This window comes from Coregonus clupeaformis, chromosome 39 (assembly GCF_020615455.1).
Source record: "Coregonus clupeaformis isolate EN_2021a chromosome 39, ASM2061545v1, whole genome shotgun sequence".
NCBI classification, from domain to species: domain Eukaryota; kingdom Metazoa; phylum Chordata; class Actinopteri; order Salmoniformes; family Salmonidae; genus Coregonus; species Coregonus clupeaformis.
Genome location: NC_059230.1, coordinates 2,768,936 through 2,841,024, shown reverse-complemented (window position 1 = coordinate 2,841,024; position 72,089 = coordinate 2,768,936). Strand labels below are relative to the sequence as shown.

Genomic DNA, 72,089 nt, shown 5'->3' with positions numbered 1-72,089 from the left:
AGTTTTTGGGGTTTGCGAATTACTACCGGAGGTTTATCCGGGGGTTTTGGGCAGGTGGCAGCTCCCATCACGTCTCTCTTGAAGGGGGCCCGGTGCGTCTGCAGTGGTCAGTCGAGGCGGACAGGGCGTTTGGGAGGCTGAAGGACCTGTTTACCTCGGCTCCGGTGCTGGCGCATCCGGATCCCTCTTTACCATTTCAGGTAGAGGTGGACGCGTCTGAGGCCGGTATTGGCGCCGTGCTTTCACAACGGTCAGGCGCGCCACCTAAACTCCGCCCCTGTGCCTTCTATTCCAAGAAGCTCAGTCCGGCGGGAGCGAAATTATGACGTCGGGGGACAGGGAGCTGTTAGCTGTGGTACAGGCCCTTAAGGTGTGGAGGCACTGGCTTGAGGGGGCTCAACACCCTTTCCTCATTTTGACGGACCACCGTAACCTGGAGTACATCCGGGCAGCGAGGGAGGCTGAACCCTCGGCAGGCTAGATGGAGTATGTTTTTGACCCGTTTCTCTTTTAAGATCACCTACATCCCTGGGTCACAAAACGGTAAGGCAGATGCGCTGTCTCGGCGGTATGACGGGGAGGAGAGGTCCGTGGAGCCCACTCCCATACTGCCGGAGTCGTGTCTAGTGGCACCGGTGGTGTGGGAGCTCGATTCTGAGCTCGAGCGGGCATTACGCACCCGACCCTAGTCCACCACAATGCCCGGAGGGCCGGAGGTATGTTCCGCTCGAGTGTCGGGATCGATTGATCTATTGGGCTCACACGTCACCCTCCTCTGGACACCCGGGTATCGGCCGGACAGTGCACTGTCTTAGTGCCAAATATTGGTGGCCCACGTTGGCCAGGGATGTGAGGGTTTATGTTTCCTCCTGCTCGGTGTGCGCCCAGTGTAAGGCGCCTAGACATCTGCCTAGGGGTAAGTTACTGCCCCTGCCCGTTCCACAACGACCATGGTCCCACCTCTCGGTGGATTTTATAACTGACCTTCCCCTCTCTCAAGGGAATACTACCATCCTGGTCGTTGTGGACCGGTTCTCTAAGGCCTGTCGTTTGCTCCCCATGCCGGGTCTTCCTACTGCCCTGCAGACCGCCGAAGCTATATTCACCCATGTGTTCCGGCACTACGGGGTGCCCGAGGACATTGTGGCTGACCGAGGTCCCCAATTCACCTCCAGAGTCTGGAGAGCTTTTATGGAGCGGTTGGGGGTCTCGGTGAGCCTCACCTCGGGTTACCACCCGGAGAGTAATGGGCAGGTGGGCAACGTTAACCAGGATGTGGGTAGGTTTCTCAGAACGTACTGCCGGGATCGGCCGGAGGAGTGGGCGAGATATGTGCCCTGGGCCGAGATGGCACAGAACTCTCTCCGCCACTCCTCCACCCAACTAACCCCTTTTCAGTGTGTTTTGGGGTACCAGCCGGTTCTGGCACCATGGCATGAGAGCCAGATCGAGGCCCCGCTGTGGATGAGTGGGTGCGGCGCTCGGAGGAGACGTGGGGACGCTGCACACGTCCATCTGCAGCGTGCCATACGTCGACAGAAGACGAGCGCCGACCTACACCGCAGTGAGGGGCCAGTGTACGCACCTGGAGATCGAGTCTGGCTCTCTGCCAGAAACCTGCCCCTCCGCCTGCCCTGTCGGAAGCTGGGTCGGCGGTTTGTAGGGCCATTTAAAGTCCTGAGAAGGTTGAACGAGGTATGTTATAGATTACAGTTACCAGTTGAGTATAAGTGTATTAACCCCTCGTTCCATGTGTCCCTTCTCAGGCCGGTGGTAGCAGGCCCACTCCAAGAACATGAGATCTTGGAGACCCCCCCGCCCCCGTTGGACATCGAGGGGGCACCGGCGTACACCGTGAGATCCATCTTGGATTCTAGACGTCGGAGAGGGGGTCTTCAGTATCTAGTGGAGTGGGAGGGGTACGGTCCGGAGGAGCGGTGCTGGGTGCCGAGGAGAGACATCTTGGACCCGTCGCTCCTGACGGAATTCCATCGGGGGTATCCGACGCGCCCTGCGCCGCGGCCTCCGGGTCGTCCCCAAGGCCGGAGTCGGCGCGCGTCTGGAGCCGCGCGTCAAGGGGGGGGTACTGTCACGGTTTCGGCCGAGGCTGCCTCTCTCCCTTGTTCGGGCAGGCTTCGGCGTTCGTCGTCTCCGAATTCTAGCTGCCACCGATTGATGTTTCATGTTCGTTTGCTTTTGTCTGTTTGTTTCTACACCTGTTTCTGTTTTGTAGTAATTAGTGTCCTATAAGTTTCTCGTTGTGTTTGTCTTGTGTTGTGTGTGATTGTTACCGTCAGTTTGTGTATTGCTCGGTTGAGCGTTATCTTCTCCACTGTTTGCTGGAACGTTCGTTGCACTTGTGTGTGCACTTATTCATTTTGACGCACCTGTTTGTGCGCATTGTCTTTTCGCCTTCGTGCGTATTTTGCTGTCAGGCTTATTTTGTCCTGTTGCCTGTGTTTAGGCAGTAATACAGCTTTTTGGAATTCAGTCTGCTTCCTGCGTGTGATTCCTACACAACACCTACAACACGACCTGACAATGACACAAGTAATTTTTCCAACAATTGTTTACAGACAGATTATTTCCCTTATAATTCACTGTATCACAATTCCAGTGGGTCAGAAGTTTACATACACTAAGTTGACTGTGCCTTTAAACAGCTTGGGAAACTCCAGAAAATGATGTCATGGCTTTAGAAACTTCTGATAGGCTAATTGACATCATTTGAGTCAATTGGAGGTGTACCTGTGGATGTATTTCAAGGCCTACCTTCAAACTCAGTGCCTCTTTGCTTGACATCATAGGAAGATCAAAAGAAATCAGCCAAGACCTCAGAAAAACAATTGTAGATCTCCTCAAGTCTGGTACATCCTTGGGAGCAGTTTCCAAACGCTTGAAGGTACCACGTTCATCTGTACAAACAATAGTACGCAAGTATAAACACCATTCCTTGACTTTGTTGTCCTTAAGCCATTTTGCCACAACTTTGGAAGTATGCTTGGGGTCATTGTCCATTTGGAAGACCCATTTGAGACCAAGCTTTCCTGACTGATGTCTTGAGATGTTGCTTCAATATATCCACATACTTTTCCTTCCTCATGATGCCATCTATTTTGTGAAGTGCACCAGTCCCTCCTGCAGCAAAGCACCCCCACAGCAGGTTTCTGCCACCCCTGTGCTTCACAGTTGGGATGGTGTTCTTCGGCTTGCAAGCCTTCCCCTTTTTCTTCCAAACATAACGATGGTCATTATGGCCAAACAGTTCTATTTTTGTTTCATCAGACTAGAGGACATTTCTCCAAAAAGTACGATCTTTGTCCCCATGTGCAGATGCAAACCGTAGTCTGGCTTTTTTATGGTGGTTTTGGAGCAGTGGCTTCTTCCTTGCTGAGCAGCCTTTCAGGTTATGTCTATATGGGACTCGTTTTACTGTGGATATAGATACTTTTGTACCTGTTTCCTCCAGCTTCATCACAAGGTCCTTTGCTGTTGTTCTGGGATTGATTTGCACTTTTCGCACCAAAGTACGTTCATCTCTAGGAGACAGAACGTGTCTCCTTCCTGAGCGGTATGACGGCTGCGTGGTCCCATGTTGTTTATACTTGCGTACTATTGTTTGTACAGGTCAACATGGTACCTTCAGGCGTTTGGAAATTGCTCCCAAGGATGAACCAGACTTGTGGAGGTCTACACATTTATTTCTGAGGTCTTGGCTGATTTCTTTTGATTTTCCCATGATGTCAAGCAAAGAGGCACTGAGTTTGAAGGTAGGCCTTGAAATACATCCACCGGTACACCTCCAATTGACTCAAATGATGTCAATTAGCCTATCAGAAGCTTCTAAAGCCATGACATCATTTTCTGGAATTTTCCAAGCTGTTTAAAGGCACAGTCACCTTAGTGTATGTAAACTTCTGACCCACTGGAATTGTGATACAGTGAATTATAAGTGAAATAATCTGTCTGTTAACAATTGTTGGAAAAAAATACTTATATCATGCACATAGTAGATGTCCTAACCGACTTGCCAAAACTATAGTTTGTTAACAAGAAATTTGTGGAGTTGTTGAAAAACAAGTTTTAATGACTACAACCTAAGTGTATGTAAACTTCCGACTTCAACTATAGACATTGACTTATGTCAATTACAAGCAATATAGACAGCATACATGGTTAATATTTGCCATTTACCTCTGCTAGATCACATTTATCAATAAAAGCGCTACTCTGTTTTTTAAATAACATTTATAATTATGAACAAGAGATTGGTGGGATAAATCATGTTTATCTTGAACAAATATAAATGAAACAAGGTTTTCATCACTATTGATGTTTATTGCTTTGAACTGAACAAATCGTAAGGACAAATTTTACATACAGTATTTAATGGAAATGATAAATGAGCTCCATTGAACACAAATTAATGCCGGTCTACACACCACATGAGGGACTGAGTTTTACTGTGTTTGTGTGTTGCAAATGTATTTCTTGCGCTTGATGCATGTGTACTGTGTCTTCCTGTCCTTCTTGGGTCCACACACATCGCAGCGTTTCTTCTTGTTGCTACCGGCTGCAATCTAGAATGATGAAACACTTAGTTCAGGAATCACTCACTCAATCACTCCTTCACTCACTCACTCACATATATAGTTACAGCAGGCCAAGGTAGGAGAGTCAGACACACACACACATGCAACAACATCACTTACACTTACTTCCGGTATTAGAGTTGTTGGTTCTGTGGGTCGGGCGGATGGGCGGATGAGGCACCAGCATCCTCGTCCTGAATCCTCCTCACGATGGCTGCAGAAGCTGGGGTCCTTGGGATATGTTGCCTCCTCTGGATTTGTGGTCTTACCAATGCCTTGCCCAGCTCCTCGGGAAAGAGCTGTCTTCTCTGGAGCTTCCCCCTGTTCCAATCTGGGTTCAACGCCATCCAGATGACAAACGCGTTGTACGCCGAGATGTTGAAGAATATCACAAGTGGCCAGCATAGGGTTCTTCTTTTGCAGCTGTAGCCAGTAACCAGCTTGTCTAAATTGTCCACCCCTCCTTTTGTGTCATTGTAATCCATTGTGATTTCTGGTTTTTGATGTTCCTGGCCACAGATTCTCCCATCCCTATATATCCAAATAAATCCCTGTAAAACGTATGTTAGCTACCCTATCCTTTTCCCATCTCCCTTATCTGATTTGTTTTTAAATCACTGGACACACTACACACAAACATGGTGAAGCAACATTTCCACGATGGAGCAAACTTCCACACTGAAATATTTGACTCATGCACCTACTTACTACGACACTGTCCACCTGTGCACTCTTAGAAAAACATGTTATACCTAGAACCTAGTACCCTTTGATGAATCCTTTTATGTTCTAGGTAGAACCTTTCATTCTTAGAGTGCACAGGAAGACAGTGTCGTAGTAAGTAGGTGCATGAGTCAAATATTTCCCAGTGTAAGGCAATTATTGAAAATGATTTCTAAGCCAGGAACAAGTTTCCCTTTATCCAATTATCTCTGCACGATCCATATATTAATTACAAAACTGCATATGTTCACAATGACCAGTGACTAATTATCTTTATCCTGCCTTGTGTAGGCATGGATTGAGGACCATGGCATTGAATGGGATGGACCAGTAAATGCACATGGTGAGATCGTCACAGAGCCTGTCCCTCCCACAGAAGCACTGCGGGGGTCAGTGACAACATGCCTGCAGGAGATTGATCCCTTAATGTACAGCAACTGTTTTGGCATTGACATTTACATGGATGCCCTGAGAATCCTGCAGGAAAGCTTATTTGCTTAGACGAAAGTTGTGATACTGATGTTATTGTAGTGGCCATATAACTGCAGTTTTATACTAATGGTGTAAGCAACCAATTAAAGGAATATAACGTAAGGTCTGGGATCATGTCATTCTGATATTCACCCAAACCATGACATCACAACAGATTACTCCAAACAAGTTGTTGTTGAGAAGCTAGTTGTTGTTGAGAAGCTAGTTGTTGTTGAGAAGCTAGGTGTAGTTGAGAAGCTAGCTGTTGATGAGAAGCTAGTTGTAGTTGAGAAGCTAGTTGTAGTTGAGAAGCTAGTTGTTGATGAGAAGCTAGGTGTAGTTGAGAAGCTAGGTGTTGTTGAGAAGCTAGTTGTTGTTGAGAAACTAGTTGTTGTTGAGAAGCTAGGTGTAGTTGAGAAGCTAGGTGTTGTTGAGAAGGTAGTTGTTGTTGAGAAGCTAGGTGTAGTTGAGAAGCTAGTTGTTGTTGAGAAGCTAGTTGTTGTTGAGAAGCTAGTTGTAGTTGAGAAGCTAGGTGTAGTTGTGTGTGTGTGCAGCATGTGACATACTTAACTCTTCCACCTTTCCCGTCACAGGATGAGATTATAGTTCTGTGTAGTAATGTCAGTGTTGGAGAAAGCTAGTGATGACAATGTAAATAAAACCACTCGTTTTTTGTACTTTATACCATCGATGACTACTCTGTCGTTGCTCTACACCTCCTATCTGATTATGGTTAGCCAACACCATCTTACTTTCACCATCTGTTTTTCCTCTCACTGGAACACGTTACAGCTTGAGCACATGTAAAACAATAACTTGAAAAGCTACTTACATGCCATGATTTAGACTTTCATTATAACCTTGTTTATGATCTGTTTATTATGTTATGTAAATAACTGACGAGTATTTATGAAGAATGACAACAACCTTTCATTGCAGTGTGGTTTATTTATTTACTTTCAACAACAAAAAACATTCACAAATATGTTAATCAGGAGTGTTTACTCATTAGAGAAATTGAAATAAGTTATAATCCCCAGTATCTTCACAAAGTCTATTTGGTAAAATTATGAAATAGACTTTGTGATGATACTGAAGGTTTTACCATGGGCCTGCATCTCAGAGGCCTAACACAGTAACTACTTTATAGTCTGCCCAGTAGATAATCATGGCATTCTGTAATGAATAGACGGCAGACAGGGTATAGGCCAGGATGGTCCACCATGCTAACAGACTGTTCTGGTCCTGCATCTTCTGGTGACCTATTGAAAACTACAACAATGATATAGCAAATGAAGATGCATTATGTGTTCCTTTTGTTTTGATGACAAGACAAAGTAGCCTACACACCTGTGGAAGTTTGCTGCTTTCAGTGTCCAACTCCAACTGACAGGTTGAATACCATGTGGCATTTTTTTGTATTATTAATTTTTATTGTTCCCCGTTCCTGAGCTTGAGGAAAACACTGTAGAAAAGAATAAGGCACAAGACTAATACCCCTTTTAACACAGCTGCGCTGGACTGCGTTGGCCCTGGTTGTGTCATTGCCATAGTTGCTGAAAAAAGGACAATGTGAAAAAGAGTATATCTGGACCAGCACAAGTCTGCAGGGTGAAAAAGGTTCAAACAGATACCAAACAACTGAATATGATACGATTATGGAGAGAAATTTAACTTTTCATTTTCTATGGTGTTTTTATCAACAGTTAAAAAGGCACAATATGGGATATAATACCCAGGTTAATGGTTATTGCAATAATATTTACCATTCTTGAAGAACAGAATGTATGTTAACTTATGGCCCTCATGTTGAACTCTAGGTTTCCATCCATCTTGAACCCACCTGGTCTTAGTGGGTCGTCATCACATCAGATCACAGCATACTAACCTGGTGCTACACAAAACAGACACAGACAATACAGTTAGATTTCAAGGTTTGTACTGAATAACATCAAATGTGATCAGTCGATGCAGGTACAACCACCATTCTGTAAAGTGGTAATGTCTGCTAACGATAATGTAATAACAATGTCCCAGTGATGTGTATACCTGTCTGTTTCGGCTAGCTGAGTCCAGAGGACGGTGGTCACTAGAATGGGCTGGGGAAGACACTGTAATTTATGATGCAGAGACATGTTGTGAGTTTGTGTGTGTTTAGCTTTTGTCAGGTCACACACAAGTTAAGATATACAGTGAGGGAAAAAAGTATTTGATCCCCTGCTGATTTTGTACGTTTGCCCACTGACAAAGAAATGATCAGTCTATAATTTTTAATGGTAGGTTTATTTGAACAGTGAGAGACAGAATAACAACAAAACAATCCAGAAAAAAGCATGTCAAAAATGTTATGAATTGATTTGCATTTTAATGCAATCAGAAAGATTTCTGGCTCCCAGGTGTATTTTATACAGGTAACGAGCTGAGATTAGGAACACACATCTCAGCTTGTTACCTGTATAAAAGACACCTGTCCACAGAAGCAATCAAAATCAATCAATCAGGTTCCAAACTCTCCACCATGGCCAAGACCAAAGAGCTCTCCAAGGATGTCAGGGACACGATTGTAGACCTACACAAGGCTGGAATGGGCTACAAGACCATCGCCAAGCAGCTTGGTGAGAAGGTGACAATAGTTGGTGTGATTATTCGCAAATGGAAGAAACACAAAATAACTGTCAATCTCCCTCGGCCTGGGGCTCCATGCAAGATCTCACCTCGAGGAGTTGCAATGATCATGAGAACGGTGAGGAATCAGCCCAGAACTACACGGGAGGATCTTGTCAATGATCACAAGGCAGCTGGGACCATAGTCACCAAGAAAACAATTGGTAACACACTACGCCGTGAAGGACTGAAATCCTGCAGCGCCTGCAAGGTCCCCATGCTCAAGAAAGCACACATACATGCCCGTCTGAATGATTCAGAGGAGAACTGGGTGAAAGTGTTGTGGTCAGATGAGACCAAAATGGAGCTCTTTGGCATCAACTCAACTCGCCGTGTTTGGAGGAGGAGGAATGCTACCTATGACCCCAAGAACACCATCCCCACCGTCAAACATGGAGGTGAAAACATTATGCTTTGGGGGTGTTTTTCTGCTAAGGGGACAGGACAACTTCACCGCATCAAAGGGACGATGGACGGGGCCATGTACCATCAAATCTTGGGTGAGAACCTCCTTCCCTCAGCCAGGGCATTGAAAATGGGTTGTGGATGGGTATTCCAGCATGACAATGACCCAAAACACACAGCCAAGGCAACAAAGGAGTGGCTCAAGAAGAAGCACATTAACATTTACATTTTAGTCATTTAGCAGACGCTCTTATCCAGAGCGACTTACAGTTAGTGAGTACATACATCATTTTTTTTATACTGGCCCCCCATGGGAATCGAACCCACAACCCTGGCATTGCAAACGCCATGCTCTACCAATTGAGCTACATCCCTGCCGGTCATTCCCTCCCCTACCCTGGACGACGCTAAGCCAATTGTGCGCCGCCCCATGAGTCTCCCGGTCGCGGCCGGCTACGACAGAGCCTGGATTCGAACCAGGATCTCTAGTGGCACAGCTAGCACTGCGATGCAGTGCCTTAGACCACTGCGCCACTCGGGAGACACGGTCCTGGAGTGGCCTAGCCAGTCTCCAGACCTTAATCCCATAGAAAATCTGTGGAGGGAGCTGAAGGTTCGAGTTGCTTAACGTCAGCCTCGAAACCTTAATGACTTGGAGAAGATCTGCAAAGAGGAGTGGGACAAAATCCCTCCTGAGATGTGTGCAAACCTGGTGGCCAACTACAAGAAACGTCTGACCCCTGTGATTGCCAACAAGGGTTTTGCCACCAAGTACTAAGTCATGTTTTGCAGAGGGGTCAAATACTCATTTCCCTCATTAAAATGCAAATCAATTTATAACATTTTTGACATGCGTTTTTCTGGATTTCTTTGTTGTTATTCTGTCTCTCACTGTTCAAATAAACCTACCATTAAAATTATAGACTGATCATGTCTTTGTCAGTGGGCAAACGTATAAAATCAGCAGGGGATCAAATACCTTTTTCCCCTTACTGTATTAAAACACAGGAAAAACACGTTTTTGATTGCACTAGGCCTTTAAGTAACCTTCTGTCTTATGTAACCATATCAAACATAACATATCATACTAATAGAGTACCACAGTATGAGTCACAATACCCAGAAAACCTAGCGGTCAAACAGGTTCATTTTTCCACCATTCATTTTTCCCATAAGGGATTTTAGAAACGCTTAAATAAGGGCTGTGTTTCGTGTAAGGTTACCCTGACGTAACATTTTGATAACCGTATAAATCTTTCTAGGGCAAGGTGACGTTTATCAAGTGCATTCAGAAAGTATTCAGACCCCTTGAAATTTTTTCACATTCTGTTATGTTACAGCCTTATTCTAAAATTGATACAATATTTTTTTTACTCATCTACACACATTACCCCATAATGACAAAGCGAAAACATTATTTATTTTTTTGCAAAATAACAAAAAAAGAACAAAGAAATAGCTTATTTACAGAAGTATTCAGACCCTTTGCTATGAGACTCAAAATTGAGCTCAGGTATGTCCTGTTTCCATTAATCATTCTAGAGATGTTTCTACAACTTGATTGGAGTCCACCTGTGGTAAATTCAATTGATTGGACCTGATTTGGAAAGGCACACACCTGTCTATATAAGGTCACACAGTTGACAGTGCATGTCAGAGCAAAAACCAAGCCATGAGGTCGAAGGAATTGTCCGTAGAGCTCCGAGACAGGATTGTGTCAAGGCACAGATCTGGGGAAGGGTACCAAAAAATGTCTGCAGCATTGAAGGTCCCCAAGAACACAGTGGCCTCCATCATTCTTAAATGGAAGAAGTTTGGAACCACCAAGACTCTTCCTAGAGCTGGCCGCCCGGCCAAACTGAAAAATCGGGGGAGAAGGGCCTTGGTTATGGAGGTGACCAAGAACCCGATGGTCACTCTGACAGAGCTCCCGAGTTCCTCTGTGGAGATGGGAGAACCTTCAAGTAGGACAATTATCTCTGCAGCACTCCACCAATCAGGCCTTTATGGTAGAGTTGCCAGACGGAAGCCACTCCTCAGTAAAAGGCACGACAGCCCGCTTGGAGTTTGCCAAAAGGCACCTAAAGGACTCTCAGACCATGACAAACAAGATTCCCTGGTCTGATGAAACCAAGACTGAACTCTTTGGCCTGAATGCCAAGCGTCACGTCTAGAGAAAACCTGGCACCATCCCTACGGTGAAGCATGGTGGTGGCAGCATTATGCTGTGGGGATGTTTTTCAGCGGCAGTGACTGGGAGACTAGTCAGGATAGAGGGAAAGATGAACAGAGCAAAGTACAGAGAGATCCTTGATGAAAACCTGCTACAGAGAGCTCAGGACCTCAGACTGGGGTGAAGGATAACCTTCCAACAGGATAACCACCCTAAGCACACAGCCAAGTCAGCGCAGGAATGGCTTCAGGACAAGTTTCTTGAGTGGCCCAGCCAGAGCCTGGACTTGAACCCGATCGAACATCTCTAGAGAGACCTGAAAATAGCTGTGCAGCGACGCTCTCCATCCAACATTTACATATACATCATTTAGCAGACGCTCTTATCCAGAGCGACTTACAAATTGGTGCAATCAAGTTATGATAGCCAGTGGGACAAGCACTTTTTTTTTTTTTATGGGGGGGGTAGAAGGATTACTTTTATACTATTCCAGGTATTCCTTAAAGAGGTAGGGTTTCAAGTGTCTCCGGAAGGTGGTCAGTGACTCTGGCGTCGTGGGGGAGCTTGTTGTTCCACCATTGGGGTGCCTGAGCAGCGAATAGCTTTGACTGGGCTGAGCGGGAACTGTGCTTCCGTAGAGGTAGGGGGGCTAGCAGGCCAGAGGTGGATGAACGTAGTGCCCTCGTTTGGGTGTAGGGTCTGATCAGAGCCTGAAGGTAAGGAAGTGCAGTTCCCCTCACAGCTCCGTAGGCAAGCACCATGGTCTTGTAGTAGATGCAAGCCTCAACTGGAAGCCAGTGGAGTGTGCGGAGGAGCGGGGTGACATGAGAGAACTTGGGAAGGTTGAACACCAGACAGGCTGCAGCGTTCTGGATAAGTTGTAGGGGTTTAATAGCACAGGCAGGGAGCCCAGCCAACAGCGAGTTCCAGTAATCCAGACGGGAGATGACAAGTGCCTGGATTAGGACCTGTGCCGCTTTCTGTGTAAGGTAGGGTCGTACTCTGTGAATGTTGTAGAGCATGAACCTGCAGGATCGGGTCACCGCTTTGATGTTAACGGAGAACGACAGGGTGTTGTCCAGGGTCACGCCAAGGTTCTTTGCACTCTGGGAGGAGGACACAATGGAGTTTTCAACCGTGATGGCGACATCTTGGAGCGGGTAGTCCTTCCCCGGGAGGAAGAGCAGCTCCGTCTTGCCGAGGTTCAGCTTGAGAGGATCTGCAGAGAAGAATGGGAGAAACTCCCCAAATTCAGGTGTGCCAAGCTTGTAGCGTCATACCCAAGAAGGCTCGAGGCTGTAATCGCTGCCAAAGGTGCTTCAACAAAGTACTGAGTAAAGGGTCTGAATACTTATGTAAATGTGATATTTCAGTTTTGTTTTTTTATACATTTGCAAAAATGTCTAAAAACCTGTTTTTACTTCGTCATTATGAGGTATTGTGTGTAGATTGATGAGGGGGAAAAAAACTATTTAATCAATTTTATAATAAGGCTGTAACCTAACAAAATGTGGAAGAAAATGCACTGTATTCTGTATTTACCCCCCAAAATGAAATGCTAATTAGCTGTTAATGTGGCTATAATAAAGAATTACAAATGCAATGATGATTAACTATGCATTTTTAAATGGACAATTCTGTGAACTGTCTTGTGCACGTTTTAAAATGACACAATAACTGTTAGCAAAGTTGTCAGATAGAGATGACGTGCAGGAGCTTGCAGGGATTTGTAGTTTTGGATGATGTCTACTTCGATGCTAATTAGCTTTTTCGAACCAGAGTAAATAGAGACGAATATATTGATAAAAGTAACTTTGTCTACGAGATTTACATGGTTATCAAAACGTTACACCAGGGTAAGCCAACCCGAAACACAGCCCTTATTTTAAATGTTTCTAAAATCCCCTATGGGAAAAATGAATGGTGGAAAAACAATTGGAACATTTCCTTGTTTGACCGCTAGGTTTTAATGGTATTATGACACTTCCACTGTGGGGCTCTATTTTAGTGTCACATATTTGCATTTGCTATGTTAGGTCTGACATGAGACATTTCTTTGAATTATAGTTTCAAGAATTCACAATCCAAATGCAGTTTGACTGTTTAATGTAAACATAATATGTGGTCGTCTGAAAGAAGTTAATGAAATGTAATAATAATAGCACATAGCATTTTTTTATATATGTATATTTTTTTATAACATTCATGCTGAGTTTATCGGCTGGATAGAATGACAATTTTACCACATTCAAAATCACCAGTATGAAAACACCCCCAAAATATTATATATATTTTTCAAATCACATTTTTTTAAATCCCTTGCAGGACAAAAAAGCCATTTATCACCATGTTCTTTTCAGAACTGTGCAAATGGATAATGATACAAAACATGTCTAAAGTAACAAGTTATCTATTGCTGCAACCATTAGAAGTAGGCCTACAAATGTTTCTCCGAACTACAAGTCATGAGACATGGGTCATGTTCATTAGTGCACACCATTTCAAAACGCAAAAGGAGAACAAGGGCTACTTATTGGACCAGTTCTGGTAGATCTCTCCCTGTTTCAGTCCGTTCCCCCCCCCTCCCCCCGTTTGGTGCCTAATGAATACGACCCAGATGTGCAACTGATTAAAAACATAATACTGTAAGAACAATTAATTATTAAACAACAGACTGATAAACATATAGCTCACCATCTTTTACATAACTTTCAAAACACCCACGCTTCACATACTCATCCACCCGTTTCTTAAGTATTCTTTGGTTTCATTCTATCACCTAACTTTCTTTGGTATAAATTCACATCAAGCAGAATAGTCAGGACACACACTCACATTTGTCTGGTTACACATATACACCTAAATGCTAGCCCAGATCTATTTCTGCTGTCTGGCCAACTCCGATGGTCATTAATATTGGAGCTGGCAAGACCGCACAAACAGATCTGATCTGGGACCATGCTACCTAAATGCACTAATGGTGAATAATTAGTCCTGAGCCCATTGTTGTTTATGAAGAAATTCATTTCTGCCAGTGGTCAGTGCAACACTTAAATTATTTATATTATGTATAATTATTTATCAAAATGCCATCAAATAATAAACACCTTATAATACATAGTAGAAAAAAAGAAGGGAAGCGCTGCTAAGGTACACAATAGTAGATTCTGGTAGACAGAAGGTGCTCTTTGGTAAAAGGTGTAAATTGGTCATCATAAAGAAAGGAGGACCAAGGCTCTCTTTATATAATTAATTTAAATGCCTTTATTTGTATAATACATGTCTTCCAGAGAAGACATAATACAGCCCTAACCTGGGTTCAAATACTAGGTGAAATTATTACAAATACTTCCATCTGCGCTTGATCGAGCTTGCCTGGTTTAACGGAAGCAATAGAATAGATACAAAACTACACTACAAAGCAAACGCAGAAAAGAATTTCAAAAATGTCAAATACTACTTGGACCCAGGTCTGCAACAGAGCGGTTGGGCACATCAAAAGTGCTTTAGTTAAAAACAAAACCGTATGAGGTTAGAATGAGAAGCCCAGTTTCAAGTGTTTGTTATTCCAGTATCAACCTGAACTTTAGAAAAATTGTCTACGTCCCAAATGGCACCCTTTTGCCTATGTAGGGCCCTGGTCAAAAGTAGTGCACTATATAACAAATAGGGTGCCATTTGGGATAATACACAAACATCTCCCCTTCTAAACATTGATGTATAATATTGAAAAGGTTTCCCAAAATGGTTATTTTGGTAATATATGGAAAAATCCAAAGTAATATTTTCACACATTATTCTCCCACTGACATCAATGCATGACTTTTTGACTGAAAATCTGACTTAAATGGAAGTCATTTCATCAGTCTGAATGACTCTCCTCTTCCTCTTCTTCTTCATCCTCCTCGTCTTCCTGACCGTCGGGACTGTAAAGTTCGTCTGCTGACTCACTCTGGTCGTGTACACCCTCCTCTTCCTCACTCCTCATCTCCTCAGCTTCTTCTTGCTCATCTCCATCACTGCTGTCGTCATCATCTTCGTCCTCCTCCTCCTCCTCTCCTCCGCTGTCCTCCTCTACCCTGACTACAGGACCTGGTAGAAGACAAAACCGTTTAAGATGGAATCCACATTTGGTGAAACCGTGCCACTGTTCGCCCCCCAGTCTCTTTGTTATTGTTTTTGTTGATGAAACTGAGGAGAGGAGCGTCCGACAGCGTTGTTAAAGACATATGCTGTTCTAAAGACATGTTGCAGTACATATTCTGCTGTTCTAAAGAAATGTTGCAGTACATATTCTGCTGTTCTAAAGACATGTTGCAGTACATATTCTGCTGTTCTAAATACATGTTGCAGTATATATTCTGCTGTTCTATCGCGCGTGCAATGAAGTCTGAGGAGAAAAATGTGTTTTGTGTTTTCAAGTAACTTCTTCAGGTTTGTTTATTTGTCGAACACACACACACAAAAGACAAGTAAAAGAAACCGTGCAGATAGAAAAAAAACTATGTAAAAAGAAATGTACATGTGAAGCTGCAAACCCAAAGGGCTTATTTAAAAACCCACCAAAAATATATACATATGTGAACATGATACATTATACTTTTTGTGTGCTCTTGTGCCCACAAATTCAAAATGTATTCAAAACACCCTGGTTCCCTCTCTCCTTTATCACACACACCAGTCTGTTACTCACAGAGCTCGTTGATGAAGTGAGAGACGTGAGAGTGTACTTCAGTGAGGAAGTCTTCCTGTTTAGCCTCCATTGACTCGGCCAGGCCGTCTGAGTCCACGCAAGCACACTCTGGGTGGAACAGGGGTTTCTTCAACTGCCTGCAGAAACTGGGACACACAAACACACTCGCATTAGCAATGGACCATAGATATCAGTGGTTAGTAGGTGGTCAGGTTGAGAGAGAGAAAGACACACACACTGCAAATGGCTAAACACCCATAGACATTTGGAGAGACACACACACTGCAAATGGCACAACACCCATAGACATTTGGAGAGACACACACACACACTACAAATGGCGCAACACCCATAGACATTTGGAGAGACACACATACACTGCAAATGGCACAACACCCATAGACATTTGGAGAGACACACACACTGCAAATGGTGCAACACCCATAGACAGTTGGAGAGACACACGCATGCACACACACACACACACACACACACACACACACACACAACCAAACAAGCAAACAAACACTTACTTTTTGCTTGTTGACTTGTACGCCTAAACAGCAAATCAGCAAAGAATACCATTACTTAGTTCACGAAAATAAAAAAATTAAGCTATTTAGATAACAGCAGGAGGTTTTAAAAATAATAATGTTACATGCATATCCATTTGTCCATGTATATCAATTTATCCACTTGTGGCTGAATTACTACCAGAAGAATGTGTCAAAAACCAAGCACTGACCTCCAGGAAGCAGAAGGGGTCGTTCTCCTGGGCGAGGGTCTGGATGCCACTGTGGACATCCTGCAGCCGGGACTGGTCCTGGACCGCCTTGGCTATGTTTCGCTGGATGCTGGAGCTACACTCGACCCCGTGGGAGCAGGAACAGTCCCTGAGGGAGGTGAGGAATCCCTCCAGATGGACCTGTAACACCTCCCCCAAGGCTGTGACCCGCTGGTCTGAGCCCTCCAGGAACCTCTGCACAGAGAGAGATAGGGAGAGGGTTGAGAGTTGTGTGTCTAACCAAAGAAAACTAACTAATCAGTATCCAAAGTTTCTCTTCATCTTCACATATGAAAACAGAGAAAACCAAATACAAAAAAATTAAAAACTAAAACAAAAAATATCAAAATATACGGCTCTGTAAACAATCCAAATACATGACACCTTACATTATGGAAAGGAGTGCTGATCTAGGATCAGGTCCGACCGTCCGCCCCTTTGTCCATAATCATGTTCATTACAATCTTAAAATGCAAAAATGATCCTAGATAGGACTGTTACGGTGACCATATTACCGAATCACGAATCATGACGGCAGTCAAATTCCAAGTGAAAGTTTAGTCACGGTAATTAGGCTTCTCCAAGCTCTGATGCTGCTGATGGTCATTAGTAGCCTACCAAACTTGCTAACTGCCTGGTACTCCGCACTCTATTGTTCCTCTAATCCAGGGGTGTCAAACTCATTTTAGCTCAGGGGCCACATGGAGGAAAATCTATTCCCAAGTGGGCCGGACCGGAAAAATCATGGTATATACAGTGGGGAAAAAAAGTATTTAGTCAGCCACCAATTGTGCAAGTTCTCCCACTTAAAAAGATGAGAGAGGCCTGTAATTTTCATCATAGGTACACGTCAACCATGACAGACAAATTGAGAAAAGAAAATCCAGAAAATCACATTGTAGGATTTTTTATGAATTTATTTGCAAATTATGGTGGAAAATAAGTATTTGGTCACCTACAAACAAGCAAGATTTCTGGCTCTCACAGACCTGTAACTTCTTCTTTAAGAGGCTCCTCTGTCCTCCACTCGTTACCTGTATTAATGGCACCTGTTTGAACTTGTTATCAGTATAAAAGACACCTGTCCACAACCTCAAACAGTCACACTCCAAACTCCACTATGGCCAAGACCAAAGAGCTGTCAAAGGACACCAGAAACAAAATTGTAGACCTGCACCAGGCTGGGAAGACTGAATCTGCAATAGGTAAGCAGCTTGGTTTGAAGAAATCAACTGTGGGAGCAATTATTAGGAAATGGAAGACATACAAGACCACTGATAATCTCCCTCGATCTGGGGCTCCACGCAGATCTCACCCCGTGGGGTCAAAATGATCACAAGAACGGTGAGCAAAAATCCCAGAACCACACGGGGGGACCTAGTGAATGACATGCAGAGAGCTGGGACCAAAGTAACAAAGCCTACCATCAGTAACACACTACGCCGCCAGGGACTCAAATCCTGCAGTGCTAGACGTGTCCCCCTGCTTAAGCCAGTACATGTCCAGGCCCGTCTGAAGTTTGCTAGAGTGCATCCAGAAGAGGATTGGGAGAATGTCATATGGTCAGATGAAACCAAAATAGAACTTTTTTGGTAAAAACTCAACTCGACGTGTTTGGAGGACAAAGAATGCTGAGTTGCATCCAAAGAACACCATACCTACTGTGAAGCATGGGAGTGAAAACATCATACTTTGGGGCTGTTTTTCTGCAAAGGGACCAGGACAACTGATCCATGTAAAGGAAAGAATGAATGGGGCCATGTATCGTGAGATTTTGAGTGAAAACCTCCTTCCATCAGCAAGGGCATTGAAGATGAAACGTGGCTGGGTCTTTCAGCATGACAATGATCCCAAACACACCGCCCGGGCACCGAGGAGTGGCTTCGTAAGAAGCATTTTAAGGTCCTGGAGTCTCCAGATCTCAACCCCATAGAAAATCTTTGGAGGGAGTTGAAAGTCCGTGTTGCCCAGCGACAGCCCCAAAACATCACTGCTCTAGAGGAGATCTGCATGGAGGAATGGGCCAAAATACCAGCAACAGTGTGTGAAAACCTTGTGAAGACTTACAGAAAACATTTGACCTGTGTCATTGCCAACAAAAGGGTATATAACAAAGTATTGAGAAACTTTTGTTATTGACCAAATACTTATTTTCCACCATAATCTGCAAATAAATTCATTAAAAATCCTACAATGTGATTTTCTGGATTTTCTTTTATCATTTTGTCTGTCATAGTTGACGTGTACCTATGATGAAAATTACAGGCCTCTCTCATCTTTTTAAGTGGGAGAACTTGCACAATTGGTGGCTGACTAAATACTTTTTTTCCCCACTGTATAACTTAAAAACAACAACTTCAGATTGTTTTCTTTGTTTTAATACGATCAACATACAACATAAAGCTGGAGCCTGAGAACAGTGTGTCCAAAATAGTACAAGCACAACATCACTATTAATCATAAAACACGTCAAGTTTATTTGAAAATTCGAAAGAAAAAGAACACACAAACACACAATGCCTCAGTGATTAACAGAACTGTTTCACAGATCACAGAACTATATCAGGGTGTCATTTCTCAGGCAGAAATGTAGATAAAAATAATGAAATCCTGTTCCCCAAACAAGTGCAAGAACCACAGAGTCAAGAATAGGTTAAATATACAAATAAAATAAAATCAATTAAAAACAATAGCACATCAACATAAAAACATATAAACATAAATCTGAAAGCGTTACTCAAACTCCCGTAACAGTCCAGTTATTTTATCTTTGAACCGCTTCATGTCTGCCACATGTTGGGTCGCGCCACATTTTTCAGACAGGGAAGTGAGCTGCATCACCACCGGCAAGTTGCATCTCCCACAATGACAGCTTCAACTTGAAAGAACGTATGCTGTCATAATACTGCGTGACAACTTTGTTGCGCCCTTGCAGCTGTTTGTTCAATTTATTCAGGTGCTCAGCTGTTTGTTCAATTTATTCAGGTGCTCTGTAACATCCACCATAAATGCAAGGTCCGGCATCCATTCTGCGGAATGAAATTCTAACACTGGTTTGCCCTTTTCTTCCATGAACTGTTCAATTTCTTCTCGTAAATCAAAGAAACGCCTCAGCACAGCACCTCGGCTTAACCATCTTACCTCAGTGTGGTATGGCAGGCCATAGATGTGGTCTTTCTCTCTGAGAAGGCTGTCAAACTGACGGTGATTCAGGCTTCTGGATCGGATGAAATTAACAGTTTGGATGACCACCTTCATGACGTTATCCATCTTTAATGACTTGCAACACAAAGCCTCCTGGTGCAAAATACAGTGAAAAGTCAAAAAATCACGTCCTCCATTTGCAGATTGCACTTTCTCTCTGAACTTTGTCACAACGCCTGCTTTTTTCCCGATCATTGAGGGCGCACCATCTGTAGCCAGGCTGACAGCGCGGGACCAGTCCACTCCGACCCTGTCCAGCGCGCCGACGAGTGCGGTAAAAATATCAGCTGCTGTCGTTGTATCTGTCATCGGCACCAACTCCACGAACTCCTCGGTGACGGTCAATGTGTCATCAACTCCGCGGATGAAAAAATGGCCAGTTGTGCAACATCTGTAATGTCCGTGCTTTCATCAATTGCAACCGAAAAACGCAATAAATGACTTTACTTTTTGCTTCAACTGGCTGTCCAAATCCACTGAAAGATCGGAAATCCTGTCTGCAACTGTGTTTCTTGTCAGGCTGATATTTGCAAAAGCCTGCCGCTTTTCAGGGCACACAATCTCCGCTGCCTTCATCATGCATGTTTTTACAAATTCACCCTCACTAAATGGTTTTGATGCCACTGCGATTTCATTAGCAATGAGGTAGCAAGCTTTCACTGCAGCGTCACTGATGTCTCGGCTGTGAGTAAACACAGACTGCTGTTTCTTCAGACCCGCCAACAGTTCATTCACCTTCTCTCATCTCCGCTGTCCTTGAAAGTTGTCATATTTGTCGGCATGAAGACTCACATAGTGGCGGCGAAGGTTATATTCTTTCAGCACTGCAACATGCTCTGAACACACCAAACATACAGCTTTCCCATTCAATTCCGTGATTAAATAGGATGACCATTTTTCTTGGAACACTCTGCGTCCACTTTTCTCTTTTTTGACAGAGACATATTGGGGCAATGAGGGTGCCAAAGCACATAATGTTAAAAGTAGAAGCCGTAATAAATATCGCGGGCAAAACAAAGTAGCTCATTGGCTGCACGTGCTTGACCTACTTGCTCTGCCCCGGTATAAACAGTTTGCTTGCTTAACACAATTGCTATTGCGCCATCCAGTGGACGCAATTGGAACAGCAGTTAATTTTATTGAAAAATTGCAGCGCATTTTTATACTTAAAAAAATAAAAAATAAAATATATTAATATTATTATTATTATTATTTTTATTTATTTTTTATCATCTCGCGGGCCGGATTAAACCCGTTTGCGGGCCTGATTCGGCCCGCGGGCCGTACGTTTGACACCCCTGCTCTAATCACTGACATCTTTGCAAATGTTATCAAAAATCTAATCAAACACACTGAGCTCATGTTGCGCAACATTTCTATAGGCTATGCAATTGCGTGAGAAAACAGTTTTGATGGCCTCTATTAAAAAGAGGAGGATCCCATCAGCTTTCTATAGGCTAGGCCTACTATATTTTATTTCTCAACTTTGCTTTGCTTTACAACAGGAGTATAGCCTACCTGGCTGGCATGAAAATGAACCACGGGAAAAGAGTACTCCATTCGCTATTGAAGTTCATAGATTACATGTATTTTTTCCCCCTGCCCCTGTTTCGAGACAGGTGCATGATAATGGTCCACACTTATATTATTTAGTATATGTAAAGACAAGATTAAATCAAGAATACTCTGCCGAAAAGTAAATGGGGACAGTTCTTCTAATATCTTCAATATTCACCTAGCCTGTGAGAAAGACCCGATCACGTGACGGGCATTGGCTAATAAGAATTGAGCGATCTGAGAGAGCCATGTGAGTGAGAGGCGCTTTGGAGCATGCAGCCGGGAGAAGGGAATTATAATGATTATATTCAGCCCAAGGGCACAATGGCCACAGGCCGCAAAAGGCATGGATGTTTTTAGGGGGCATTACGGCCACACAAAGGGGATGCTGCCGGGAAAATGGAGGCATTATCAAGTGCTTGTCAAATTGTGAACGAGAGACTGATGAAGTGTGTACAGTCTGCGCAAAAAACTAAGCAGAGCTCATGCCTTTCATGCAACTTTTTTTCAAATCATCATTAGAGTCGCATCATGCAGCCTTAGAATGTATTAAAAATCAAAACATATAGCACAACGTTTGTATCGCAACTAAAGTTGCATAAATCACTCTAAATTAAGCATAATAGGAGGATCTGTTTCTTTTTTAACCGCTCAACACAGTCCCTCAAATCGTTTGGGGAAAATATCATTTTTATTTTATTCAGCTATGTTCAATTGTATTCTTCATACTATAAAATAATGCCACAGAAATCTAAGCAAATCTTGTCTGCTAAATGAACTAGTGTAGCCCACAGGTCATATGGCATAGCCAGATCAGGGCCTAACATAAGGATAACTCAGAGTATGCTGTTCTGTTCTTCTGAAATAGACTAGATTTTCTTAATATCATGTTTCTTTAGACCTGTCTAAAATAAATAATGGATTTATTGTGATGGTGTAGGCTATATTACATGGATTTATTAGACTTTTTAAAGTGTAGATGTTCCAAAGGTCTGCATTAGAGGCTTGTAGGCTATGTGTGGAAGCCAGGAGATGCTAAATGTGTTTATGTTAATTAACGGTCAATTACTGTGAGACTGGCAGTTATTTGCTTGACAATCACCGGCTGACAAAATGTCATGGCCGCCACAGCCCAAATCAAAGATAAGCAATATTACCTCGTTCAGTCGTTCTTGTTCTTTCTGCTCCTGGAGATTTCTCTCTGCTTTGTTCAGCTTCCTGTCCACCTTCTGTAGCTGGGTCTCCAGAGAGCCCTGACACCAGAGAGGGAGAGAGTGTTTGGGGGAGGGGAGAGAGAGAGACATATGTTACATTCAGTGTATTTTTTAGGGGGTAGATCAGCTTTAATATTGCAGATAGATTGTAACTTCCATCAATGTAATTGTCTGCATCACTTCCAATCCCCCATGTTTTTTTCCCGCAAATATACAGCTGCGGAAAAAATTAAGAGACCACTGCAAAATTATCAGTTTCTCTGGTTTTACTATTTATAGGTATGTGTTTGGGTAAAAATAACATTTTTGTTTTATTCTATAAACTACTGACAACATTTCTCCCAAATTCCAAATAAAAATATTGTCATTTAGAGCATTTATTTGCAGAAAATGACAACTGGTCAAAATAACAAAAAAGATGCAGTGTTGTCAGTTCATGTTCATTTTTAAACAACACAATACTAATGTTTTAACTAAGGAAGAGTTCAGAAATCAATATTTGGTGGAATAACCCTGATTTTCAATCACAGCTTTCATGCGTCTTGGCATGCTCTCCACCAGTCTTTCACATTGATGTTGGGTGACTTTATGCCACTCCTGGCGCAAGAATTCATGCAGCTCGGCTTTGTTTGATGGCTTGTGACCATCCATCTTCCTCTTGACCACATTCCAGAAGTTTTCAATGGGGTTCAGGTCTGGAGATTGGGCTGGCCATGACAGGGTCTTGATCTGGTGTTCCTCCATCCACACCTTGATTGACCTGGCTGTGTGGCATGGCGCATCGTCCTGCTGGAAAAACGAATCCTCAGAGTTGGGGAACAATGTCAGAGCAAAAGGAAGCAAGTTTTCTTCCAGGACAACCTTGTACGTGGCTTGATTCATGCGTCCTTCACAAAGACAAATCTGCCCGATTCCAGCCTTGCTGAAGCACCCCCAGATCATCACCGATCCTCCACCAAATTTTACAGTGGGTGCGAGACACTGTGGCTTGTAGGCCTCTCCAGGTCTCCGTCTAACCATTAGACGACCAGGTGTTGGGCAAAGCTGAAAATTGGACTCAGAGAAGATGACCTTACTCCAGTCCTCTACGGTCCAATCCTTATGGTCTTTGCAAACCTCAGCCTGGCTCTTCTTTGCTTCTAATTGATGAAGGGCTTTTTTTCTAGCTTTGCACGACTTCAGCCCTGCCCCTAGGAGCCTGTTTCGAACCGTCCTCGCCATGCACTTCACTCCAGCTGCCGTTTGCCATTCTTTTTGTAGGTCACTTGATGTCATCCTACGGTTGTTGAGTGACATTCGAATGAGTTGGCGGTCATCCCAGTCAGTAGAGAGTCGTTTTCGCCCTCTGCCGGTCTGTAGCTTTGTTGTCCCCAATGTCTGCTGCTTGACCTTGTTCTTATGAACCGCCGTCTTTGAAATTTTAAGGATGGAAGCAACCTGACGCTCCCTGTATCCCTCTGCCAGTAAAGCCAGAATTGACCCCTTCTTTTCCTCACTCAAAACTTTCCTTTTCAACTCTTTTGGCATGGTCAATAGTTATTTTTTGATTAATATTACTTTTGAGGTACTATTAGCACTGTTTTTGCCATCCAGCTGGTCCTATTGCAAGAGGATAGTGATGACAACAGCAGTGGTTTTTATACTTTTCCTCGTTAAATAAGATTTGGTTCATTTGATCACCTATTCAGTACCTAATTCAGTAGAATGAGGTGTGCCTGTGTTGGAATTCAACAGACACTGGAATGGAATGGCTGTCATACATGTAGAGATGCTGATTTAAGAAAAATTTGCAGTGGTCACTTAATTCTTTCCACAGCTGTATATACATATACAGTGGCTTCCGGAAGTATTCACCCCCCTAGGCATTTTTCCTATTTTGTTGCCTTACAACCTGGAATTAAAATGGATTTTTGGGGGGGGGTTTATCATTTGATTTTAACAACATGCCTACCACTTTGAAGATTTTGTACCTACCACTTTGTAGAGCCACCTTTTGCAACAATTACAGTTGCAAGTATCTTGGGGTAAGTCTCTATAAGCTTGGCACATCTAGCCACTGGGATTTATGACCATTCATCAAATCAAAACTGCTCCAGCTCCTTCAAGTTGGATGGGTTCCGCTGGTGTACAGCAATCTTTAAGTCAAACCACAGATTCTCAATTGGATTGAGGTCTGGGCTTTGACTAGGCCATTCCAAGACATTTAAATGTTTCCCCTTAAACCACTCGAGTGTTGCTTTACCAGTATGCTTAGGGTCATTATCCTGCTGGAAGGTGAACCTCTGTCCCAGTCTCAAATCTCTGGAAGACTGAAACAGGTTTCCCTCAACAATTTCCCTGTATTTAGCGCCACCCATCCTTCCTTCAATTCTGACCAGTTTCCCAGTCCCTGCCGATGAAAAACATCCCCACAACATGATGCTGCCTCCACCATGCTTCACTGTGGGGAAGGTGTTCTCGGGGTGAAGAGAGGTGTTGGGTTTGCGGCAGACATAGATTTTTCCTTGATGGCAATTTTTTTTAAATATTAGTCTCATCTGACCAGAGTACCTTCTTCCATATGATTTGGGAGTCTCCCACATTCCTTTTGGCGAACACCAAATGTGTTTGCTTATTTTGTTCTTTAAGCAATGGCTTTTTTTCTGGCCACTCTTCCGTAAAGCCCAGCTCTGTGGAGTGTACGGCTTAAAGTGGTCCTATGGACAGATACTCCAATCTCTGCTGTGGAGCTTTGCAGCTCCTTCAGGGTTATCTTTGGTCTCTTTGTTGCCTCTCTGATTAATGCCCTCCTTGCCTGGTCCGTGAGATTGGGTGGGAGGCCCTCTCTTGGCAGGTTTGTTGTGGTGCCATATTCTTTCCATTTTTTAATAATGGATTTAAATGGTGCTCCGTGGGATGTTCAAAGTTTCAGATATTTTTTTATAACCCAACCCTGATCTGATCTGTACTCCACAACTTTGTCCTTGACCTGTTTGGAGAGCTCCTTGGTCTTCATGGTGCCGCTTGTTTGGTGGTGCCCCTTGCTTAGTGGTGTTGCAGACTCTGGGACCTTTCAGAACAGGTGTATATGTACTGATATCATGTGACACTTAGATTGCACACAGGTGGACTTTATTTAACTAATTATATGACTTCTGAATGTAATTGGTTGCACCAGATGTTATTCGGGGGCTTCATAGCAAAGGGGAGAATACATATGCACGCACCACTTTTCCGTTATTTATTTATTTAAAAAAAAATTTAAACAAGTTATTTTTTTCATTTCACTTCACCAATTTGGACTATTTTGTGTATGTCCATTACATCCAAATAAAAATCAATTTAAATTACAGGTTGTAATGCAACAAAATAGGAAAAAACGCCAAGGGGGATGAATAATTTTGCAAGGCACTGTATGTACATTACATACACACACACACACACACACACGTTTGGGGTCACCTAGAAATGTCCTTGTTTTCGAAAGAAAATCAATTTTGTCCATAAAAACATCAAATTGTTCAGAAATACAGTGTAGACATTGTTAATGTTGTAAATGGCTATTGTAGCTGGAAACGGCTGATTTTTTATGGAATATCTACATAGGCATACAGAGGCCCATTATCAGCAACCAACAGTCCTGTGTTCCAATGGCACGTTGTGTTTGCTAATCCACGTTTTTCATTTTAAAAAGGCTAATTGATCATTAGAAACCCCTTTTGCAATTATGTTAGCACAGCTGAAAACTGTTGTGCTGATTAAAGAGGCAATAAAGCTGGCCTTCTTGAGACTTGTTGAGTATCTGGAGCATCAGCAATTGTGGGTTCGATTACAGAATCTAAATGACCAGAAACAAATAACTTTCTTCTGAAACTCGTCAGTCTATTCTTGTTCTGAGAAATAACGGCTATTCCATGCGAGAAATTGCCAAGAAACTGAAGATCTCGTACAACACTGTGTACTACTCCATTCACAGAAAAGCGCAAACTGGCTCTAACCAGAATAGAAAGAGGAGTGGGAGGCCCCGGTGCACAACTGAGCAAGAAGACAAATACATTACAGTGTGTAGTTTGAGAAACAGGCGCCTCACAGGTCCTCAACTGGAAGCTTCATTAAATAGTACCCGCAAAACACCAGCCTCAATGTCAACAGTGAAGAGGCGACTCCCGGATGCTGACCTTCTAGGCAGAGTTGCAAAGAAAAAGCCATATCTCAGACTGGCCAATAAAAATAAAAGATTAAGATGGGCAAAAGAACACAGACACTGGACAGAGGAAAATTTGAAAAAAAGTGTTATGGACAGACGAATCAAAGTTTGAGGTGTTCGGATCACAAAGAAGAACATTTGTGAGATGCAGACCAAATGAAAAGATGCTGGAGGAGTGCTTGATGCCATCTGTCAAGCATGGTGGAGGCAATGTAATGGTCTGGGGGTGCTTTGGTGCTGGTAAAGTGGTAGTATTCCGTCTGAAGAAGGAATACTATCACTCTATTTTGCAACACCATGCCATACCCTGTGGACGGCGCTTTATTGGAGCTCCAAACTATGCAATAACTATTTAGGGAAGAAGCAGTCAGCTGGTATTCTGTCTACAATGGAGTGGCCAGCACAGTCACCAGATCTCAACCCTATTGAGCTGTTGTGGGAGCAGCTTGACCTCAACAAATTGACAACTAGAATGCCAAAGGTCTGCAAGGATGTAATTGCTGCATTCTTTGACGAAAGCAAAGTTTGAAGGACACAATTATTATTTCTATTAAAAATCATTATTTCTAACCTTGTCAATGACTACATTTCCTATGCATTTTGCTATATTTCCTATTCAAACTAATTTCATGTATGTTTTCATGGAAAACAAGGACATTTCTAAGTGACCCCAAACTTTTGAACAGTAGTATATATATATATATATATATATATATATATATATATATATACATACAGTGGGGAGAACAAGTATTTGATACACTGCTGATTTTGCAGGTTTTCCTACTTACAAAGCATGTAGAGGTCTGTAATTTTTATCACAGGTACACTTCAACTGTGAGAGACGGAATCTAAAACAAAAATCCAGAAAATCACATTGTATGATTTTAAAGTAATAATTTGCATTTTATTGCATGACATAAGTATTTGATCACCTACCAACCAGTAAGAATTCCGGCTCTCACAGACCTGTTAGTTTTTCTTTAAGAAGCCCTCCTGTTCTCCACTCATTACCTGTATTAACTGCACCTGTTTGAACTCGTTGCCTATATAAAAGACACCTGTCCACACTCAATCAAACAGACTCCAACCTCTCCACAATGGCCAAGACCAGAGAGCTGTGTAAGGACATCCGGGATAAAATTGTAGACCTGCACAAGGCTGGGATGGGCTACAGGACAATAGGCAAGCAGCTTGGTGAGAAGGCAACAACTGTTGGCGCAATTATTAGAAAATGGAAGAAGTTCAAGATGACGGTCAATCACCCTCGGTCTGGGGCTCCATGCAAGAGCTCACCTCGTGGGGCATCAATGATCATGAGGAAGGTGAGGGATCAGCCCAGAACTACACGGCAGGACCTGGTCAATGACCTGAAGAGAGCTGGGACCACAGTCTCAAAGAAAACCATTAGTAACACACTACGCCGTCATGGATTAAAATCCTGCAGCGCACGCAAGGTCCCCCTGCTCAAGCCAGCGCATGTCCAGGCCCGTCTGAAGTTTGCCAATGACAATCTGGATGATCCAGAGGAGGAATGGTCTAAACTCCACTCGCCGTGTTTGGAGGAAGAAGAAGGATGAGTACAACCCCAAGAACACCATCCCAACCGTAAAGCATGGAGGTGGAAACATCATTCTTTGGGGATGCTTTTCTGCAAAGGGGACAGGATGACTGCACTGCATCAAACAACCTCCTTCCCTCATTAAGAGCATTGAAGATGGGTCGTGGCTGGGTCTTCCAGCATGACAACGACCCGAAACACACAGCCAGGGCAACTAAGGAGTGGCTCTGTAAGAAGCATCTCAAGGTCCTGGAGTGGCCTAGCCAGTCTCCAGACCTGAACCCAATAGAACATCTTTGGAGGGAGATGTTCGTATTGCCCAGCGACAGCCCCGAAACCTGAAGGATCTGGAGAAGGTCTGTATGGAGGAGTGGGCCAAAATCCCTGCTGCAGTGTGTGCAAACCTGGTCAAGACCTACAGGAAACTTATGATCTCTGTAATTGCAAACAAAGGTTTCTTTACCAAATATTAAGTTCTGCTTTTCTGATGTATCAAATACTTATGTCATGCAATAAAATGCAAATTAATTACATAAAAATCATACAATGTGATTTTCTGGATTTTAGATTCCGTCTCTCACAGTTGAAGTGTACCTATGATAAAAATTACAGACCTCTACATTAGGGGTGTAACGATCCATCTACTACATCGATGTATCGATTTATATTCCTATGATCCAACCACATCGATCTGTGCTCGGCGAGTTGGCCTTTTGGACAACATATATCGATCTAACATCGTTTTAAAATGTAATAAATCGATTGTATCGATACTAGGAAATAACCCATTGGATTTAAGCACGTCAGACTTTATATGGATGTTTTTTCTTAGCACTTTTAATGATAAAGGCTTTAAACATTACTCGATTCAGTCTGCCTATCCGTGACGTCATCGCGCCAACAGCAGCGCAAAGGCGCAAAGACAACAAAACATAGCATGGCGGACGAAAGAGGAGAAGCCGACGAGCAAGAAATTATCAAGCCACCATTGCGGTCCTTACAAGAAACAGGAATCTAGGAAACTTCACCTGCACTGTCCAGTATCCAGGTATTTATTTCAGTCACACTGGTTGAATTTTTGGCTAAAAGGTTACTGAATCGATTTCAAGTCACTGAATCGTTTCGGATCGTATCGTTCTAAATGAACCAATATCGTCCTTGAATCGTATCGACAACCACGAATCGTGATACAAATCGAATCGTTGTTAAAACGAATCGTTACACCCCTACTCTACATGCTTTGTAAGTAGGAAAACCTGCAAAATCGGCAGTGTATCAAATACTTGTTCTCCCCACTGTATATATATATATATATATATACACACACACTGCTCAAAAAATAAAGGGAACACTTAAACAACACAATGTAACTCCAAGTCAATCACACTTCTGTGAAATCAAACTGTCCACTTAGGAAGCAACACTGATTGACAATACATTTCACATGCTGTTGTGCAAATGGAATAGACAACAGGTGGAAATTATAGGCAATTAGCAAGACACCCCCAATAAAGAAGTGGTTCTGCAGGTGGTGACCACAGACCACTTCTCAGTTCCTATGCTTCCTGGCTGATGTTTTGGTCACTTTTGAATGATTTTGAATGCTTTTTTTGAATGATTTTGAGTGCTTTCACTCTAGTGGTAGCATGAGACGGAGTCTACAACCCACACAAGTGGCTCAGGTAGTGCAGCTCATCCAGGATGGCACATCAATGCGAGCTGTGGCAAGAAGGTTTGCTGTGTCTGTCAGCGAAGTGTCCAGAGCATGGAGGCGCTACCAGGAGACAGGCCAGTACATCAGCAGCAGGACCGCTACCTCCGTCTTTCTGCAAGGAGGAGCAGGAGGAGCACTGCCAGAACCCTGCAAAATGACCTCCAGCAGGCCACAAATGTGCATGTGTCAAACGGTCAGAACCAGACTCCATGAGGGTGGTATGAGGGCCCGACGTCCACAGGTGGGGGTTGTGCTTACAGCCCAACACCGTGCAGGACGTTTGGCATTTGCCAGAGAACACCAAGATTGGCAAATTCGCCACTGCCGCCCTGTGCTCTTCACAGATTAAAGCAGGTTCACACTGAGCACATGTGACAGAGTCTGGAGACGCAGTGGAGAACGTTCTGCTGCCTGCAACATCCTCCAGCATGACCGGTTTAGCGGTGGGTCAGTCATGGTGTGGGGTGGCATTTCTTTGGGGGGGTCGCACAGCCCTCCATGTGCTCGCCAGAGGTAGCCTGACTGCCATTAGGTACCGAGATGAGATCCTCAGACCCCTTGTGAGACCATATGCTGGTGCGGTTGTCCCTGGGTTCCTCCTAATGCAAGACCTCATGTGACTGGAGTGTGTCAGCAGTTCCTGCAAGAGGAAGGCATTGATGCTATGGACTGGCCCGCCCGTTCCCCAGACCTGCATCCAATTGAGCACATCTGGGACATCATGTCTCACTCCATCCACCAACGCCACGTTGCACCACAGACTGTCCAGGAGTTGGCGGATGCTTTAGTCCAGGTCTGGGAGGAGATCCCTCAGGAGACCATCCGCCACCTCATCAGGAGCATGCCCAGGCGTTGTAGGGAGGTCATACAGGCACGTGGAGGCCACACACACTACTGAGCCTCATTTAGACTTGTTTTAAGGACATTACATCAAAGTTGGATCAGCCTGTAGTGTGGTTTTCCACTTTAATTTTGAGGGTGACTCCAAATCCAGACCTCCATGGGTTGATAAATTTGATTTCCATTGATAATTTCTGTGTGATTTTGTGTCAGCACATTCAACTATGTAAAGAAAAAAGTATTTAATAAGATTATTTCATTCATTCAGATCTAGGATGTGTTGTTTAAGTGTTCCCTTTATTTTTTTGAGCAGTGTGTATACAGTGAGGGAAAAAAGTATTTGATCCCCTGCTGATTTTGTACGTTTGCCCACTGACAAAGAAATGATCAGTCTATAATTTTAATGGTAGGTTTATTTGAACAGTGAGAGACAGAACAACAACAAAAAAATACAGAAAAACGCATGTCAAAAATATAATAAATTGATTTGCATTTTGTTGAGGGAAATAAGTATTTGACCCCATCTCAATCAGAAAGATTTCTGGCTCCCAGGTGCCTTTTATACAGGTAACGAGCTGAGATTAGGAGCACACTTAAAGGGAGTGTTACTAATCTCAGCTTGTTACCTGTATACATTTACATTTACATTTACATTTTAGTAATTTAGCAGACGCTCTTATCCAGAGCGACTTACAGGAGCAATTAGGGTTAAGTGCCTTGCTCAAGGGCACATTTACGTCATTTAGCAGACGCTCTTATCCAGAGCGACTCACAAATTGGTGCATTCACCCTATAGCCAGTGGGATAACCACTTTACAATTTTTTTTTGGGGGGGTAGAAGGATTACTTTATCCTATCCCAGGTATTCCTTAAAGAGGTGGGGTTTCAAATGTCTCCGGAAGGTGGTGAGTGACTCCGCTGTCCTGGCGTCGTGAGGGAGCTTGTTCCACCATTGGGGTGCCAGAGCAGCGAACAGTTTTGACTGGGCTGAGCGGGAACTATGCTTCCGCAGAGGAAGGGGAGCCAGCAGGCCAGAGGTGGATGAACGCAATGCCCTCGTTTGGGTGTAGGGACTGATCAGAGCCCGAAGGTACAGAGGTGCCGTATAAAAGACACCTGTCCACAGAAGCAATCAATCAATCAGATTCCAAACTCTCCACCATGGCCAAGACCAAAGAGCTCTCCAAGGATGTCAGGGACAAGATTGTAGATCTACACAAGGCTGGAATGGGCTACAAGACCGTCGCCAAACAGCTTGGTGAGAAGGTGACAACAGTTGGTGCGATTATTCGCAAATGGAAGAAACACAAAAGAACTGTCAATCTCCCTCGGCCTGGGGCTCCATGCAAGATCTCACCTCGTGGAGTTGCAATGATCATGAGAACGGTGAGGAATCAGCCCAGAACTACACGGGAGGAACTTGTCAATGATCTCAAGGCAGCTGGGACCATAGTCACCAAGAAAACAATTGGTAACACACTACGCCGTGAAGGACTGAAATCCTGCAGCGCCCGCAAGGTCCCCCTGCTCAAGAAAGCACATATACAGGGCCGTCTGAAGTTTGCCAATGAACATCTGAATGATTCAGAGGAGAACTGGGTGAAAGTGTTGTGGTCAGATGAGACCAAAATGGAGCTCTTTGGCATCAACTCAACTCGCAGTGTTTGGAGGAGGAGGAATGCTGCCTATGACCCCAAGAACACCATCCCCACCGTCAAACATGGAGGTGGAAACATTATGCTTTGGGGGTGTTTTTCTGCTAAGGGGACAGGACAACTTCACCGCATCAAAGGGACGATGGACGGGGCCATGTACCGTCAAATCTTGGGTGAGAACCTCCTTCCCTCAGCCAGGGCATTGAAAATGGGTCGTGGATGGGTATTCCAGCATGACAATGACCCAAAACACACGGCCAAGGCAACAAAGGAGTGGCTCAAGAAGAAGCACATTAAGGTCCTGGAGTGGCCTAGCCAGTCTCCAGACCTTAATCCCATAGAAATTCTGTGGAGGGAGCTGAAGGTTCGAGTTTCCAAACGTTAGCCTCGAAACCTTAATAACTTGGAGAAGATCTGCAAAGAGGAGTGGAACAAAATCCCTCCTGAGATGTGTGCAAACCTGATGGTCAACTACAAGAAACATCTGACATCTGTGATTGCCAACAAGGGTTTTTCCACCAAGTACTAAGTCATGTTTTGCAGAGGAGTCAAATACTTATTTCCCTCATTAAAATGCAAATCAATTTCTAACATTTTTGACATGCATTTTTCTGGATTTTTGTTTTGTTATTCTGTCTCTCACTGTTCAAATAAACCTACCATTAAAATTATAGACTGATCATGTCTTTGTCAGTGGGCAAACGTACAAAATCAGCAGGGGATCAAATACTTTTTTCCCCTCACTGTATAACCTGGATTGCCATTGCATTACATTACATTTTTGTCAAGCAATTATTATTTTAGCAAACAATTATTGTGGTTCTTCCAATATTCTCCCTAACATCCTTACCCCCTTGCAACAGATGTGGGATACACACACACACAAAACCCCTTTCCTCCACAATCAACCATAAACTCAGATACTCAACGGTTGCTACATCCCAGAGCCCAACTCAAGAGAGGACCTGATTTACAAATGCATATACAGTTACAGCTGTTTGAGAAAGCATGCAAGATTGAGCAAAAATTGACACAAATTTGAGCTTCGATTAACCTATGTCAAGTCCTAGGTGATGGAGATCAGATCCACCCCCTTCCCATGAAACACACACACTCTGGTCCCCCGTTGTAACCATTTCCCCAAGCATCTCTATGCAGTCAGACCTTTGATTATTTTGTGCCACCAGGGCCACAATTATATGCATTTACAGTCAATCTCTATGACAAGACTATAGTGAGGGTAAATGGTGAACTGAACTGGAAATGTCTCCCTTTCTCTCATTGGTTCGGACAAGTCACTTCAGGAAGCAGCTTGAACAATTCATTCAAACAGTGAGATCACATCACATTTCGTCTGCATCTCAAATGGCACCCTATTCCCTTTATAGTGCACTACTTTTGGCCAGAGCCCTATGGGATCTCTCTCTTTCCACCATATAGTCTATAGGGTGACATTTGGGACTCTCTCATTCGCTCAACCATGTCAGACCACAGCAGTGACAATGACATTCACCTGTGTTCTAGACTCATCAATGGCCATTCTGTGGAGGCCTAGTCTAGAGGTGTGGTTTGTGTGTGTACCTTTTGTTTGACCGAAAGTGATAGGGAGTACATACTTCTTGCGTGTGAGTGCCTTTGGTTTTTAGAGTACTACATTTAGGCCTGTACATCCCCCCTCCCGACCAGTAGACCAACAAACAGAGACCTCTACCTCTACCCCTCTTCCATAATGATATGGAACCTAAACACAGTGATTAACCTATTAGACATTGTTTTATAGGTTCTAACTCTAGAGCTGTTACCTTCAGATCCTTCATGGTGTTCTTCAGGGTCTTGATGGTGTGTCCGGCGTGGCCCCCCTCTATGGTACAGGCATTGCAGACACACACCCGGTCGTCCATGCAGTAATAGCGGTACATCTCATCGTGTTCGGGACACTTCCTCTTCCTCAGGTCCCCCAGGGGTTCTGTCAGCGGGTGCTCCCTAAACGCAGGCAGCTCCAGGTGGGGCTTCACGTGTTCCTGACACACGGACAAAATGAAGAAAAAGTCATGTTTGCCTCGACTTACCTGCTGATTTGAAAATGTAAAATAAAAACGAAGCTTTCAAAAAAAGACAGCGTTATGCACATCCAACACTTGAATGTGTTGAGGATACTGGTGCTGTGTAAAAAATAGTTCTTAGATAACGGAATAAGAATATTGGACTATTTCTGCTCTACAGTGATTTACCATGGGTGCACCATATGGGTGCCAAACATATTTGGAATTATGGATGCAAAAAAAAAAAGGTATTGGGAATAGCACTATTCCGTGTGTGTGGGCCTCCCAGATCTTTACCTGACACATGGACACCTCGCATTTCAGACACGTCTTCACCGCTACCTCCACTCCAGCCCCAGGTTCCTGTTTCCCCGCCTTGCTAGTGTCCCCTGGAGAGCAGTAGTCACAGGGCACGGACATGGGGGTCTTGGCTGTTGCCGGGCAGCCGCCTGGTTGTTGTTGTCTTGACGATGCTGCCTGGACATCATAGAAACAGAGAGAAAGAAAGAGGAAGAGAGGAGTGTGTTTGCTGGTGGGCCTATAGGCTATGAATCAGTAGAGTAGGCTATTGTAGAGATGAATACTCCTGAAACTAAGGTCTTAAAATTCATATCAACTTTACTTTGGTGCTTTTAGCTACCGCTCCACAGCTATTGTGACCAGGGGCCGTATGTATCAAGCATCTCAGAATAGGAGTGCTGATCTAGGATCAGGTCCCTCCTGTCCATGTAACCTTTTCATTATGACCGAAAAAGGTCAAACTTATCCTAAATCAGTACTCCTCCTCTGAGACACTTTATGAATACGGCCCCAGACAGCACATACCTGTCCCCTGCAGCGGAAGTCGTCTGCGATGTTGGCAAGCTTAAAGTTCTTCTGGGAGGCTGCGGAGCAGCGGTGGCTCTCTCGGCACTCGGGGCAACGGAAGCGGCCTCGCTCCGCTTGGCGTTTGAGGCGGCGGACACACAGGAGGCAGAAGTTGTGGCCGCAGGGCAGCAGGTGGGGGTCCCGGAACAGGTCCAAGCACACGGGACAGGTGAGCTCATCTTCTAGAAGAGTGGACTGGTCCATAGAGGTAGCCATGATGGGAAGAGGGAGAGCTGATGTTGTGGGGGGAAGAGCTGAGGTATGTGTGGTGTGGTCGCTGTAGAATAGTAGACACAGAAAACATTTCAGATTAGATGTTCAAGATATAAAAGTATTATACACTGAGTGTACAAAACATTAGGAACACCTGCTCTTTCCATGACAGAGTGACCAGGTGAATCCAGCTGAAAGCTATGATCCCTTATTGATGTCACTTGTTAAATCCACTTCAATCAGTGTAGACGTAGGAGAGGAGACAGTTGAGACATGGATTGCGTATGTGTGCCATTCAGAGGGTGAATGGGCAAGACAAACGATTTAAGTGCCTTTGAACAGGGTATGGTGGTAGGTGCCAGGCGCACCAGTTTGAGTGTGTCAAGAACTGCCCCGACGGGGGTTGCATAGCAATATTGGAAAAGGTGTTCTTAGTGTTTTGTACACTCAGTGTATAATAATACAAATAATAATACAAATTGTCTACACTATCTTGACTCATAGACCAACAATTTGCAACAAACATATAGCAAAATGTAAAATAGGCCTTCTATTGCCTCTCTTCCTTGTTGTGATACACAGCCTAATAAAACAATGACAAACCTAAAAGCCTAAATAACGAGGTGATCAGCTAAGAAGTAACACGTATGGCAGTTTAAAACAAAACTACATTCAAACTTGTCACTTCCCCTTTCCTATCAACACTCTTGATGTTGGACCAGCTCTTAACTTGCTGACCTAAACACCTAAAGTTCAAAGGTCATGTGTGGCCATAGTTGCATGTCCGCTAATAGGTAATTTAAATTACAATAGTAGCCTCATAAATTACCAGTGGTGGAAAAACTACCTAATTGTCATACTTGAGTAAAAGTAAAGATACCTTGATAGAAAATGACACAAGTAAAAGTGAAAGTCACCCAGTAAAACACTACTTGAGTTAGTCTAAAAAGCATTTGGTTTTAAATATACTTAAGTATCAAACGTAAATGTAATTGCAAAAATATACTTAAGTATCAAAAGTATAATGCATTTCAAATTCCTTATTTTAAGCAAACCAAAAAACATTTACTGATAGCCAGGGGCAAGCTCAGACATCATTAACAAAATGAAGCATGTGTTTAGTGAGTCCGCCGGATCAGAGGCAGTAGGGATGACCTGGGATGTTCTCTTGATAAGTGTTTGAATTAGACCATTTTCCTGTCCTGCTAAGCATTCAAAATGTAACGAGAACTTTTGGGTGTCAGGGAAAATGTATGGAGTAAAAAGTACATCATTTTCCTTAGGAATGTAGTGATGTAGAAGTTGTCAAAAATATAAATAATAAAGTACAGATACCCAAAATACGACTTAAGTAGTACTTTCAAGTATTTTTACACCACTGTAAATCACCATAATAACCAACATATGTATCTCTTTCAACAATACTGGAGATATAGCTGTGGGTTTAGGGTACATATTGTATGCAAGTGCAATGCTTCTAAACAAACGTAGTTGAGTTGAAACGTATTTATATTTTAAATAGATTACGCTGACCTATATGGCATGTTCCAGTTTAGAGAGCTGAGAATCGAATTAATTAACTAGCTGCCCTAGTTTAGCAGGTGGCATAAGGTCATGGCTAGATGGGATCCATCTTTTGTAAAATGAACGTCAAATGTTGAAATGTTTTGCATTTTAACTAACCCTAACCATTTTCCTAACCTTAACCTAATTATCCTAACCTGCTGAGTAAATTATTCTAACCTGCTATAAAAAGTCAAATCGGACGTTATTTGACAAAAACTGGATCCCTTCTAGCCCTGTCCGTGGCATATAGCAGCCCGAGCACACCTTGTGGAGCTAGCTAGCTTCAGTTGGTAACATTGGTCGCTTACCTTACCTCGATCTTAGATGACACCGTATTTCACAACTTATTCAGCCTCTCTCGTTCCTGGTCATAGCGAAATCTCAGGTGAACACGATTCAGGCACTTACAATTGTTTTTTGACCATTCTTGCCGGGGAACTGCAGGTGGGCTCGCTCGCTCAATCGGTAACCTCGCGACACTTGGGGCAAACTGATCGGATGACGTCAAGAAATTGCGCGCGCAGAATTTCTTCCCAGTTGTAATCCAAACTTCATTAGTTAGCCAGTTATGGATGAACGCGAAGACTTCGTCAACATTTTTCAAACACAGGTTAAGACGGTTTTGGATATTCTGTTGAATGTCGCCGTATCGGAGATAACACATATTTTCCAAGGCACTTCGGGTAACGCTACTATCCAAAATGGAGTTTTACCCGTTGCTCTTTGTGCCGGAGACCACGCCACACAAACGGTGCAGGCATATAGACTGAAGAATGCATTGGAGAGGGCAATATGCACACACCGGGAAACCACTGAAGTGACACGACGTGGTGAGTGACTTTCTAACAAATAAATTGTTTAAAGTAAGCCTAATGTAACAGTCTCCGCGTTAGTTTGTTGTCTGTGAATTAATAGGCTGTAGAATAAGGCTACACGTGGTACAGACTGGTATTTTTTGGTGGGGGCGGCCTAGGAACGGTAGGCGGCCTAGGAACGGTAGGCCTACCACAGATGGGCGTTCATAATTGCAATTTCAGGTAACACTGTAGGCACCTCAGTAAGCAAGGGCCGACTCCTTTTGGAGGTCTTTTTTTTTTTTGTGCAATTCGGACTGGCTTTGGTCCAGACCAAATCTGAACTACTGTTTTTTTCAGATTTTGTCCATAAACGTCTATACATGAAGTCTTTTCAACTTTCATTCAGAACCAAAAATGAGCCTTATTTCAACATCTGGAAAATACATATATTGAACTCCAGAAAATACGAAAAAAATGTACGTTAGGAAAATACGCAATTTTCTTCAACGTCTGGAAAATACGCAATTTTCCGTTCAGAACCTGTTGGTGCTATCATCTTCAGGACAGGAATACCGGCTTACTTAACGGAGGAATAAACACACATGTTCATCGTTGGTGTTTCAACCAGAACGCGGGAAAATGCCCTCTCTTTATTTTCGCACATGCGCAGTTGTACATCTCTCAGGGCATACCTGTACCAGTGTAAGAGCACAATTTATAACATATTAGTCTATATGTTAACACCCCCACTTGCTCTTATACTGTACAAGTCGTATTCAACCTAACTATCAACACATTTAGCTTACAGTTATACATCTCACAAATGTCAGTTTACATTCCAAACATATAACCCAATAATTTTTCATTTTTGAACTTCGTTACAGGTTTAGTCAAAACATCTGCAACCATGTCTGCCGTTGGACAATATTCAATACTTATTTTGCCATCACTGAGCGCAGATCGAATGAAATGATATCTGATGTCAACATGTTTACATCTCTGACGACATACTGGGTTCTTTGACAGAGCAATTGCACCTTGGTTATCTTCAAAGATTGTTACTGGTGCATATTGGCACTCACTATCCATCTGGCCCAATAACTGTACAAGGTACAAACTTTCTTGTGTAGTAGCAGCCAGTGCCATGTACTCTGCTTCACATGTAGATAAAGCTACTGTTGGCTGCTTCTTAGACCTCCATGAAATAACAGGTCCACATTTAGTTAAACTAAAACAATACCCTGTTATGCTTCGTCTGTCACTTTGATCTGTTGCCCAATCAGCATCACTATATGCTACGAGGTTGAGTTTTTCCACCCCCATTTTGTAACACAACTCCTGATTCATTGTCCCCTTCAAGTACCTCAACACATGTTTAGCTGTTATCCAGTGTTACACTTTTGGTTCTGATAGGTATTGTGACAGCTTGCTGACAATCCAACTGATATCCGGTCTTGTACATGTCATAACATATATCAAGCTGCCTATCACTTCACGATACCTTTTTGAATCAATAGGTTCACCATCACCATCAAAGTTTGTTTTTTGTTCACATGGTGTTGACCTTGTTTTACAGTCTGACATACCAAACCTTTCCAGTATCTTGGTTATGTACCTTGTTTGGCTCATCTTTATTTTCCCTTCACTTTGTGTAAAATCAATGCCTAGGAAATGTCTAAGCCTCCCAAGATCTTTCATCTTAAATTTTTCACTTAACATTTCTTTTACACTTGTGAGTGAGTCACTATCACTAGCAGCGATAATTAGATCATCGACCCAAATTATCAAAATGATCCTTTCTGTTGCAGTTTGTTTGTTGTAAACACAGTGATCAGCTGGGTTCTGTGTAAAACCATTTTCACTAAGGTGATCATGCAACATTTTGTTCCAGTTCCTTCCTGACTGTTTCAGGCCGTACAGTGACTTGTTCAGTTTGCAGACTAGTTGCTCACCTGTATCTGACCTGACTTCAAAACCCTCTGGTTGCTCCATGTACACTTCACAGTCAAAAGGAGCATGTAGATATGCTGTTTTGACATCCATCTGATGTAACTCTAAGTCATACTGAGCTGCTAGCTGCATCAAACAACGTACTGATGTCATATTTGCAGTTGGAGAAAAAGTCTCCTTATAGTCTATTCCTGCCACTTGACTATATCCCTTTGCAACATATCTTGCCTTGTATGTCTCAGTCTCATCTGAATTGTTTTTGACTGCATAGACCCACCTGCCCCCCACTGCATTTTTACCCTCTGGCAGTGTGGTCAATGTGAATGTATCATTTTCCCTAAGGGAATCCATCTCCTCCTTCATAGCAGTAGCCCAAATCTCTGATTTTGGTGAAATCATTGCTTCTTTGAAGGTTTGTGGTGCATTGCACATTACTCTGTAGCAGTAGTCAACACTAGGTGGTATCTGGTCATCACACTTCACTTTACACTCATAGTCTTTTAAGTACTGGGGCTTCTTCCTCTCTCTGTCTGGATAGCGTGGACTCTGACTATCTGAAGTCTCGATTTGCACATCTTGTGTCTCTTCGAATTTTGATCTGCCATCTTGGCTTTTGGCATGGGGGATTGAAATCTCTCCCCATGAAGATCATCACTCATTTCCAAATCTGTCTGAGTTTGGCGTTCGACTACACCTTTTGTAACGAACTTGACTAATCTGTTTTTAAGAACTTTTCCAGTGTCTGGGTAGTAGACTAGGTATGCTGGACTATTTTTATCATACCTGACAAAAATACCCTTTTCACATCTTGAGTCCAACTTTTTCTTGTTCTGTCTGTATGCATAGCAAACAGATCCAAATTCTTTCATCTTTGAAAGATCAGGCTTTCTCCCAGTAAACATGTAGTGTGGAGTCTGTCCTACACGCTTATTGTAACACCTATTGCGAATTACTGCAGCAGTCATTACAGCATATGTCCACAATTTCTTTGGTAGGTTGCTCTCAAGTAGCATGCATCTTGCCATTTCAAACAGTGTTCTCCAATTTCTCTCAGCGGTCCCATTTTGATGGGGTGAGTAAGGGGCTGAAGTTTCATGTCTTATGGCATTCTTACTGAGCAGTGACTGGAACTCTTTGGCTGTGTACTCTGTGCCATTATCTGACCTGACACACTTTATTTTTCCATAAGGGGCCACATCAGCAATAAACTTCTCAGTAGCTTTTACAGTATCACTTTTTGCTTTTAGGAAATACACAAAAACTGCCCCTGAATAATCATCCGTAAATGCTAGAGTATATCTGAACCCATCTTTCGCCTCTGGCTCAATAGGGCCAGCCAAATCAGTGTGCACAAGCTCAAGAGCTGCTTTTGCCTTTTCATCAGGCTCTCTGTTTCTGCTCTGAACAAATTTTCCCTGTGTGCAGATTTCACAGTTGAGGGTAGATTTGTCAATCTTACCTGTGATTTTCATTCCCTCTGTCACATTTTCTAACTTTGACACATCCTCAAAATTACAGTGGCCAAGAATTTTGTGCCATGTGTGAATATCATAGCACCCATGACAGCCATCATCATTTTTCATCACTTACAGTGTTAAGTTAGTAAAGTCTATCGTACTCCTCGATGTCAAAAGTGGTACCGTTCTTGTGGATGAGCTTGTTACACCCCTGTCGAAAGTTGACTGAAGCTCCGTTGGCTGTCGCTGCTTTAACAGAGAAAATGTCCTGTGGAAACGACGGCACGTACAGCGCCTTCGTCAGCGTTGTTTTCACCCGACGACCCGTGTTGTCTCTCAGGTAAACCTCCGCTGCACCTCTCCGCGACACCATTCGTTCTTGTTCCGTCAGCCAGCTCCACGGAATGTTTTTCCGGTTTGAAAGTCTCGTCAAACTCCTTAAACTTCCCGATGTCCGTGACTATATGTGACGTTGCTCCCGTATCAGCCCTTTATGTTTCAGTCCACGAACCTGACAGTCACTTATTTTGAATGCAAATGTGTGGCCTTCAGCATCTGTTGCTTGTTTCACATTGTCTCTTCTTTTTCGTCTGCAATTTGCGTCAGTATGAGTGGAGCGCTTGCAAAAACTACACCACTGTCTCCGTTCTCTGTGCTCTCCAGTAACAGTACATTCCCGGGCCTTGTGCCCTTTCTGGCCACAGTTGAAGCAGGTTATCTCGGTCCCTTTATCTCTTCCTCTTGGCCAGCTAACTTTAATGTTACTTGCCTTCATCACGTTGTCGTCAGTGGAAATGGCGCTAAACTTCTCGGTGCTTTCATAGCTCCTCAACTTGGTTTTGAACTTGCCATAAGTTGTCGGCTCGTCACTCTGCGTTATGTGGATGGCAAACGGCTTAAATGATTCGGGCAAACCTTTCAGAATCATTGCAATCAACAGCCCGTCACTTAGTCTCTTCAGCATTCCTCAGTGCTGTAATAGCCGTCTCAGCACGAATTATATAATCCGTAACACTTTCGTCAGCAGCTTTCTGAAGAGAAGTTAGCTCAGTGTAGAGGCTAATCACACGTGGCTTCCCTTTACCTGCATAATGTTCCCTCTATCTTCAACGCTTTTCTCCCATCATCTGCTGCTTCTCTCATTATCAGGGAAAGACTTTTATCATCCAAAACCTGTATCAATTCGGCGTAGGCTTCTTCATTTTTCTCTCCGTCTTCTTCATCTTCATCCACGCTCAATATGGTGGCCTTTAGCCCTAGCAAACGCAAGTGTCCCAAAAACTTCGTCTCCCATAACTCGTAGTTTTTTTCATCTCCGTCGAAACATAATCTATTCCATCGGCTTCCATGTTCCCTCCTGGGCCCATAACCTGTTGGTGCTATCATCTTCAGGACAGGAATACCGGCTTACTTAACGGAGGAATAAACACACATGTTCATCGTTGGTGTTTCAACCAGAACGCGGGAAAATGCCCTCTCTTTATTTTCGCACATGCGCAGTTGTACATCTCTCATAGGGCATAACTGTACCAGTGTAAGAACACAATTTATAACATATTAGTCTATATGTTAACAGAACCTAAATTGCATCAAACGTCAGTGTCTGTAAAATATGTGTTTTAGTTTTCTTTTCAATGTCATTTTGCTTACTGTGACTTTTCTAGTTTAGCATTGTTTTGGTCTCACCTAGGGCAACAGAACCAAGGACCTACAACAGGTGTTACATCTAGCTAGTTCTAACTTCTGTTCCCTTGGTATTCCAGAATCTAGACTAATATTTGTTGCCACATTAGTATTCCAGACATTTCCTTTGTTTTCTTCTGTGTACTTTTGTGTGGTTCAACTCCTGCTGTGTTGTCCCTAGCAACTCAACATGATGGTGGGGAGGCCCTCAGTGGCTCTGTTGCTATGCCAAGGGCTGATGATGGTGAAGACATAGACATTCATCTTAAAGATGAGGTGAGATGGTTAGAATTGTAGAGATGGAATGATTAAAACGGAACAGCATCATTGACATGAATGGGGAAGCCTGTTCTACTCATTCTAGTTCTGTGGTTAGAATGCTCTTGATTGTGTAAAACTCAACTGCTCTTTTAGTTGACCATTTGATGATTTAATGGCCCCTGTAATGTTCAGTGTCAGTTTTGTTTCCTTCTGTAGCTGCATCTAAATGCTAATGACAACTTCAGTAAACACTATATCCATTGTTGTGCCTGTAGAGATTGGACTGGGAGGTGGTGAAGATTGGTGTCTTTGAGGAGGGAGGCAGTGACCGTCTTGGGAACAGCATGCAACGTAAGTGGACCAGACAAGTGGATTGCTTGCTCTTTGGGGATTTAGGCTGGGTAACTGTAAAACAATTTGACAACTGCTGATGTAAAAAGGGCTTTATAAAATGCATTTGATTGAAATGGTGTGGAGTAGTGAATGGAAAGATAATTTCTCTGGACAGGATTAGAACTGTAATCATGTCAAGTCAATAGTTTTATTGTCCCAGTAGTAGAGGTACATAAAGATGATGGCCCTCATGCACTTACCACAAATGATTTGTTTTGCTATGTTCGGCGTATTGTAGGGTACATTACTCTCATTATAATTTATTTGTATGTTCATTAGCACCGTATACATGATCCCAATTTTAGCTCAGCGACTGCTGCATTTAGAAAAACCGAAAAGGTAGATTATTAGCACATTGAACCATGTCGCGCGCCATAGTTTACAAACTCAGTGGATAGTGCTAAAACAATGACATCATATATGAATTCTGCCATCTTTATGCACGTTCGCCATTGGGACATTTGTAGTGCAGTCAGGGTAAAACAATCATCTATAGGCTCCTGTATCAAGTGGATTTGGAGGGCGAGTGTGTGTGTGTATATGGGCAATATTAGTGCTTTACGTTTCTCAATTTCAACATTTTCTGCAAACACTGATATGACAAAGATGAATGTTACGAGGCCAACAGCATCTGTTTTCTTTGTTTTTCCAGAGAGTGAAGAAAATGAATGTCTTGTCTCGGAAGTGAAGTCTGAACCGTCAACATACTCAGAGATCTGGGAGCCCCACTGCATACACACTGAAGACAGAGCCGCCACCACCCTGTCACTGTGTTCAAATGACAACGTATCCTTAAACTCCCCGACAGACGGACTGACTGAACAGGAGATGCAGGTCGGTACTTCCCAGACCCCACATCCAGTGCCCCAGAAACGGCTTCTATTTCCTCTTCCTATCTCAGTCAGCACACTAAAAGAAGAACTAAAAGAACTGGACCAAGAAAGGGAAAAACTGGAGTCTGTTCCCATCGCCATCAGCACGCCGGTGGATTCGGAACAGCAACCACCCAACACCCTTAGAACTATAGAACTAGAACCCATGTTTAGAAGACCTGTTGAACGCCTGGAAGCACTCACTGACTGTGACATCACTGGTGCTGCTCTCAAAGTAGAGCCGCCAGGATGCCCGGGACCACCGGAGCTCAAGGAGGAGGAGATTGTGATGGTCAGGCATGCTGCACAACAAAGTACAGAACAGCACAATGACAACACAGCAACAACACAACAACTAAGCACACTACAAGAGCCCATTCTCGCCCAAGAGAACACCCATGTACATGCGGCCACACAACCAAGCACTATACTAAACCCAGCCGCAAAGGAGGAGCAGCGAGACCGAGGAGGACCAGTGTTGAGAGTGACCAGAAGCAGGAAAGGCTGTGACACCACTTCCACAGCACTTCGACACACCCTCACCTCCTCCAGAACACCGCACCGTGCCCCCCTCACCCCCACCACCACTCCACCTCACCGCTTCCCCTCCACTCCACCACTGCTGCCCCATGAGCTGGAGAAGCAGATGAGAACCTGTTCAGGTATTCACCAATTCTGTAACTCTCAATTCCTTGAATCGGATCTCCTCGCCTCCTCAACCTTATTGGAGGAGTAAGTCCAAAGTTCCTCTCCTCTGACCTTTTCCAGAAGGTTTCGAGAAGGTGGTGAGGATGGAGGATGCAAGGAATTGAAGCCTTAGTCCTCCCTTCTTGTTTGTACACTGAGTATACCAAACATTAGAAACACCATCCTAATATTGAATTACACCCCCCCCCCCTTTTGCCCTCAGAACAGCCTCAATTTGATGGGGCATGGACTCTACAAGGTGTCAAAAGCGTTCCACAAGGATGCTGGCCCATGTTGACTCCAATGCTTCCCACAGTTGTCAAGTTGGCTGGATGTCCTTTGGGTGGTGGACTATTCTTGATACACACGGGAAACTGTTGCGCGTGAAAAACCCAGCAGCGTTGCAGTTCTTGTCACAAACCGGTGCTCCTGGCACCTACTACCATACTTCGTTCAAAGGCACTTAAATATTTTGTCTTGCCCATTCACCCTCTGAATGGCACACACACAATCCATGTCTCAATTGTCTCAAGACATAAAAATCCTTCTTTAACCTGTCTCCTCCCCTTCATCTACTCTGATTTTGAAGTGGATTTTACAAGTGACATCATTAAGGGATCATAGCTTTCACCTGGTCAGTCTGTCATGGAAATAGCAGGTGTTTTTAATGGTTTGTATACTCCGTGCCTTCAAAGTATTCACACCCCTTGACTTTTTCCACATTTTGTTAGTCTGAATTTGAAATGGATTAAATGGCTATTCATTTTTAAGTCACTGGCCTACACACAATACCCCATAATGTCAAAGTGGAATTATGTTTTTAGACATTTTTATAAATTAATTCCAAATGAGAAGCTGAAATGTCTTGAGTCAATAAGTATTCAACCCCTTTATTATGTCAACCCTAAATAAGTTCAGGGGTAACAATGTGCTTAACAAATAAGATAATGTTGCATGGACTCACTGTGTGCAATAATGGTATTTAACATGTTTTTTGAATGACTACCTCATTTCTGTACCCCACACATACAATTATCTGTAAGGTACCTTAGAGCAGTGAATATCAAACACAAATTCCACCACAAAGACCAGGGAGCTTTTCCAATGCCTTGCAAAGAAGGGCCCCTATTGGTAGATGGGTAAAACAAAAAAAGCAGACATTGAATATCCCTTTGAGCATGGTGAAGTTATTAGTTACACTTTGGATGGTGTATCAATACACCCAGTCACTTCAAAGATACAGGCGTCCTTCTTAACTCACTTGCCAAAGAGGGAGGAAACCGCTCAGAGATTTCACCATGAGGCCAATGGTGACTTTAAAAGAGTTTAATGGCTGTGATAGAACTGTGGATGGATCAACAACATTGTAGTTACTCCACAATACTAACCTAATTGACAGAGTGAAAAGAAGGAAGCCTGTACAGATTAAAAAAGATTCCAAAAGATGCATCCTGTTTGCAACAAGGCACTAAAGTAATATAAAACATTTTTTTTATGTGACAAAGCAATTAACTTTTTGTCCTGAGTACGAAGTGTGATGTTTGGGGCAAATCCAATATAACAAATTACTGAGTACCACTTTATATTTTCAAGCATAGTGGTGGCTGCTCATGATATGGGTATGCTTGTGGAACGTTAAGGACTCAGGTGTGTTTCAGGTAAAAATAAATAAAAGGAATGGAGCTAAGCACTGGCAAAATCCTAGAGGAAAACCTGGTTCAGTTCGCTTTCCACCAGACACTGTGAGATGTATTCATCTTTCAGCAGGACAATAACCTAAAACACAAGGCCAAATCTACATTGGAGTTGCTTACCAATAAGACCGTGAATGTTCCTGAGTGACTGAGTTACAGTTTTGATTTAATCTACTTGAAAATCTATTGCAAGACCTGAAAATTGTTGTTTAGCAATGATCAACAACCAATTTGACAGAGTTTGAAGAACTTTGAAAATAATAATGGGTAGAATGTTGCGCAATCCAGGTGTGGAATGTGCTTCGAGACATACCCAGAAAGACTCACAGCTGTAATCACTAGCAAAGGTGCTTCTACAAAGTATTGCCTACGGGCTGTGAATACTTATGTAAATGAGATTTCTGTATTTAATTTTCAATAAATTAGCAAACATTTCTAAAAACACGTTTTCACTTTGTCATTATGGGGCATCAATTTTATCCATTTTGAATTCAGGCTGTAACACAAATGGAATAAGTGAAGGGGGAACTAATACTTTCTGAAGGCACTGTATGTGTCGAGTATTCAATGTATAGTTTTTATTAGGAATACAGTAGTACTGTGTCTAAGACTGTTTTACCCTAGTGGATAATTAAGTTTGTCTTATCTTATCCAAGGGTGCAAAATTCTGTTAACACTCCCAAATTTGCCAGGTTTTCCACTTTTCCAGAATTCCCTCTTTTATTCTGGGAATCTTACCAGGATTTCTGGGAATTTTGGGGAAATTACTGGAATTTTGCATTAATAATCGTATTTTATGCTTTCCTATCTTATCTCATCCTCTCCAGTGAAGCTCAAGGACATGCGGCTGGTGGGACAGTGTCACCGTCGCCTGCGCATCTGCTGGGACTGCAGCAAGATCTTCTACCGGAAACGGAAGCTGCGGCGGCACCGCCGTTTAAACCACACCGGAGAGAAACCGTACTGCTGCTCCCAGTGTCAACGGGCGTTCTCGCTCAGGAAGAACCTGAAGAAGCACCAGAGGGCCCACGCAGGGGAGAAACCGTACCACTGTAAAGACTGCGGGAAGCAGTTCCGGTGCAATGGGAAACTGAAGATCCACATGAGGTTTCACACAGGGGAGAAACCCTTTGGCTGCACCCTCTGTGGCAAAAAATACAGGGTGCTGAAGAATTTAGAGAGACACATGGTCACCGCACACGCCAACCCACCCCCTGGCCAACGTCTTAACCGTTAGAACAAGTCCGAAATGCCCTATTCCCTTTATAGTGCACTACTTTTGACTTATGTTGCTCCCTTTGTGGGAACAGGGTGCTGAAGAACTTGACACGACAACCACACACCCAGACTTAAAGACATTGAGGAGGTGAAAGACCACACCCAGACTTAAAGACATTGAGGTGAAAGACCACACCCAGACATAAAGACATTGAGGTGAAAGACCACACCCAGACATAAAGACATTGAGGAGGTGAAAGACCACACCCAGACTTAAAGACATTGAGGAGGTGAAAGACCACACCCAGACATAAAGACATTGAGGAGGTGAAAGACCACACCCAGACATAAAGACATTGAGGAGGTGAAAGACCACACCCAGACAGTGAAAGACTGAATAGTAGAAGATAGAATATTTGAATGGGATACAGAACACGTAGGCTGCCTGTAATCTAGAAATCTATTTAACTATGTATAAAATCCTTCAATACGTTGTAGATCCATCCTTCAATGCATATTAGATCCATATAGATGTTTCATATTGTTCTCAGGAAAACCACTTGCCGACAGACTTTGAAAACGAAGTGTATGTGCGAGAGGTGAGAGCTGGATGCTGTTAAAACAGTGAATGTGAATGATGAGCCAGCATGTTTAGAAAAGGCTTTTCCTGCCTGGCTGTCGCCTACTCTGAGCCTTATGCCGCGTTCAAAACCTTTGGGAGTTCTGAACTCTTCGACTTCAGTGCGTTCAAGACAACTGAGAACTTGGAAAAAAACTAGTTCCGACAGGGAAAATTTAGTTTTGAACGGTCATCCAACTCGGAATTCCAGGAACCTGGGCCTCTTTCTAAAGCTCCGACCTTAAGATCGTCATGATTTGACCTTGGTGTTTTTTTTTGTTCCCAGTTGTCTTGAACGCACAATTAGAAACAAGTGTTTTGCATGTCTCTTTCTAAGATGGCTGATGTTTAACTGTGAACACTGTGGCCCTTACTAAGATGGATAACACACCTCGGTGTACTCGTACACTGATAATTTAGTAGAACACTATGGGAGAATCTCAATTGGATACTCCTCGCATCCTCTCTCTGTGCCTCCTAAAAATCTATTGGATGAGAGAGCCAGAGTTCCCTCTCCTCTGACCTTCTCCTCCAATAGGTTTTGAGAAGGAGGATAGAGGACTCGAGGAGTATAACATTTACATTCCCCCTAAGCAGTTTCTCCTGACCAGGAAAAGATTCAGGGCCCTAGTTGTCCAGAGGGTTATATGAAGATGAAGGCTCAAGGAGTTAGCCTGATAACTTGCCTAAATATTCAGATATATATATTTTTTTTTTTGAAAGATCAGCTTGAAATGGGCATGGTCTACGTAACTCAACAACCAAAAACACATATCTAAGTTTAGATTTCTTTATGAATGATAAAATAGTTATTTCTGGTTGTTTATCAAAGTTAGCTGGCTTTGATCCTACTTTGTAGTATACCCCTCTGGTCAAACCAATTGGTCAGGAAGCACTCCTGGCCCTAGGCATATCATATGAAGGTACTGTACTGTAGTTAATAGCTAGCATACTAAATGTCTCCTTTTGAGATGGGTTTTCTGTAAGGGTAAATACACTCTAACATCAATCTGTGGATGCCGATGTTTTCTATTGAAATGATTGAAGGCAAATGCATGTGTTTGTGTGCTTTTTGGTGGAAGGATGTTCCTGGAATAATATTTAAATGTTCTGTCAGTCAGTGTCCAAACATCCTCCTGTGGGTTTACTTTTATTTGATCAGAAATAATAATTATTCCATTATAATTTGCTATTATTCTGTTTGCACCACATCCAGTGTTTTGATATTTTTCTTATTGTGTTGCCTTACAACCTGGAATTAAATGGATTTTTGGGGGATTTGTATCATTTGATTCACACAACATGCCTACCACTTTGAAGATGCAAAATATTTTTAAATTGTGAAACAAACAAGAAATAAGACAAAAAAACAGAACTTGAGCGTGCATAACTATTCACCCCCCCAAAGTCAATACTATGTAGAGCCACCTTTTGCAGCAATTGCAGCTGCAAGTCTCTTGGGGTATGTCTCTATAAGCTTGGCACATCTAGCCACTGGGATTTTTTCCCATTCTTCAAGGCAAAACTGCTCCAGCTCCTTAAAGTGGGATGGGTTCCGCTGGTGTACAGCAATCTTTAAGTCATACCACAGATTCTCAATTGGATTGAGGTCTGGGCTGTGACTAGGCCATTCCAAGACATTTAAATGTTTCTCCTTAAACCACTCGAATGTTGCTTTAGTAGTATGCTTAGGGTCATTGTCCTGCTGGAAGGTGAACCTTCGTACCAGTCTCAAATCTCTGGAAGACTGAAACAGGTTTCCCTCAAGAATTTCCCTGTATTTAGCGCCGTCCTTCCTTCAATTCTGACCAGTTTTCCAGTCCCTGCCGATGGAAAAACATCCCCACAGCATGATGCTGCCACCACCATGCTTCACTGTGGGGATGGTGTTCTCGGGGTGATGAGAGGTGTTGGGTTTGCGCCAGACATAGCATTTTCCTTGATGGCCAAAAAGCTCAATTTTACTCTCATCAGACCAGAGTAGCTTCTTCCATATGTTTGGGGAGTCTCCCACCTGCCTTTTGGCGAACACCAAATGTGTTTGCTTATTTTTTTCTTTAAGCAATGGCTTTTTTCTGGCCACTCTTCCGTAAAGCCCAGCTCTGTGGAGTGTACGGCTTAAAATGGTCCTATGGACAGATTCTCTAATCTCCGCTGTGGAGCTTTGCAGCTCCTTCAGGTTTATCTTTGGTCTCTTTGTTGCCTCTCTGATTAATGCCCTCCTGGCCTGGTCCGTGAGTATTGGTGGGCGGCCCTCTCTTGGGAGGTTTGTTGTGGTGCCATATTAATTAATTAATATTAATTAATAATATTAATATGCCATTTAGCAGACGCTTTTATCCAAAGCGACTTACAGTCATGCGTGCATACATTTTTTTTTTTGTGTATGGGTGGTCCCGGGGATCGAACCCACTACCTTGGCGTTACAAGCGCCGTGCTCTACCAGCTGAGCTACAGAGGACCACATATTCTTTCCATTTTTTAATGATGGATTTAATGGTGCTCCGTGGGATGTTCAAAGTTTCTGATATTTTTGTATAACCCAACCCTGATCTGTACTTCTCCACAACTTTGACCCTGACCTGTTTGGAGAGCTCCTTGGTCTTCATGGTGCCGCTTGCTTGGTGGTGCCCCTTGGTTAGTGGTGTTGCAGACTCTGGGACCTTTCAGAACAGGTGTGTATATATACTGAGATCATGTGACACTTAGATTGCACACAGGTGGACTTTATTTAACTAATTATGTGACTTCCGAAGGTATTTGGTTGCACCAGATCTTATTTAGGGGCTTCATAGCAAAGGAGGTTAATACATATGCACGCACCACTTTAGCGTTATTTATTTTTTCGAATTTTTTAAAGCAAGTTATTTTTTTCATGTCACTTCACCAATTTTGACTATTTTTGTATGGCCATTACATGAAATCCAAATAAAAATCCATTTAAATGACATGTTGTAATGCAACAAAATAGGAAAAACGCCAAGGAGGATGAGTTGCAAGGCAATGTAGGTCTCTCTTTATGTTGTGGTGTTTTGTTAGATGCAGGCTTCTATTTGGGCCAGGCATCAATTTACTTAATGCACACTCCTTTTACTAATTTGCATAGTTGTTTAATTCCAGCATTCACTTCTAGCATTTTAATCAATTTCCTGCACTAATGTGTTATCATTTACACATTGTGTCACGTTTCTTTTGTCTTAGTAGGCCTCTATAATAAATAAAAAAATCTGCCAATTTCTGGGGGTCTGTATTCCCAAAGTTGTTGACTGTTTTTATGCTTGCCAGTTAGCTAGCAGTTCTCAGCTGTTAGCAGCCAATGGTTAGCAGTTTTTTTTACTGGCGATAAAAACGGAAGATTGCCATAATTTCTTCGAGTCAATACTGAATTATTTAATGTAACAAATCAAACATTAAACCTCCGAAACAATTCATTTAGACCTTGGGTTTATTTTGAAACAGGTGTTTATTTGAGACTGTGTATAATTGAAGTTTTATGGTAGATAGATTATGTCATCAAAACAGTCCAATGTTAAAACTATTTTGTCTCCTTGGAGTCTCTCACCAGGCTAGCCCCCTTCAGTTCCACAGACACCTGGAAAAGAAATGACAAACTCTTTCAGGTACTAATTGAGATATCACTCGCTAACACGCACTACAATAACAACTTGGAAACAAGGTAATAAGACCCAGAGTTAGGGATAATTCCATTTCAATTCAGGAAGTAAACTGATATTCTACTTCCACATTTTCATCATTGAAATACATTGAAGAAAATTGGAATAAAAATGTGTTTATTTCCTGAAACATAATTGACCCCAACTCTGATAAAAGCACAATGTCTTCAATGCCTGTCTGTTGCAATAAGGAAAACAGTCTGTAATATGCTCCTTGTTGTTACCTGTCTGAGTGGTTCCACCCTCCTCTTCTTCCTCACGGTGGAAAATCTGTCCATCTGGTTGAGTCCTCCAGCGCAGTTGAATGTCAGACACACCCTGCTTCATGAGCTCTACATGCAGCTAAATTAAAGCACAAGAGGTTGGATTATTCTCTCTCGCTCGCTCTCTTTCCATGGGAAACATATGTTAACATTGCCAAAGTAAGTGAAATAGACAACAAAAGGGAAACAGAAAATAAACAGTAAACATTACACTCATAAAAGTATTAAAATATAGACATTTCAAATGCTATACTATTGGCAATGTACAGTGTTGTAACACTGTGCAAATAGTTTAAATATGAAAGGGAAAATAAATAAACATAAATATAGGTTGTATTTACAATGGTGTTTGTTCTTCACTGGTTGCCCTTTTCTTGTGGCAACAGGTCACAAATCTTGCTGCTGTGATGGCACACTGTGGTATTTCAACTAATAGATATGGGAGTTTATCAAGGTTGGATTTGTTTTCAAATTCTTTGTGGGCCTGTGTAATCTCAGGGAAATATGTGTCTCTGATATGGTCATACAGTTGACAGTCGGTTAGGAAGTGCAGTTCGGTTTCCAACTCATTTTGTGGGCAGTGGGTACATAGCCTGTCTTCTCTTGAGAGCCAGGTCTGCCGATGGCGGCCTCTCAATAGTAAAGCTATGCTTACCGAGTCTGTACATAGTCAAGGATTTTCTTAATTTTGGTTCAATCACAGTGGTAGGGCTGTCCCCGACAAAAACAAATCTTGGTCGAAAATAAGTTACTTTTATTTTTCCCATATATTGACACATCCTATGTGTTTTAATCAAATCAATTTTATTCACTGAGCTTGTCTGATGCTTTAAGCACAAGGTTTAATAAAATAATTAAGACACACAATTGACTAGAGGGAGTCAGCAATTTATTTGATTGTGCGGGGCCATGCTCAGACTTTCTGCGCTGTGTTAAAATTAACAAAAGACAGCGAGTGACTGTGACTAGCAGCTGTTGTCTCACTCTCCTCCCTGCTGCAGCGACCACCGCAGAACATCAAAGTGTTAATCGCGCTGTCCGTGTTGCTGAAGCTGCAACATAATTACAGCCATTTCTGATTGAAACGTTTTGTTACCGAGATCCCTCATTTGTTTAGGAAAAACATTCCTTATTCCCTCAAACCTTGCTCTCTTTACGTGACACATGTATGCGGCGCATGCACGTGACCAAATACCTATTCGCATGGGACTAGTATTACTAGAGAACGTTGGTTATATCATTATTACTCCAGAATGTCCGTTATTCCAGAGGACGATTCGGATTGTATTAGTTTTTTCCAAACTGCCCCCTGTAATTCTTTATTTTTTTTCTCCAACTAATTGATAGTTATGAAGGAAGCCTGGATGTTTTTATTCTAGGCATGAAGATACAGTATTTCAACATGTCCAGGTGATAGGACTACACTGATAACTCAAGCTTGGTTCCCAAGTTTCCAATTAAGTGATAATGCCCGAGAAGCCAGTGTTTGGAGGCTATATTGGCACGGGTGTTGTTAGGCCCGAGACGAAGCTTATACGCATACTAGCTGGCAACGTTCTTATCCCTTGCTTGCTAGCTAGCAAACTACGGCTAACTTACGGTCACGTCAAAAAGTGCAGACAGGGTCCTCCCGAGTGGCGCATCGGTCTAAGGCACTGCATTGCAGTGTTGCGGCATTACTACAGCCTGGAGATCGATCCCAGGCTATGTCACAACCGGCCGTGACCGGGAGTCCCATAGGGCAGCGCACAATTGGCCTAGCTTCGTCCGGGTTAGGGGAGCGTTTGGCCGGGGGAGCTTTAATTGGCTCATCGCGCTCTAGCGGTCATCAGTTGAACAGTGTTTCCTCCGACACATTGGTGCAGCTGGCTTCCGGGTTAAGGAGCGGATGTTAAGAAGCGGGCGACTCGACCTTTGCCTCTCCCGAGCCCGTTGGGTAGTTGCAGCAATGAGACAAGATCATAATCAGGAAATTAGCCAGAATAACAGCAAAGTAGCTGCATTTGTTTAAGCTGTTTTCTAGTGACATTTATTTGGATACATCTATAACAATGAGCTAATGAGGTGCGATTTCGCCTGGCATAGAAAATGTGCTCACTTGTCAGGTCACAAGTTAGCCAACAACACAGCTAACACAATTACTTTAAACTGAAGCTGGAAAGACTGCAAACTAGCTGCACTTCATTTATTTTTATCTTTTTTCAACTGACATTTCTTTGTATATATATCCATAAAAATGTCAGCTGATTCATGATTTCAACTGGCTGAGAAACGCTGCCTGTCAGTCCATCTCATCCTGACTCCCGACATGTTCATTACTATGGGACAGCTGGAGATGGAATTTGAATATTGAAACAATGTTGCAAATGTCGGAAAGACAGACAAAGGTTTATACAAATCTCCGCTGTTGAAAACTAAATGTCAGATAATGTGTAGATGCTTTTTATAGTGGAGATCAAGTTTAGAAATTGCTTGGCTGGGTCCTACCTAATTTCTACCAGCATGTTAAATGTGCAACCTGAGGAAAAAAAACTCTACACCACCTTTACTCCACACACAGAGACGTGTACAAAACTCTCCCTCGCTCTCCATTTGGCAAATCTGACCATAATTATATCCTCCTGATTCCTGCTTATAAGCAAAAACTAAAGCAGGAAGCACCAGTGACTCGGTTAATAAGGAAGTGGTCAGATGACGCAGATGCTAAGCTACAGGACTGTTTTGCTAGCACAGACTGGAATGTGTTCCTGGATTCTTCCGATTGCATTGAGGAGTACACTACATTAGTCACTGCCTTCATCAATAAGTGCATCGATGACGTTGTCCCCACAGTGACTGTACGTACATACCCCAACCAGAAGCCATGGATGATGGGCAACATCCGCACTGAGCTAAAGGGTAGAGCTGCAGCTTTCAAGGAGCAGGACTCTAACCTGGACGCTTATAAGAAATCCCGATATGCCCTCCGATGAACCATCAAACAGGCAAAGTGTCAATACAGGACTAAGATTTAATCGTACTACACCGGCTCCGACACTCGTCGGATGTGGCAGGGCTTGCAAACTATTACAGACTACAAAGGGAAGCACAGCCGCGAGCTGCCCAGTGACACAAGCCTACCAGACGAGCTAAGTCACTTCTATGCTCGCTTCGAGGCAAGCAACATGCATGCATGAGAGCATCAGCTGTTCCGGATGACTATGTGATCACACTCTCCATAGCCGATGTTGGTAAGACTTTTAAGCAGGTCAACATTCACAAGGCCGAAGGGCCAGATGGATTACCAGGACGTGTACTCTGAGCATGCGCTTACCAAGTGGTAAGTGTCTTCACTGACATTTTCAACAAGTCTGTACATAATTCTAGCATACCACCATAGTCCCTGTGCCCAAGAACACTAAGATAACCTGCCTAAATGACTACCGACCCATAGCACTCACGTCTGTAGCCATGAAGTGCTTTGAAAGGCTGGTCATAGCTCACATAAACACCATTACCCCAGAAAAACTAGACCCACTAAATATGCATACCGCCCCAACAGATCCACAGATGATGCAATCTCTATTGCACTCCACACTGCCCTTTCCCACCTGGACAAGAGGAACACCTACGTGACAAAGTTATTCATTGACTACAGCTCAGCGTTCAACACCATAGTGCCCTCAAAGCTCATCACTAAGCTAAGGACCCTGGGACTAAACACCTTCCTATGCAACTGGATCCTGGACTTCATGACGGGCCGCACACCGGTGGTAAGGGTAGGTAACAACACATCTGCCACTCCTGTACTCCCTGTTCACCCATGACTACAACACCATCATTAAGTTTGCCGATGACACAACAGTGGTAGGCCTGATCACCGACAACGATGAGACAGCCAATAGGGAGGAGGTCAGAGACCTGGCCGTGTGGTGCCAGGATAACAACCTCTCCCTCAATGTGATCAAGACAGAGGAGATGATTGTGGACTACAGGAACAAAAAGACAGGACTGAGCACACCCCCATTCTCATCAATGGGGCTGTAGTGGAACAGGTTGAGAGCTTCAAGTTCCTTGGTGTCCACATCACCAACAAACTATCATGGTCCAAACACACCAAGACAATCGAAAAGAGGGCCCGACAAAACCTATTCCCCCTCAGGAGACTGAAAAGATCTGGCATGGGTTCTCAGATCCTCAAAAAGTTATACAGCTGCACCATCCTGACTGGTTGCATCACCGCCTGGTATGGCAACTGCTCGGCCTCCGACCGCAAGGCACTACATAGGGTAGTGTGTGCGGCCCAGTACATCACTGGGGCCAAGCTTCCTGCCATCCACAACCTCTATACCAGGCGGTGTCAGAGGAAGGCCATAAAAATTGTCAAAGACTCCAGCCACCCTAGTCATAGACTGTTCCCTCTGCTGCCACACGGCATGCGGTACCGGAGCGCCAAGTCTAGGTCCAAAAGGCTTCTTAACAGCTACTACCCCCAAGCCATAAGACTCCTGAACAGCTAATCATGGCTACCCGGACTATTTTCAAGTGGCAAATAAGATTTGATGAGACAGTGGATTGCGCAGTCAGATGGAACAGAGTAAATAGGCATTTTAACATCATAGATTTAGCCAGTGATAACTTGCGAAATAGACAGCGGCTGGAATGCGGTTTTAACCGATCAGCATTAGACCGGCATGTTGTATAAACCATATTATAAACTGGGTGGTTCGAGGCCTGAATGCTGATTGGCTCAGACCGTATACCAGGGGTATGACAAAACATTTATTTTACCGCTCTAATTACGTTGGTAACCAGTTTATAATAGCAATAAGGCACCAGGTTGCGTCTTGCCTAAGAACATCCCTTAGCTGTGGTATATTGGCCATATAATAACCCCCTCATTGCTTAACCAAACCATATTTCTATAGTGTCGCCATAATATTTGAATTGAGGAAGTGTGATCATAATCATTAGGATATGTTAGTGATCTACAATATGTCCTAAATGCCCACCTGTCACGTTCGTTTAAGGACGGGTCAGACCAAGGCGCAGCGTGAAATGCGTACATGTTTATTACAACGATAAACACACTAAACAAAACAACAAACGAACGAAACGTGAAGTCCTAAGGCTAAACACCATACAAGCCTCAAACCGGAACAAGATCCCACAACTAATGAGTGCCAATAGGCTGCCTAAGTATGATCCCCAATCAGAGACAACGAGCGACAGCTGTCTCTGATTGGGAATCACACCCGGCCGAACATAGACATACAAACCTAGAATGAAAACATAGAAATACTAACATAGATATCCACACCCTGACTCAACATACAAGAGTCCCATGAGTCAGGGCGTGACAGTACCCCCAAAGGTGCAGACTCCGACCACACAAACCTTAAATAACAGGGTAGGGTCCCGGTGGGCAATCCGCCTCGGAGGCTGATCCGGCTCCGGGCGTGACGACCACATTCTCTCAGCCTCCCTGTTGCGCCCCTGGTCTGGTCTGGACCTCGGCGCGCTGCTTCCCCTCTCCTTCCTCTTACGAAGTACCAAGCCCTGTCTGGACCCTGGTGTGGGAGACCCCGAACCTGGAGAGGGGCTGACGTCTGGGTCTGGACTGGAGCCGCTGACCGGAGCTGGACTAGGCACCAGTGGAGCGGACTGCTCTGGCTCCGGACTGGAGCCGCTGACCGGAGCTGGACTGGGAACCGGTGGAGCGGACTGCTCTGGCTCTGGAGTGGAGCCGCTCACCGGAACTGGACTGGACCCTGGTGGAGCGGACTGCTCTGGCTCCGGAGTGGAGCAGCTGAAACGGACACGGGCCGTGCCGGACTGGACACACGCACCACTGGTCTGGTGCGAGGAGCAGGCACTTGCCGGACTGGCGACACGCACCACTGGCTTGGTGCGAGGAACAGGAACGGGCCGAGCCGGACTGGGAACACGCACCACTGGCTTGGTGCGAGGAACAGGAACGGGCCGGGCCGGACTGGGAACACGCACCACTGGCTTGGTGCGGGAGCAGGAACGGCGGGCCAGACTGGGAAACACGCACCACTGGCTTGGTGCGGGGAGCAGGAACGGGCCGGGCCGGACTGGGAACACGCACCACTGGCTTGGTGCGGGGAGCAGGCACGGGCCGTACCGGACTGGGGACATGCACCACTGGCTTGGTGCGGGGAGCAGGCACGGGCCGGGCCGGACTGGGAACACGCACCACTGGCTTGGTGCGGGGAGCAGGCACGGGCCGTACCGGACTGGGGACACGCACCACTGGCTTGGTGCGAGGAGCAGGAACGGGCCGGGCCGGACTGGGAACACGCACCACTGGCTTGGTGCGAGACGCAGGCACGAGGTGTACCGGACTAGGAACTGACGTCAGAGATCTCCGACCGTACCAGTCTTTCACTCTCCGCGCCCAGTCCTCCTCCCGTGAGGACTCCTCCCTGAGCCCCCACGAGTGCAGTGGTCGGGGCTCTTCAACATCGATCCCGACCACCCTTTTAGCCCCCCCAAAAAAAATTATTGGGGCTGTCTCTCTGGCTTCTTCCTCAGCCGGCGCCTTCTACGTTGCCGTTGCTCCTCTCTATACCGGGCCTCCACTGTCTCCTCCCAAGGACGGCGATCCATCCCAGCCTGAATCTCCTCCCATGTCCAGGATCCCTTTCCGTCCAGGATCTCCTCCCATGTCCAGGCTGTCTGCTCCTGGGCACGCTGCTTGGTCCGTGTTTGGTGGGATCTTCTGTCACGTTCGTTGAAGGACGGGTCAGACCAAGGCGCACCGTGAAATGCGTACATGTTTATTACAACGATACACACCCTAAACAAAACAACAAACAAACGAAACGTGAAGTCCTAAGGCTAACCACCATACAAGCCTCAAACCGGAACAAGATCCCACAACTAATGAGTCCCATTAGGCTGCCTAAGTATGATCCCCAATCAGACACAACGAGCGACAGCTGTCTCTGATTGGGATTCACACCCGGCCAAACATAGACATACAAACCTAGAATGAAAACCTAGAAATACTAACATAGGTATCCACACCCTGACTCAACATACAAGAGTCCCATGAGTCAGGGCGTGACACCACCAGCCTTCAGGTGTGAGCTAAACAGTGCAATTGCAGTTGCGATGCCCTTTCAGGCTATGGATGAGAAAGTTAACTTGTCATTTCCAAACGTTTAGGTCAGTTGTATGCTGCTGCTTTGCAATCTATTAACAGCAAGGGTTGCATTAAATAGGCTCAATATTTTTTACTGATGCATTTCGCAATATTCCATTCATATGCAGAAAACATATAAACCAAAGCATTCACTGTGAAAGTTGCTAGGCTACATGTAGGCCATTCATATATAGCTGATGCGCAGCACTTAGTTCAATTTATCGAATCAGTTATTGCAACACCTGTCAAACTCAGACATTTCTCTCAAAACACAGGGATGCCAATTCGCATGTGACTAATATTATCACAGAACATTGGAGTTCTAAAAAAAAAAAAACAGGAGGTTATTCTGGCTGGAATTGTTACTCTCCTGCCATGTAAAAATGACATGGCAGAATCGGACGGGGCTAAAATGACAGATGTGGTGTTTTGTGCTCATTCACTTAATTACATTACCCGACCTCCCCCAGAAAAAGCTAATCCCGCACAACAGAGCCAGGCCCGGCCTTTGCGGTTCTGCCACCATATGCGAGACTAGAATTGTCCCAGTAAGCAAAATGACGTTGAAAATACGTATTTCCAAGACTTTGAATTTAGGTTCAATTTAGATTCTGAATGAAAGGTGAAAATATTTATTTTATGATGTTGAAAATACGTATTTTACAGACATTGACATTATTATTATTTTTGGATGTTGAAATCAGGCTCATTTTTGGATCTGAATGAAAGTTGAAAATAAGTTATTTATAGATGTCTATGTTTGGACCAAATCAAGGCTATTGCAGACCGGACAAAATGGACCAAAAATCTATGTCAGTGGATGTGGAAATCAAGGCCGGTCCGGAACTGCACCAAAAAAAGACATCGGTCAGTGCTTACTGAGGTGTAGCCTACAGTGTTGCCTGAAATTGAATGTTATTAATGCCCATCTATGTGGTAAGCATACCATTTGTAAAACACCAAAAACGATGCCCAGACAGAACCCAAAAAAGACGTCCAAAAGATGTCGGCTTGTTCTTACTAGGGTGAAGCCTACCATGTCCGCCTGCAATGGAATTGTATGAATGCCCATCCATGTGGTAGACTCACCTTTTGTAAAACAGGCCATTGCATTGGCTTTATTAGTCCTGATTCATGTGACTAATCAATTTGGCTATTTAAGCTCTGAAAGTCAGCTACTCAACTTTATCAGGAGTTATCGTGAGCCTATTTGCAATGTGTTTACACAACAATCCTTCAGTAGCCTTCAACTGCTCTTAAACACTAGTAAAACTAAATGCATGCTTTTCAATCGAACGCTGCTAGCACCCGCCCACCCGACTAGAATCACCACTCTCGACGGGTCTGACCTAGAGTATGTGGACAACTACAAATATCTAGGTGTCTGGTTAGACTGTAAACTCAACTTCCAGACTCACATAAAGAATCTCCAATCCAAAGTTAAATCTAGAATCGGCTTCCTATTTCGCAACAAAGCCTCCTTCACTCATGCTGCCAAACATGCCCTCGTAAAACTGACTATCCTACCGATCCTTGACTTCGGCGATGTCATTTACAAAATAGCCTCCAACACTCTACTCAGCAAATTGGATGTAGTCTATCACAGTGCCATCCGTTTTGTCTCCAAAGCCCCATACACTACCCACCACTGTGACCTGTACGCTCTTGTTGGCTGGTCCTCACTACATGTTCGTCGTCAAACCCACTGGCTCCAGGCCATCTATAAATCACTGCTAGGCAAATCCCCGCCTTATCTTAGCTCATTGGTCACCATAGCAGCACCCACCCGTAGTCTGCGCTCCAGCAGGTATATCTCACTGGTCATTCCCAAAGCCAACACCTCCTTTGGCCGCCATTCCTTCCAGTTCTCTGCTGCCAATGACTGGAACGAATTGCAAAAATCTCTGAAGCTGGAGACTCTTATCTCCCTCAATAACTTTAAGCATCAGTTGTCAGAGCACCTTACCGATCACTGCACCTGTACACAGCCCATCTGAAATTAGCCCACCCAACTACCTCATCCCTATATTGTTATTTATTTTGCTCTTTTGCACCCCAGTATCTCTATTTGCACATCATCTCTTGCACATCTAGCATTCCAGTGTTAATACTATTGTAATTATTCTGCACTATAGCCTATTTATTGCCTTACCTCCATAACTTGCTACATTTGCACACACTGTATATATATTTTCTGTTGTATTTCTGACTTTATGTTTTTTTTTACCCCATATGTAACTCTGTGTTGTTTTTATTACACTACTTTGCTTTATCTTGGCCAGGTCGCAGTTGTAAATGAGAACCTGTTCTCAACTGGCTTACCTGGTTAAATAAAGGTGAAATAAAAAAATATAAAAAAATAGTGGCTAATGCAGAAGTATTTTCTTTTCCGCTATGATCAGCTTGTCAAAAAATTGGGGTGAAATGGGGTGAAACTCCTGGACAACAATTGTGATTGTCCATTTTACTTTGACCTGTCCTGTTTTTAGGATATGTTGCTTTGTTAATTTAACATGACAGCACATGTTTTATTTGATTGAGCGCCATTTGGGTTAGGCTATTTGATCAGAGAACCCTGCATGATGTAAAAAGTGTCTGTCATGACATTGTCATACATTTTATCTCCAGCCTGTAGGCTACAGAAAAGGCCACATCCTCTTTCTACCATATCCTTTGACTGAACGTTGGTGGAGCACTACAGAGATGCGTCTCTCCAACAGCACCCTGGAAAGGTACGCTGGGAATGGACAAGCAAAATATTTTACGCCCCTGCCTTTGACAAAGTGGGCACTGCTTATCAAAGAGTGGCATCAGCGTTCACCTAAAAAGCTGTCCCGCTTGCCGTGCGGTAGCAGACAGAACAGTCTATGACTAGGGTGGCTGGAGTCTTTGACAATATTTATGGCCTTCCTCTGACACTGCCTGGTATAGAGGTCCTGGATGGCAGGAAGCTTGTCCCCAATAATGTACAGGGCTGTACGCACAACCCTCTGTTGTGCCTTGCGGTCGGAGGCCGAGCATTTGCCATACCAGGCAGTGACGCAACCATTAAGGATGCTCTCGATGGTGCAGCTGTAGAACCTTTTGAGGATCTGAGGACCCATGCCAAATCTTTTCAGTCTCCTTAGGGGAAATAGGTTTTGTCGTGCCCTCTTCACGACTGTCTTGGTGTGCTTGAACCATGTTAGTTTGTTGGTTATGTGGACACCAAAGAACTTGAAGCTCTCAACCTGCTCCCCTACAGCCCCATCGATGAGAATGGGGGCATGCTCGGTCCTCTTCTTTTTCCTGTTGTCCACAATCATCTTCTTTGTCTTGATCACGTTGAGGGAGAAGTTGTTGTCCTGGCACCACGTGGCCATGTCTCTGACCTCCTCCCTATAGGCTGTCTCGTTGTTGTCAGTGATCAGGCCTACCACTGTTGTGTCATCGGCAAACTTCACTTAATGGTGTTGGAGTCGTGCCTGGCCATGCAGTCATGAGTGAACAGGGAATACAGGAGGGGACTGAGCACGCACCCCTGAGGGGCCCCCGTGTTGAGGATCAGCATGGCAGATGTGTTTTTACCTACCCTTACCACCTGGGTGCGGCCCGTCAGGAAGTCCAGGATCCAGTTGCAGAGGGAGGTGTTTAGTCCCGGGGTCCTTAACTTTGTGATGAGCTTTGAGTGCACTATGTTGTTGAAAGCTGAGCTGTAGTCAATGAATAGCATTCTCACATAGGTGTTCCTTTTGTCTAGGTGTGAAAGGGCAGTGTGGAACGCAATAGAGACTGCATCATCTGTCAATCTGTTGGGGCGGAATGCAAATTGGAGTGGGTCTAGGGTTTCTGGGATAATGGTGTTGATGTGAGCCATGACCAGCCTTTCAAAGCACTTCATGACTACAGACGTGAGTCCTACGGGTCGGTAGTCATTTAGGCTGGTCACCTTAGTGTTCTTGGGCACAGGGACTATGGTGGTCTGCTTGAAACATGTTGTTATTACAGACACAGACAGGGAGAGGTTGAAAATGTCAGTGAAGACACTTGCCAGTTGGTAAGCGCATGCTCAGAGTACACGTCCTGGTAATCCGTCTGGCCCTGCGGCCTTGTGAATGCTGACCTACTTAAAAGGTCTTACTCACATCGGCTACGGAGAGCATGATCACACATTCGTCCGGAACGGCTGATGCTCTCATGCATGTTTCAGTGTTACTTGCCTCGAAGTGAGCATAGAAGTAATTTAGCTCGTCTGGTAGGCTCGTGTCACTGGGCAGCTCGCGGCTGTGCTTCCCTTTGTCGGTGTAGTATGATTCCTTCTTAGTCCTGTATTGACGCTTTACTTGTTTGATGGTTCGTCAGAGGGCATAGCGGGACTTCTTATAAGCATCCGGGTTAGAGTCCCGCTCCTTGAAATTGGCAGCTCTACCCTTTATCTAATTGCGGATGTTGCCTGTAATCCATGGCTTCTGGTTGGGGTATGTACGTACAGTCACTGTAGGGACGACGTCATCGATGCACTTATTGATGAAGGCAGTGACTGATGTAGTGTACTCCTCAATGCCATCGGAAGAATCCCGGAACATATTCCAGTCTGTGCTAGCAAAACAGTCCTGTAGCTTAGCATCTGCTTCATCTGATCACTTTTCTATTGACCGAGTCACTGGTGCTTCCTGCTTTAGTTTTTGCTCGTAAGCAGGAATCAGGAGGATAGAATCAGATTTGCCAAATGGAGGGCAAGGGAGAGCTTTCTTTGCGTGTCTGTGTGTGGAGTAAAGGTGGTCTAGAGTTTTTTTCCCTCTGGTTGCACATTTAACATAGTGGTAGAAATGAGGTAAAACTGATTTAAGTTTCCCTGCATTAAAGTCCCCGGCCACTAGGAGCGCCACCTCTGGATGTGTGTTTTCTTGTTTGCTTATGGCCGTATACAGTTCATTAAGTGCGGTCTTAGTGCCTGCGTCGGTTTGTGGTGGTAAATAGACAGCTACAAAGAATATAGATGAAAACTCTCTTGGTAGATAGTGTGGTCTACAGCTTATCATTACATTTAAGTCATTTAGCAGACGCTCTTATCCAGAGCGACTTACAGTTAGTGAGTGCATACATTATTTTTTTTATTTTTCATACTGGCCCCCCGTGGGAATGGAACCCACAACCCTGGCGTTGCAAACGCCATGCTCTACCAACTGAGCTACATCCCTGCCGGCCATTCCCCCCCCTACCCTGGACGACGCTGGGCCAATTGTGCGCCGCCCCATGGGTCTCCCGGTCGCGGCCGGCTACGACAGAGCCTGGATTCGAACCAGGATCTCTAGTGGCACAGCTAGCACTGCCTTAGACCACTGCGCCACTCTAGAGGTATCATGAGATGCTCTACCTCTGGCGAGCAAAACCTAGACTTCCTTAGATATTGTGCACCAGCTGTTGTTTACAAATATACATCGACCGCCACCCCTTGTCTTACCAGAGGCTGCTGTTCTATCCTGCCGATACAGTGTATAACCCGCCAGCTGTATGTTATTCATGTCTTCGTTCAGCCACGACTCAGTGAAATATAAGATATTACAGTTTTTAATATCCCGTTGGTAGGATATACAGGCTTGTAGTTCGTCCACTTTATTATCAAGCGATTGTAAGTTGGCCAATAGTATCGATGGCAAAGGCAGATTAGCCACTCGTCGCCGGCTCCTGACCAGGCACCCCGATCTCCTTCCGCAATATCTTGTTTTCTTTCTACTGCGAATGACGGGGATGAGGGCCCTGTCGGGTGTCTGGAGCAAATCCCTCTCGTCCAACTCATTAAAGGAAAATATTTGTCCAGTTCAAGGTGAGTTATCACTGTTCTGATGTCCAGAAGCTATTTTCGGTCATAAGAGACAGTAGCAGCAACATTATCTACAAAATAAGTTACAAACAATGCGAAAAAACACACAAAATAGCACGGTTGGTTAAGAGTCCATAAAACGGCACCATTGTACAGGTTTCTTTGCAGCAATTCGACCATGAAGGTCTGATTCACACAGTCCCCTCTGAACAGTTGATGTTGAGATGTATCTGTTACTTGAACTCTGTGAAGCATTTATTTGGGCTGCAATTTCTGAGGCTGGTAACTCTGCAGCAGAGTTAACTCTGGGTTTTCCCTTCTTGTCGCAGTCCTCATGAGAGCCAGTTTCATCATAGTGCTTGATGTTTTTTGCGACTGCACTTGAAGAAACTTTCAAAGTTCTTGAAATGTTCCGTATTGACTGATCTTCATGTCTTAAAGTAATGATGGACTGTCGTTTCTCTTTGCTTATTTGAGCTGTTCTTGCCATAATATGGACTTGGTCTTTTACCAAAATAGGGCAATCTTCTGTATACCCCCCTACCTTGTCACAACACAACTGATTGTCTCAAACTCATTAAGAAGGAAATAAATTCCACAAATTAACTTTTAAGAAGGCACACCTGTTATTTGAAATGCATTCCAGGTGACTACCTCTTGAAGCTGGTTGAGAGAATGCCAATAGTGTGCAAAGCTGTCATGGGATCAGCCCTACACAGTGGTCAGATGTTCTGCTACTGTGTACTCTCTGTTTAGGGCCAAATAAAAAAAACTGTTTGCTCAGTTATTTTGTTGATTCTTTCCAATGTGTCAAGTCATTATCTTTTTGTTTTCTCATGATTTGGTTGGGTCTAATTGTGTGTTGCTGTCCTGAGGCTCTGTGGGGTCTGTTTGTGAGCAGAGTTCCCGTACCAACTGGCAGAGGGGACTCTTATCCAGGTTCATCTCTCTGTAGGTGAGGGATTTTTATGGAAGGTTTGATAATTACTTATTTTCGGTGGTTGTAGAATTTAATTGCTCTTCTCTGGATTTTGATCATTAGAGGGAATCGTCCTAATTCTGCACTGCATCCATTATTTGGTGTTTTACGTAGTACACGGAGGATGGTTTTTCAGAATTCTCTCTCTCTTATCACATGGACAGCACTCGCACATACATTTTCATATTCAAAGACACATTCAATTTCTCTCTTTCTCTCTCCCTCCACCTTTCTCTCTCCTTCCCCCTCTCCCTCTCTCTCACCTGCTGTAGGAGCTGGTCACTGACTGCCTGGTCTGTCAGATCAGCATCTGATTGGATCTTCATCCTCACCACCGTTCTCTTTGACTTGGGGGCTGAAATACATTTGGTTACATTTTTTATGGTGCAAAATAGTTCAATTCTGTGCAACATACCAGGAATACCACAAAACTCATTAGGACTTGACAGTATGACTTAATTTGACATATTTCTTTAACAATGCGCTGTATAAAAAGGTGATTGTTTTACTAAAGTTTAGTAAGCTGAGCAATGCATGAAGAGTGTTCTTTTTATAACGCACATTGTTGAAGAAAAAAGTGTCTTATTAAATCTCACTGACAGATTATGAGTTTTACTGTATTTCTTTCACAGATTTGTACTAATTTGCATTGTGAAAATATCTCCCACTGAGTCACAGAAAAACCATTCAATATAAGAACATGAATTGTGGAAGAAAAAGTATAACCTCCACTAAAACGAAGTCCGATAGGAAAATAATTATCTTCATTAAAGTTATTATTGCATTTGACATGTTTAGAAGATGGGTAATATTAGTGGTGGGAGGGGGAGTGGAGGGGAGGGGAGGGGGGAGATAGTAGTGGTGGGAGGGTTGGAGGAAATAGGGGTGGCTGGGTCTGAAATAAGAGGTTAAGAGTTCAGTTATTATTACCATATCTATATAAGAAATAAATACAACATTAAAAGTGTGACTGCAGAAGCAAGTCACATTAATAGGAATATGACAGAAATCAAGAGTGATGTTGCTGTCAGCAAGCACATTAATTATACTTCCAGAACATTGATGTTCTACCATGTAAACGTTATGTAAACTTTACTTGATGATGAATGTGAACAGTGAAGACAGTTACAGATGATTACCTGGAATGCCATATACTTCCACCTCACACAGAGTGAGAATCCTGTTCTCTCCAGGGATGACCACAACAACATATCGACCCTCCATCTCATTACACTGGAAGGTGTGGGTCTCTCCTGCTGGGATGTGGGATATGACAACACATCTGAAAGAGAGAGAGAGAGAGAGAGAGAGAGAGAGAGAGAGAGAGAGAGAGAGAGAGAGAGAGAGAGAGAGAGAGAGAGAGAGAGAGAGAGAGAGAGAGAGAGAGAGAGAGAGAGAGAGAGAGAGAGAGAGAGAGAGAGAGAGAGAGAGAGAGAGAGAGAGAGAGAGAGAGAGAGAGAGAGAGAGAGAGAGAGCACATGAGAGGGAATGAGGATGCTCTACAATGTACCACAGAGAATACAATCAGTCTGTTCAATACATAGCCACAGAATAGCTACAGAAGCATGGATGAAGTCCAATGTATCCAAATACCTTCAAGACAGGACATACAAATGTACTGATGTCTATGTATCACCTGGGGTTGTTGATGCCGTTGTTATTCAGTGAGTTACCGATATGGATCTCAGCACCATCAAGCCTCTCAGGACAGCAGTCTCCTCTGTTGGTGATGGTGACAGCTGTCACTCTGTACACATCCAGCAGGTCCACTCTCCACCAGGGGTTGGTGTTAAAAGTAGTGCTGCTGCAGGATCCACCATAGTTATAGTTAGAGTTGCGGTTTCCATCGATGACTTTGCTTGGAGTATAGGCCCAATAAAAAAGTGATGACTGAGCGGCCACTCCTCTCAACGCCACGTTGTCTGTTTGAGTGACAGAGACAGACATAATACACAGGTTTATTCAGTAGTGCACACCTTAGCCATACATTTTGCAACAGAAAACATTTTACAGGTTAGTTCAGGTTAGTCCTTCCCCATTTCGTCCATTTTGTTCCATTTGGTTCCTAGTGAATACACCTCAGATATACACATCCCCACCCCCCTGTACATACACACACACACACCTGCACCAACTTGTATTAAATGTAATTAGTTACCTTTAATTGGGACATGCTTATACTTTATTCATTGATTTATTGATTTGTTTATTTGACTATGAATGAAGCACCTGAACCAACTGAATGTTTATCAGTTCCAACATTCATGTTCTACTATATAAAAGTAATGTAAACTTCACTTGATGAGGAATGTGAATAGCGAAGACAGTTACAGGTGATTACCTGCAGGAGTGCCATATACTTCCAATTCACACAGAGTGAGATATTCCTTCCTGCCAGGGATGACCACAACAACGTAGCGACCCTCCATCTCTTTACACTGGAAGGTGTGGGTCTCTCCTGCTGGGATGTGGGATATGACAACACATCTGAAGTAAAGAGAGAGAGAGAGGGTGGGGGAGAGAGCGTTTATTGTACAATGCGTTGCTATAGTTAACATGCTACTTCACTAAAGTATGACTGAAAATATCAACACATTTATTGAATAACTTATTTTTACTGACTCACATAAACTTTACAATTAATCAGAATTACAGTACAATGTTATCTATTCTATTTCACTACTCACCTGAGGTTGTTGATGCCGTTGTTCTCCAGTGAGTTACCGATGTGGATCTCAGCACCATCAAGCCTCTCAGGAACATCGTCTCTGTTGGTGATGGTGACAGCTGTCACTCTGGTCACATCCAGCAGGTCCACTCTCCACCAGGGGTTGGTCTCCTGTGTAGTGTGGGTGCAGGATCCATAGTTTGTGTTTCTTTTCCCATCAATGGCATATTCAGCATTGCGATCCCAAAACTGTGATGACTGAGCGGCCACTCTTCTCAATGCCACGTTGTCTGTTTGAGTGACAGACAGATATAATACAGAGGTTTATTCATTAGTGCACACAGCAGCAATACGTTTTGCAACAGAAAACATTTTGCAGGTTAGTTTAGGATAGTCCCTCCCCATTTTGTCCATTTTGTTCAATTTGGTTCCTAGTGAATACACCTTAGATATACACATCCCTGTACACACACACACACACACCTGCACTAACATGTATCAAATGTAATTAGTTACCTTTAATTGGGACATTAACTGAATGAAAGTTATTATTAGGCCTAGCTTCTGTTGCAGTGGCCAATGCTTGTACTTCATTCATTGATTAATTGATTTGGATTGTTTGTTTTGTCCATCGATCTTCTTTTTGGTGATTGTTTTTGTGTCTGTCCATCTGTCTGTCTGCTTTATTAAAAATGTGTTTACCTATTTGCACGGTGACCCTCAGAAAGAGTAGGAAAATCCCTGTAAAGCCACAATAATAATATGAATGATTAGTCATAATTAATAATATTAATGTGAATGCATTTTAATAACATTAAATGACAAATTGTGTAACCTGCTATACGGTAATGCTGATCATTAGAGATCTCTGACTTTTAAATGGAAGGGTTGGGGTCAATTCAATTTAATTTCAGTAAATTCGGGAAGTACACTGAAATTCCAATTATCTGTTCAATTCTTACTGGTTATTTTGAAAGCTACAGACCTTGTCTTTTTGGAACTCAAATATTACTGCTGACAATGTCATAAACATCTCTCAGAGTTTTTCAGGTTAATTGGAATTTGGTTTACTTTCTGATTTGACTGTAATGGAAATGGAATTGACCCAAACCCTTGTTGGTAGTTAATTCTCACCAGAGACAGGGATAGCTCTCAGACTCCACTCCATCGATCTGGGGTGTAGCAACATATTCATCAGTCAATATTAATGAATAACATAAAACATTTCCCCCTTTTAATGATCAGTTAATATGATCTATTTCTGGATATCCAACACCTGTCATGTGCTATAGGATGTGGATGTACTATTGTTTTCCTTTTCAACATTAGACATTACCATACATACCACAACAACAGTAACCTTTCATTAATATGATAATAACCAATTTCCTTACTTATATATTATCATCAGTGCTCTCCATTTATGGGCTGTTTTGTTCCTGAACCTCTTTGGCCAGATCCGGTACCTCTCGAGGCATGAAAAGTAATTGTCACTTTTTGCAATGTAAAAATTATAGTAAAAGCGATCAAAGTTCATTCGAGTTGCCTCTTCGTTAATTCTCCTGCCCCCACAAAAAAAAGTAATGTGAAAAAGTATTTTTTCAGCCCGGGGATAATATTCTAAGAGTTTATTCGTTTGGGCCGGCCCGGGTTTATGGTTTGCGCAACATTGTAACCTATGTTTGAGACCAACACGTGGCCGTGGCTGTGTGAGAAGCGCGCTAGTATCTTTCACATAACTAGAATGAGATTCACTTTCTATGATCTCTCTCTCTCTCTCTCTGCTCTGATAGACATGAGCCTGCAACTCTCATCTCTCCAGCGTTGCACATCATCATTTATTTCCTTATAGAATCATAGTGAAGGGTTCTGGAGGAGCTGCAGCACCCCTGATACATTGAAATAAATTTGACAAAGTTATAGAATTACTGCTGTCTGTTCAGAAATAAATGAAATCATTCAGAATAGCCTACTACACCATGAGAAGGCCTATAAATTAGCCAAAGAGAATCAATAGTTTCTTTTAAAAAATTGCCTAGCTGTGGATTGTAGCCCAGTAACAAGGAATAGCCTACAGTCTGGAACGCGCGGCAAATCTGTCAGTGAAAAAACTGCATGCAGACAAAACAGGCCTTTCGCAATATTTCAAATACAATCGAGGGAAAACAAAGGTTGTAAAGCAAATGGCTCCTGCTGAAAAGAGAAGACTCTGCTGTAGGCTACAAAAAGTATTTGATCAACTTCTAAATATTGTTTTACAAAAGAGAGAGAGAGAGAGAGAGAGAGAGAGAGAGAGAGAGAGAGAGAGAGAGAGAGAGAGAGAGAGAGAGAGAGAGAGAGACGTTTGGCACGAGCGCATCGGCCATCACCAGCGAGGGGGCTGCGCATCATTGGGTGAGTCAGTGAAACTGGAAAGCATTGTTAGGACTATAATTTCCTCCCCATATTGTAGCCTAAAATATGTATCTCCACACACCTAGACCTAGGTTATTGATGGATTCAAGACAAGGTAAGGCATCGTGTAGCTCAGTTGGTAGAGCATGGCGCTTGCAACGCCAGGGTTGTGGGTTCGATTCCCACGGGGGGCCAGTATGAAAATGTATACACTCACTACCTGTAATTCGCTCTGGATAAGAGTGTCTGCTAAATGACAAAAATGAAAGTTTTTTTTATTGATCTCAGATTCTCATTGTCAAAGTAGCCTGCCATTTCAATTTTTGTTGTGGTATTAAATAACATTACACTAAAGTCTCCAGTCATGTAAAATGACGTAGAATTGCATGAAATGCGTTTACAA

At 43.5% G+C, this 72,089-nt stretch overlaps 3 protein-coding genes across 4 annotated transcripts; 1 reads left to right on the top strand and 2 right to left on the bottom strand.

Annotated features, from left to right (window-relative positions):
• Positions 1-13,117: 13,117 nt before the first annotated feature.
• On the bottom strand, positions 13,118-37,525 carry LOC123482868 (E3 ubiquitin/ISG15 ligase TRIM25-like). Of its 2 annotated transcripts, none has more exons than XM_045211856.1 (9): positions 37,438-37,525; positions 35,304-35,622; positions 34,776-34,955; positions 34,239-34,457; positions 22,424-22,519; positions 16,467-16,700; positions 16,255-16,277; positions 15,722-15,867; positions 13,118-15,120 (listed from the first exon to the last, which is right to left on the bottom strand). In XM_045211856.1, exons 2-9 carry the CDS (start codon positions 35,559-35,561, stop codon positions 14,891-14,893), a joined length of 1,386 nt encoding a protein of 461 aa, XP_045067791.1. In that variant the 5' UTR covers positions 35,562-35,622; positions 37,438-37,525; the 3' UTR covers positions 13,118-14,890. The 2 variants fall into 2 exon arrangements, with proteins under 2 accessions (XP_045067791.1, XP_045067790.1); XM_045211855.1 differs by having other exon boundaries at positions 37,433-37,520.
• A 120-nt stretch (positions 37,526-37,645) lies between these two features.
• On the top strand, positions 37,646-50,033 carry LOC123482867 (zinc finger and SCAN domain-containing protein 21-like). The gene is made up of 5 exons (XM_045211854.1): positions 37,646-37,954; positions 43,193-43,287; positions 43,548-43,623; positions 44,318-45,199; positions 47,746-50,033. The coding sequence occupies exons 1-5, from the start codon at positions 37,693-37,695 to the stop codon at positions 48,153-48,155; spliced, it is 1,725 nt and encodes a 574-aa protein (XP_045067789.1). The 5' UTR covers positions 37,646-37,692; the 3' UTR covers positions 48,156-50,033.
• Positions 50,034-52,182: 2,149 nt separating this feature from the next.
• On the bottom strand, positions 52,183-70,460 carry LOC123482851. The gene is made up of 8 exons (XM_045211786.1): positions 70,427-70,460; positions 69,312-69,582; positions 68,966-69,111; positions 68,261-68,546; positions 67,764-67,906; positions 66,888-66,979; positions 52,654-52,771; positions 52,183-52,347 (listed from the first exon to the last, which is right to left on the bottom strand). The coding sequence occupies exons 1-8, from the start codon at positions 70,458-70,460 to the stop codon at positions 52,322-52,324; spliced, it is 1,116 nt and encodes a 371-aa protein (XP_045067721.1). The 3' UTR covers positions 52,183-52,321.
• Positions 70,461-72,089: the final 1,629 nt, after the last annotated feature.

Bases quoted from the DNA above. Each gene is read 5' to 3' on its own strand.
- LOC123482868 (XM_045211856.1), bottom strand. From the start codon at position 35,561: ATGGCTACCTCTATGGACCAGTCCACTCTTCTAGAAGATGAGCTCACC. The intron at 34,458-34,775 runs GTAAAGATCTGG...TCCGTGTGTCAG, and splicing joins GCGAGGTGTCCATGTGTCAG to GAACACGTGAAGCCCCACCT. The intron at 16,278-16,466 runs GTCAGTGCTTGG...TTTGCTGTTTAG, and splicing joins ACCCCTTCTGCTTCCTGGAG to GCGTACAAGTCAACAAGCAA.
- LOC123482851 (XM_045211786.1), bottom strand. From the start codon at position 70,460: ATGGAGTGGAGTCTGAGAGCTATCCCTGTCTCTG. The intron at 69,112-69,311 runs GTGAGTAGTGAA...TCTTTACTTCAG, and splicing joins AACGGCATCAACAACCTCAG to ATGTGTTGTCATATCCCACA. The intron at 66,980-67,763 runs GTAATCATCTGT...AATGTATTTCAG, and splicing joins GGAAGTATATGGCATTCCAG to CCCCCAAGTCAAAGAGAACG.
- LOC123482867 (XM_045211854.1), top strand. From the start codon at position 37,693: ATGGATGAACGCGAAGACTTCGTCAACATTTTTCAAACACAGGTTAAG. The intron at 37,955-43,192 runs GTGAGTGACTTT...TGTTGTCCCTAG, and splicing joins CACTGAAGTGACACGACGTG to CAACTCAACATGATGGTGGG. The intron at 45,200-47,745 runs GTATTCACCAAT...CATCCTCTCCAG, and splicing joins GCAGATGAGAACCTGTTCAG to TGAAGCTCAAGGACATGCGG.